Here is a 54,520-nt window from a genome sequence, read left to right on the forward strand (position 1 = left end):
TTACTATGGAACCGTGCCAACGCTGCATTGCTGGTAATTCATCAGACTGTTTTCTTGTTAGGTGTGGATGAAAGGCTGGGGGGGCTGAAGGTGAAAAATATCCCAGTCACGCACATGTGAAGTCTGACTTGAAGACGCCTCACAGTGTCTGAATCTGTCAAATCAAGCTAGCGAATGGGACTTTTAGGCTAATTGTGCTCACTCAACCCTGAATTACTGTTTTATATTATACGCATGTGTTTAGGAAACGAGTTCTAGATACATCTGCTCTCACAGATGTTGCTCGTTGAGTGTTGTAGGTTTCTTTTCGATGTACTAACCTCCTGAGGAAAAAAACACTTCGACTTGTCTTTGCGCTTCCCAAGAGAAACCGGAGTCGTTAGCTGCGTTAAGCTAGCAGCGGGAAACAAGATATTCTAGCGGACGTAGCTGTTTTTATCTTCAAAATAGAAGCACCGTCGCTACTGGAACGTTCGGTGGCAACACATATTCCTCAGAGGGATTTTATTGTGAAAGTTCAAACCAGAAGTCACAACTCTACCTCGCGCGATCTTCACCATTTGTCCGACTTTACGCGTTTCAGGCGGAGTTCGGATCTTAAAACATTTGGCGAACTTCTTCACCTCTCCACTTCTTCGTTCACATATTTTGAACTGAGATGCATTTCCTCTTGCCTTCCTTGGAGGAGTAACAACTCGTGGAATACCCGAAGTCTGTGGAAAGTTTTCATTTCTGATCATTTCTGGTTTATTCCATAGTGGAAGCGCTCCCAGGACAGCAGGGTTTTCTGGTTTTTAACTACTTTACTTTTCTTTTTTTTCCTCGTCGGATGTTGGGGGCACATGCGATGTCATGGACTATTAAAAGGAGAAGAAATGTTCGTGCTTAGTCCTGCGGGTACAGTGCGAAGGTGTTTTTTGAGTCTATTTTTTTAAACCAGTTGAGCGACTGGCGTCAGGACTCTATAATCAATGTGGTGTCAGCTGGAAGGACGCGGGGTCCGGATCTCACCTAAACGGTATGGCTTTAAATCATACATGTAGGCCCTCAGCTGTCCACTTCCAATAACACTTAAACGTTACACAGTGTGTATCAGCTAATGTATGCACATGTTTATTGATGTATTCAGTCATCAATTGTTATATAATGTGATCAACAACCGTTAAGTTATTAAATTAGGTCAGTTTATCAACCTTATTTAGCTCCATAAAAGTTCATGTATTTCACTATTCTGTATTTATTTGTCAATCTGATCACGTATTTACTCACATTTATGCATGCAAACACAGCTGGCAGCTGCTTTTTAAAATGTATTTATTTATTTTATTCGAATTTATTTTTGCTTATTTCAAGCATTTCATGGGGGGGAAGTCCGACTCTTCACTTTTCGCCCCGCGCAACATCAAGGCATTTTGAACAAGTTAATCCTACTTCACATGTTATTTTCTTTGGCAGTCCTGCAGTTGGAGCCTATTCCACATTTTGTTTTCATTGGCAGTCAGTCAGGTGCAGTGAGAGCTACCAAGTCACAATCCAAACCCGCAGGTAGATCACACAGGCTGCGATATAAAACATACCTGCAGATGATGCCTTAATCCGATATTGTCAAAAGATCAGGCTGTGTGGGAGGTGAGTGCAAGTGAATTGCCAAGGATATGGATTCATTCAGTAGGGCAGCTTTTACAGCTTCTGTGGAACCAAAATTCACCTAAAAAGTTTCAGCAAACTCTAATATATGAGCTCAGGTAAGCCTTTAAAGATCTATCATGCTGTTTTACTGCACCGCTGCTTGTATTGCACCTCATCAGAAGTGTGTGTTGCCATCTTTTGCGTGTTTCCATGTGTGAAAGAGAAAGAAAGATCTGATGTCACCGACAGAGCCGTTCATACAGAGCTCAAGTCAGAGAGGAGGGGGCTGGATCCTGCAGGCTGAGCGTGGTATGAAACAATCACAGAGCTGGAATTAATGGGCTGTTTGCACAGTGGGACAGCCAGGCACTGTAAATGAGCACATGTGAGGCCAAAGCTTTTACTTCAGCCTTCCACAGAGAGAGAGAGAGACAGAGAGAGACAGAGGGAGAGAGGACAAACACTCACCTGCATGTGTTTTCCATGTCACAGCCACTCCTGCTGCCAGTGTTTTTGTGGTCACACACTCAGGTGCATTTCAGGCAGCTGAGTCAGACCAAGCTTGTCATAAAATCTGCTGAAAGATGTGATGTGAGGTGCAAACCGTCCTCCAATCAGCTGGCCTCCAGACATCTTCCGCCCCTGTCGCTCTTTGGGTTACAGGACTTCAAAGAGGCAGGATTAGGAGGGGACGGGGCCTGGTCCCAGCACTACTAACACAGGATGCATTTTCTCTCCGTCAGATGGACGTGTCTGACATTAGCCACACATGAGGGGGGGATTACTTTGTTAAAAGGCTAATAGCACAGTAGCCACTGCCAGGTGTGGCGCTACTTTATGGCATCTGTTTCCTGGGGAGGGTCTCGCAGCCAGAGGCGCCTCTGCACCGTAATTCCTCTTGATTCCTGCTTTGCTCACGCTGTCTGATCTGGATTAAACCCCTGTGGTTCACACTGGCAGCCCTCAAAACAGAAGTCAGACCAATTTGCCAGGTGCCAGATACACTAAAGAAGCACTTCCCTGAACTGTTTTTCTGTATCTTCATGTTTTTCTGTCGTGTTTTTGAGCAGAAGCTGCACACCAGCAATGTCATGTGTCTCATGCTTTTTGAAAGTGGCTCGGCCATTTAAAAAAAAATCATAAAGATAATATTTTTTAGAGCTGCAACGATACATTTAATGAATTATCTGATTATCAGAAAAATAATTGATTAATAGTTTAAATCATTTTTGAAACTTCTCTTTCATTACAATAAATATCTTTTTTGACTGTTGAACAAAACAAGAAATTTGAGGAAATTGTGCAGATTGTTTTACAGTTTTCTTATGTTTTATAGACCAAACGAATCAGCTGATCCATTAATTACAATAGAACAGTTAGTTGCAGCTCTAATAATTTTATGTAACACCTTTTACACAAAACACGAAGCTCAACGTGCTTTACAGTCAGGGAAAAAACAAGCACAATCAGTAGTAACAGTAAAAAATAAATACAAGAATGACACCAGTAGCAGCAACAACATAAAATACTAAACAGTGGTTCAGAGGGAGTGAAAACTTTGCACGTAAAACGACTAGTTGAAAGCAAAGAGAAGTAAATCTGTTTCAAGCTGTCACTGAAAAATGTCCTGTGGGAAAGTTACAGTATTGCACAGTTTGTAAGCAGAGTCAGAAAAGGTCGTTTCTTCTGAACGTTCAACAAACACACGCCGGAGGTGAACATGAAGAATCTGATAGGCCGGGTCCCAGCTCTTTTTCAAGAGGACGTCATAATTAATGCTAAGTAATACATGGTGCCACTGGAGTTGGCAGAGGCCTCGCAGTTAATGTCATAGTTTAGTCTGTTTGGTCATGTTTAGACTGATTATTCATGGAGTTTTGCTTGGTGACGTTGTTGCTTTCTGTCTGTTTGTTTAGGCCCCGTCCTGCGCTTCCAGGGTAGTCTTCCTGTGCTCATTGGGAAGAATTTCAGGCTACGGAGATTAGGATTAACATAAATGTGCAGTGTTGAGCGGGGTTTTATTTACAAAGTGAGGTTTTTTGAGTTAGAGGGTCTGGGATTTCGTGTGTGTTCGTCTGGGGGGTGCGAGGGGTTCAGAACACTCGGGTCTGGTCCAGAGGGCGGAAGAACGTCGCGGCCCTCGTCTAGCCTTGCAGGGAGCGCAAATGATGCGTGTCATTGTAGCAAATGGAGCATGGTGATGAAGTGCTGCCGCTGCTGCTGTTTTACAAAGAAACCACTTAGAGAGTCTGCCTGCCTTCTGTGTGGCGTCTGAGTGCTCTGAGAAAGCCCTGAAGAAGCTCTCCCACAACAGAGGACATAATACAAGTCCTCCAGATTGTTCCTGGATATTGACCCTGCACAGACGATCTCCTCCTGCAGACTGTGCTCACCTCGGCTGCACACGCTGTTGGCCGGCCTCTCCGTGTTCGAGGGGCGCGTTCTGCCCGGTTTTGCTGTTTACGTCGCTTTCATCGCACAAACACCTCGGTTTATTTTGGCAGCAGTCAGAGAGAACGGGAGGCCCAACGGACTTTGATGTGTTTTACCATCAGCACGTCATGCAGGTACAGCGAGCGCCCGAGGTGACAGCATGAGTGATGTGTGGACCAAACCTTGTTGCTCCTCCTCATTGTGTCCAGGGTGTGGCCCTGCTGACTACGTGTCCTGTCACCGAAAGCCTTTTTTTTTCTGTTTTGTCACTCATTCACATGTTCACACACACACACACTCACGGCTGGTCACCGATGATGCATCCATTCAGCCAACCTCACACACCACGAGCAAACAAACAGTCGTGACATCCACTCCTTCACACTTACTGTATTTTCTCTTCCCCTGCGTGTTTTTTTTCCCCCTGTTCGCTGCCTGAGGAAGCCTCGCCAGTAAAGCTGCATCACTGGCATTCTGATCATTCCACCTATTTTAACTCTTTCCAAGTGACCTCCTCCCTGCTTTCAAAAAAGCGACTGAACCGATGTTCTTCTGTGTGCTGGTCGAATGCCATCCCGCTGTGCAAGCCGCGTGGATGGGTGACTGGAATATCTTTCCAGTTAGTCACAGGTGAACCTTTTTCTGAAATACAAATGACTCATTGAATGGAGTCATGCTTTTTGTCTTGTGGAAATGATATCAGACATGACAAACTAACGTACCCGAGGAGTCTTGTCAGAAAGTGTTTACATTAGGCTTCAGGAGGGAGTGTTTTATTTGAGTTTTGCTGGTTCACAGTTATTATAATCACTTTTGAGTCTATCACTGTTTAACACAGCATTCAACTAATTTTTTTTACTAACAGCTAATAAAAATAATGGATTTCCAAGTTATAAGAAAATTTGTTTAAATCTAGCAAATTCAGTCAATACAAAGTTGATTGTGTAACTTTTCCTTTTTTTGGTGCTAAATGCACATTTGCACCTTTAATTTCATTCATTTAAATTCATTAAATGCACCAGACCTGCTCCTAACGAGTGCTTTCATTATCAACTGATCTGCTGGTTGTCTTCTCAAGTAATTAATTAATTTGTTTATAAAACATCAGGAAACAGTAAAGGGGACGTCTTCAGATGATGCGTTTTGTCCCAAAAAATTAAATTTATCATGAAAAAGCAGCAAATGCTCACATTTGAGAAGCTGCTTCAGCATTTCTGCTTGAAAATTGACTGAAATGATTAAGTGATCGTTAAAATAGTTCCCATGAATTTTCTGTTGATTGATTAATGAATGCAGCTCTCGAAAAATATTTTAATAACATTTTGCTCAATACTTTTTAACAACTTTAATAATGAAGTGCTGTTTTTGTGATCGTAAATGTGCTGCTACTGCTGCATTACTTCGGCCCAAAGAGGATTTCTATGAAAGTTCCTTAATATTTGTTTCAAAAATCAACAACTAATCCTTTTCACAAAGCTTAAATGATGCAGGTTATGGCAGGCAGAACGTTTATAATAGTGGTGATAGTACATCACGCTAAAAGTAAACTTCAAATCCAAGACAGCAGATGTATTTTATCATGTTCAGACATCACCGTTTCAAAGGAAAACAAATTCACCCTCAGCCCAGGTGCGATCGGGCAGAATACCTGAGGTTTACCTCAGCAGTACTGGGATGCTTTCTTGTAATTTTGTGTTTTGGAAGTAGACCTGAGGTAAGCCATGCTTGTTACCACAGATTAAAAGAGATCCACAGATACTTAGATCGTAGAAAAAGCTGCAAGAAAAGAACAAAAAGAAAAGAAAAAAAAAGCCATGCCCTTAAAAGCTGAAAGGCGAGGCTTGTTTTCTCGGGTCGCAGATGTCTTTTTAAATCCATTTCCTCTGGCTGTAAAGTTTCTGACTTGCATACATACCAGGTTGTCAGCGTCTCCGTTTGAAGGTCAGCCCGTCAGGCGGCAGAATCTACAGCGTTCGTAGCTGAACTCCATCTTCCCTCATGAGGAGGCAGAGGGCGACCTTGCTGTACTTGGTCCTGTTTTTCCACAAGTTCTGCCAAGATTTTAAAGCCATACCTCAGCGGTTATAAAGCTGCGGGCCACCAGTAAAACCTCTCGTTTTACATTTTAATTGAGGTACTTAGGTTAACTGCAGAAGACACTATGTGCATTGTATAAAATAACATTGTCTCTCTCTTCCTCTCTGTCTCTCCCATCTATCACCTCTGATTTATCCTCCAGCTGATACGTCTTGGGAGTGATGCACTGGCTTCCCCTGGTTGCCATGGTGATTGCCTCGGCCCTGCCCTTCCCTCACAACCCTGTGTCCAGGATTGCCGCCGCGACGACAGAGCCTGGCTTTGACAACCGCAGAGAGCACCGTCGTGACCCGGCTGCTCGCCTCCCGGCTCCCCCTGCGGACTACAACTTCCATGGAAATGCCTCACAAACGGACTACAACATGGCTGCTGCTCTTAGCCAACACTCCAACAGACAAAACCTCCAGAACCGCAAGGATTATGTGAAATCCTCCGTAGATGAAGAGACTTCCACCTTCAAAGTGGAGAGTTCAAAGTACCGATCGAATAGCAACTCAGGCAGCGATGACAAAAGCAGTGTCAGTGTGGACTTTCCCACGGGCGGAGGAGCGCTCAGGACCGAGGATACTTCCAAGGACAATTCTCTACCAAAGGACTACAAAGCTGAAAGCAGAAGCAGCAGCAGGCCAGATTACTCCAGTTTTGTGGACTTTTCCAAGAAGGAAAATGATCAGGACTCTACAGAAAGACTGTTACACGTTTCTACAACAGAAACCCATAATGCTGCCAGTCCTGCTGCTAATCTAGAGGGTCAAAGAGGACCAGAACCAAGTGTCCCCTCTGACAAGCTGAGCGATGCACCTACAATTGGGACAGGAAGCCAGTGGACACCTGGGGCTGGAAGAGGTCTGGCTGAGGAGAGTTTGAACCTGGAGGCAGGGCTGGGTCCGGGGACCCTAGAAGGAGACGAGATGTTTCTGGACGCGCATCCACGAGTCCTGTTCTCGTCCTCCCCGTCGCCTCCTGTGCACCCCCCTCTCCTGCTCATGTTGGAGACTGGCCTGCTGGAGGAGGACGGGGACAGAGAGGAGCCGGAGGACATGGACGGACACATCGAGGGTCATGGGGACCGGGCGATCGACAGGACGACTCTGAGTTGGGCCGACTCGCCCAGAGTTACGGGGGAGGTTGCTCATGCTGTTAAAAGGGATAAACGCTCACACCTGATTGACAGAAGGAGGGGGGAAAAGTCAGTGTGCGAGTCGGAAAGTGTTTGGGTCACCAACAAAACGACCGCCATCGACTCCCACGGTCAGACGGTCACCATCTTGCAGGAAATCCAGACCCAGACAGGACCACTCAAACAGTACTTCTATGAGACTCGCTGCCGCCAGGCCGAGCAGCGGGGCGATGCCGGCAGGTCGAAGGGTGCAGCGAAACCCGTGGGGATGGGCGTAGCCGGGGCCGGCTGCTTGGGCGTGGATAAAAAACAGTGGGTGAGCGAGTGCAAAGCCAAGCAGTCGTACGTCCGGGCGCTCACCAAAGACGCAAACAACAGAACCGGGTGGAGGTGGATCCGAATCGACTCGTCCTGCGTGTGCGTGCTGCTGTCCAGGACGAATCAGGCAGTGGGGAGGGAGGTCTTGACGAGGAGGGGGAGAGGCTGAGACAGAGAGAGGAGGCAAGAAGAAGAAAGTGACACAGAGCAGAGCAGCTGTGACATCCTTCTGTGTGCACTTCGGCTTGCTGATGGATTCGGTTATTCCTGCCGTACTCACTTTTCAGATCTCTCTCTCTTTTCCATCCCTCCCGCCGCCACAACTTCTAATGACTTTTGAAAAAAACAAGAAGACCTCAATACTAGATCTTAGGGAAAATTGTCATATATAGAGATTTTACTTTAAAAAGTACTGTTTTTGTATGAATTATCTTTCATAATCTAAGTTATTTTTGATTAGTATGTAAGCATGTGTATGTCTTTGATATTAATATATTCCTTTATATATGTGTACAATATGACACCAGTATACCTTTATGTATGAAGCTATGTATATCTGTGTGTATTTATAGAAGAAGTCTTCGTGGAGTAGTAGGTCTCTCCAGTGTCTGATGATAATTCCAGCCTCTGGTCCGCTCAGCTTGTGAGAGGAAGGAGCGCCACCTACTGAGGCTCCATTTTACTGCTCCACACGAATATTATAGCAGTGCTTTAAGCAACTGAGTCCGATGGGGAAATTGTATTGGATACAGAATCTACAGCATGGGCACACGTAAGCATGATTTCACTCAGGCTGATGATTCGACGGTTTTGTGGCAGGATGCATCTCCGTCCGTGGAACTTGTTGAATGTGGTTCATGAATGTAAAACCATGTGGTTTGTAAATTATATGACACCTAAACAAGCAAATTTTACCATCTGCTCGTTTGTTCGGTTTGCCTGCCAAATCTGGTAATAAAGGATCTTTGTACTCAGCAAATTATTGTTACACAATTTAACTGATGTAAAGATGCAGAATTGAATTCTCAAAGCACTCTGGGATATACTTGGAAAAAGACGTTATCAGTAGTAATACATTTCAATTTTTACTGCCTCAGACTACATGAAACACAGTATTCAGCAATAGCATAATTTAAAAATACTGCATTACAAGTAAAAATCCTGCATATTTTATGTGTATAATATTTCATAATTTAATAATAATTAAGTACTTAGTGGCAATAGCTATAGTCAGATACTTAAAAAAGACTAAAATGGAAATGTTCAACTTTTAAATGGTCCAATCCAAGTACTTGAGTAAATGTACTTAGTTACATCCACCACTGCACACATCTGCAGAAAGAGAAAGAATAAAACAAATCAGCGGGGGAAAAGATAAACAAAGAAAGTTTGCGATGATCAGCAGATCCACCTGGATCGCTTTATTTTTTTTTCTTTTACATCACCATTTTCATCATCATCATCATCATCATCATCGTTATTGTTTATTTTCCAGATGACATTTTCAATTTGTATTACTATCACTTTAATCATGGAAATCTGTTAAATCATTGCACAATTTGTTCTCAAAATGTACACATACAGTAGCGTATTTGAATGACCATTTTCAATGTTTCATATTTACTTTTAAAACTAGTTCAAATGAAGTCAAGAAGGAACGGAACACGTACATACGTTTATCCAATACATACCTAAAGAAAATAAATAGATATCGTAAAAAATAAAAAATACAACTGAAAAAAATACACACATTTTACAAATTGATCCCCAGGCTCCCACCCCCTTTAGGTTTATCATACAGATATATATTTTTTAAAGACACCTCATATCATCTTCACCACCAAAAAAATGTTTTTAGGTCATTGTCGTTTGTTTGACATGCATCGTAAACACAGAGGCTAAAGGTTTTGTTTCCTGGGCTTCCTCGGGCTCGCCCTCTCTTCCTGCCTCTCTCTGATCTCACCCTCCAGAGAGCTCTTGGTTTCTGTTATGGCTTGTGTGTGCAGTAAAATGACCGGCTTCTGTCCACCCTTTTAGTTTTTTTCTTTCCTCCCTGTGAGCTGCTGTTTTTGTCCCTCTGCCGCCTCTCCCATCATCAGGATTACCCAAGACCCTGAGCTGATGATTACAAGTCGTAAACAGACATGGTGGAGGGCTGCTGAGGAGTTCAAGTCTTTGTGACCTCAGTGTCATAACCTCCTAAACATATGCAACACTGTGGTACCACTTTATGATAAGACTTACTTTTACAGAGAGTTTAAAATTAGCAATTAACGACATTTTCATGTTGTTTCAGTTTATAGAAATGCAGAAATTAGATACTGTTTATTAATAAATCACTTTTAGGTTTGTAGGCTCACTTTTAATTTATTAGGAAGAATCCATTTATGAACAACTTATTATCATTTATTAATCACTAAAGTCAGAATATTAGTGACTTTTTACATCAACTAAGTGGTTAATAATAACTTTTTTCCCGGAGGTAATGTTTTTGTTTGAACTAACCATTAGTGGCGTCCTTCCATGAAGAGCTACATAAAAACCAAATTTTACAGCATCAAAAAGGATTCTTCACAACTCACAACAGGCAGACTAAAAAAACGGTTAAAATCGAAGCATCAGAGGTGAAGCACTAAAATGCTGGATTCTACAATTCCCATAAAGCAGCTCAATGGTGTCTTTCATTAAACCCCCAGTCCCCCTCTCGTTCAACAGCCATTTGAAATATGATGATGTCACTATGACATCATGAGGTTTAAGCTCCTCCAGCACCACAGAAGTCACCGGTTGAGGACTGAGGCCGAGGACCGAGGTTGAGGACTGAGGTTGAGGACTGAGGCTGTGGACTCCTCCTGATGAGTAAACTGAAAAATCTGCAGAGCACTCCTTTAACATCACATTACTTTACGAACTCCTTGTAAAGCACGCCTTTTCAGACAGTGGTACCAACATTAACTGTATGGATTTCCTGCCATCGACACCATGAACTCGGTGCACACAGTGCCTCTGTGGCCTCGCTCCACCCTGTCCCATCCACCTCTGTGCCTTTGATCTCCATAATGGGGTCCCTTCAAAAGAGATTACTCAGCCTATCGGCTTTCAAGGTGCCAATAGACAAAGCATGAGGGGGGTCCCTCTGATGTGGTCTGAGCTAAACAGCGCTCTGAATTCGGACGTGTTTTACTACACCACTCCGACCAATTGGGGACACTTAGACACCCCTGATGGGACCATAGAAGCCAACAATAGAGCCACAATGGCTGACACCGGACACCAGCCGACTCACGAGCGGAGAGGAGAACACCGGTGTTGTTTAGAGTTATAACCGGTTTTATGCCCATCCAGCCATTTCCCGCAATCACTAACATCCTTCCAGTCATTCGTCTCGTTTTTAAAATCTAAACTTTACGGTGAGGTTAACTTCTGCTCTGGCTCTCGTTAAAAACACCTGTTGTCGAGCAGAAGTTATAAGGCGACACGTTTAGTTGTTTTCAAACTGTAAGAGAATAAATGGCAGCAAGTGGTTTCCTGTGAAGGAAGGAAAATGAGCCCTGATATTGCCAACTCTGCTGACTGTGTGCAGACTCCGCCAGGAATGAAGAGAGGGGGAAACCTGCACGACCGGCACAAACCTAACCGACACCGGCGTTGTCCTTTATTAACCCCACAGCACAGTCACACTGAGAGAAAGAGCAAAGGCAGAGTGACAGGAAGAGAGAGGCAGAGAGGGAAAACAGCTGATCCCATTCAACCTTCTTAGTCTGGTCGGAAAATACATTCATACATTCTTCATGTCATTTTCCCCTTTATTCCTTTGCTTCTGTTATTGCAGAATGGTCAGACCGATAGATTTATTTTTAAGTTAAATGGTTATATTCATTGCTTCTTTCTCCATGGATGAGCGAGAGGGTCCTCTAGTCCCAATCCAGTCAGCGCCCTGAGGAGAGAAACGGCATTATTACCACGTCATTGCTTCCGTGGCCTTAATTCAACTCTCGCCTAAATCCCCACCAACATAACCCACCACTTTAAGACCTTAGGGGAACTACTAAAATCCCAGGCTCAAACCAATCCACGACAACAAACAAATGCATAAAACAACGAGGTTCAAACAAACGTGCTCGGCACATGTGCAAGCCATCGCGGAAGCTTAGAGAAGCTGTTTTGTCTCACCGCGCAGATAAAACCCCACATGGATGAAACGCTACTAGACAGTTTAATTAACGTGGCGGACGGCTCTCACCTCAGCCCCTCAACAGGAGTACGTCCTCACTGAGGCCGATTCACCCCGGGCACCAGAGTTGGCTGTGTTGGAGACCGGGAGACAGACACAGACGGGTCATTATCGCAACTGCAAAGTCTTAAACAGCACTGACCTTCCACAAGCATTCCTATTAAGAAGTGGAATGAGGGATAATAGTCTTCCTCTGCACTTTGAAGCGTCTGTTCCTTGTTATTGCCAGTTCCTCTGCTAAAGGAAAGAGAAAATTCCACTGCCAAACTAATGGCAGAGTAGCATGAAAACAACCAACTGCTCTGTGCATGTGACTCTGCTGTTGCATTTGCGGCGACTTATATAACGCACACTGTATGCTGGCTGAAAACAAAATGTTTCTGTTCAAGGCTCATTTCCAGTAAATCAGGATGTAAACACATGGCTCATTTATTATCAGACCTGCAGAGCAGCTGCACCTGATCTGAACTGGCTGCGTAAGTCAGCCGCAGCAGACCTTCTGCTCTGATTCCTGCCGTGCTCTTCGTGTGACTAACGCCAAATACAGTAACACACCGTCTAAATTGAGACGCGCCTCGAGGTCTCGGATGAGCTGAACAAATGTGAATATGAGAGCGAAGGTGTCAGAGGTCGCGGGTCGCACTCACCATCACTCTGAACCTTTCTCAGGGTAACGGAGGGCGTGGCGATGGCTGAGGCACGGAAGTTAGCAGGCAGGGTCTCGGCGGAGTCGGAGGTCACGCCCCGGAGGTCTTTCTCCCTAAACATCTTCCTCCAGGAGGGCGAGCGGGTGAACGTCTTAGTTCCATCCTGACAGACAGTGTGTGAACAAAGAGATGGCTGCTTAGACAACCCACCGCTTACCCAAATCTGTATTTATTTTGTATGAGCATGCTGACCTCATCAGGTCGTCTCTCGGTTCCCATGGAGATGAGGGAGTTGTACTCTTGCTCCAGGAGCTGTCTGGCCTGCAGGAGAGAGGTGATGTAGAGCCTTAAGACTCAGGCCGGCTGTGTGATGCTGCCTTTCATTCATTCATGTTCTAGTATCATGGCTGCTTTAAACCAAAGAGGTGACAGGAAATGATGAAACAAAGATCCCTGTCTGGACGTGAACCCGGGACAACTTTAATGATTCTGTGACATATATACTTGGTGCTATTTGTGGCTCAGAGAATCAAAGGAAATTTGATGTAAATATTAGTTTTAGACAAAAAAACTCTAGATGTCAATAATATCATTACTGACCTAACAGAAGGCAGTCTTCCTCGCTGAAGTAAATAAAGGCTCAAATCATGACTAGAAATTGTATAATAATGAAATTCTATTAAAAACACTTAATAACAACTTAACAAACAAAAAAAAGAATAAATTAAGGGGGTATAAAACCTTCGTTGGTAACTTAAATTCTGCCTCTCCTTTGGCCTTCGCTGTGCAGAACAATGCATGTGCACAGTTTGACGCTGGATGTATGCTTTGAAATTCATCTCTGAGAAAGAGAAAAATTCTCTGTCTTTAATTATGTACGAGCACGATTTTATGACATCACATCCAGTCTGGTAGCCAATCATTGTCCAGTATGGAACTTAGAGTGTGATCAGAATCAGATTTGGCTTCATTGGCCAAGTATGTGTACACATGCAAGGAATTTGACCCCAGTTTTCATTGCTCTCGATGCACTTGCGCAGGGATAGAAATACAGCAATGAACAAGGACCACAAACAGAACGCGAATAAGTCTATGTGCATGTCAAGTGTTAAGTAGTTGCAAACAATGCAAAGTGCACATGAATGATAACTGACTGAATACACATACATGGTGCATGTGCAGTCATATATAATATGTACAGCGTGCAGGATTTTAAGGCACTGTATGAGTAACTTAAAGCCTCCAGGTCACATTTTCAGTGAACTAAGAGACATCTTATATTCAGCAGTTACAGTTCCAGAGTGTAGGATTTTTTCATTAGTGTATAATCATGTGAAGTCCACCATGTTGCACTGCCATGTTTCCACAGTAGCCCAGAATGGACAAAACAAACTCTGGCTCTAGAGAGCACATTTGGCATTTTACTTGTTTTTAGTGGGCACTGTGCAGGAACAGAGAACTGATACAGAAAAGCATTTTCGTCCGTGACCTTTTGCCACCTGTCCTTTACCTGTGTGTTCTGATTGGGGATCTGCAGCAGCAGGGCCAGGTCAGTGTAGTCAAAGGTGTCGTCTAAAGCCAGCAGAGCCCCGTGGACGCCGCTCTCACGGAGGTTGTCGGCATACTCCTTCAGACCGAGAGTCTGCACCCAGCACATCACACGCTCATTGGACCACACCATCACATCTGGGAGGAAAGGAGGAGAAGGTGAAGGGAGGGAGAGGAGGCATCCATGTGCAAACAGCAAGTCAGATCAGGTGTCTTCATATTCTGATCACTTCCTGAAGTGAAACATGCAGGTCTGTTCGGCCTTATTTCTGGTCTTCTGGAGGGGTTAAATTACCAGTGAAGTATTGATGAATCATCAAGAGAAACAGTGAAACGCTGCTGCTTTACTGATGCATTCTCGGACATGGACTGCACAGGTCCAGCTCAACATCGGGCAAACCTCAAACTCATAAATCACTTAGGAAATTCTTCTGTCAGGAAATCAGGCAAGATGAACTGACTTTAAATGTACACCATGTGTATCCCAAGGCGCAGCGGTGGGAGAGCGAGAGATTTGGGTTTGTTTAATGACCGAGTGTGTTGACATTTATGTAATTGTTATCCTGCCAAATTGCACTAGAAAGCTGCGGCTTATAATCTTTTCTAAGTATGGGGGGGAAAGCAATAACGAAGGGGTGGTCCAAACATCTCCCAGAAATGTGCGAGACAGCTGAAATCAAAAGGAATGTTTGTTTTCTTTGCCATTACTAAGTTTGTGGGGTGTTTTTTGTGTCTAAGCAAGTTTTATTTTATTTTATATGCCAAAGCTGATGTAAGACACTTAATGATTTTTATGGCTTACTCTTTTGAGAAGCAATTTCCTGACTATTTTTGTCTCCACATACTTTTAGGAGACCTTGTTAAACGTGGAAAGGCAAATGGCACTGCAGCTCCTACTGCTAATAGTAAAATAAAATAATCAATCGTTTGTCGTGAAACTGAATGCTAATGGTTTAGCTCTTCAAATTAAGTCTTGTAAACTGGAGGGCAAAGTAGATGATTTGATTGTGTGTGTACTACTTTATGCAGATGATGTAATTTTACTTGCAGAACATGAAAAAGATCTGCAGCAGATGCTCAATGTTGTGGCTGAATGGTGTTGGAAGTGCAGACTAAACCAGGATAAAACACAATAAAATTTTTACACGTTTGGAGGAAGTGCAGTGCATTTAATCTTGGTTCAACAGGGCTGTTATATACTGACCAACAAAAGTATTATATAATAGAAGGTCTTATTTTGCTTCAGACTTTTAAGGAGGTTATAAGTGCAGGCCTGGAATCATAGATGTGAAATTAAATACGCCCGAACAGCTGCTCACTGGAAAGATCTTTAACTGGGACATTTTGCTTGGACATCCCTGCTTTAGTGAGGTGAAATCTTTATTTTGTATGACTGATTTATTCATTATTTTCCAAAACAGGATACAGTGCAATACTCAAGATGTTCAGCGCCAACTGTTCCTCATTTATAAGGAAGAACGGTGTGTTGATGTTTGGTACAAACCTAAGTGACGAACATATTGTCAGATGAAAAACAACCACGTCCTTGTGTGAAGCTGTATTAACTTTCAGTCAGTTACAGTCAGTTATGCTCTCATCAGCTCTAGAAACACACATGTCTGAAGGGAAAAGGTTTGTTTCAGATTGAAGGTGAAGTCCATTTCATGTTTTGTTGAGACACTTTCTAGTAAAACGTCCTTCATTTCTGGTGGTTGATAATAATAAATTTGAGCTGTGTTTCAGTAACTGAGGAAGTTAAGTTTAAGTTTTGTTCATAGAGATAAGTGGGTATCTTATAAGTCCACATGGGCAGGACACAGTAACATAAGTAACATCACTGACTAATAAAAGTAGCAGACAAACGAATAAAGTAGGACTGCAGTAAATGTCATTTTTACAAATTCAAATCTTCTATTGTGGTGTTCGAATAAAGCTTTGAATGTCTTCATGTCATCATCAGTCTAAAAAAAAAATTATTTGAATAAAGTGATCGATCTGATTAAATGAATAAAAGCCAAAATAGATTTTTTGTTACTGCATTTGTATAAATGTAATTTATGGCGTTGTTAAGATTGCTGCTAGACCGCCGCGTTAATACAGGTGTCCCATTAATAAAGGTGTCCTGTTAATACAGATGTCCTGTTAATACAGGTGCGTCCCCTTAATACAGGTGTCCCATTAATACAGGTGTCCCATTTATACAGGTGTCCCATTAATACAGGTGTCCTGTTAATACAGATGTCCTGTTAATACAGGTGTGTCCCCTTAATACAGATGTCCTGTTAATACAGGTGTCCCATTAATACAGGTGTCCTGTTAATACAGGTGTCCCGTTAATACAGGTGTCCTGTTAATACAGGTGTCCCGTTAATACAGGTGTCCTGTTAATACAGGTGTGTCCCCTTAATACAGATGTCCTGTTAATACAGGTGCGTCCCCTTAATATAGGTGTCCCATTAATACAGGTGTCCCATTTATACAGGTGTCCCATTAATACAGGTGTCCTGTTATTACAGATGTCCTGTTAATACAGGTGTGTCCCCTTAATACAGATGTCCTGTTAATACAGGTGTCCCATTAATACAGGTGTCCTGTTAATACAGATGTCCTGTTAATACAGGTGTCCCATTAATACAGGTGTCCTGTTAATACAGGTGTCCCATTAATACAGGTGTCCTGTTAATACAGATGTCCTGTTAATACAGGTGCGTCCCCTTAATACAGATGTCCTGTTAATACAGGTGTCCCATTAATACAGGTGTCCTGTTAATACAGGTGCGTCCCCTTAATACAGATGTCCTGTTAATACAGGTGTCCCATTAATACAGGTGTCCTGTTAATACAGGTGTCCTGTTAATACAGATGTCCTGTTAATACAGGTGCATCCCTCTAACACAGGTAGGTCCCCTTAATACAAGTGTCCCATTAACACAGATGCATCTCCTTAACACAGGTGTGTCCTGTTAAGGTAGGCAGGTGTGCGCCTCCCTTTGTGTGCAGGAACTTTTTTTGACCTTGGTGAAAATGTTGTTTCTGAAAGACTAAACACCAACAAATACAGATAGAAGCTAAATATTTTTTGTGAATTAAATTTTATAAAATATTTTATCTATTTTTTTAATAAATATTGACTGTTGGACTTTACAAGGCTTTGCAGTTATTCGAAAGTGAAACAATCCTACGCAGCCACTACTGGAATCTAATTCTACGACTAGGATAATACTTATAATATTAGTGTAGCCTAATCTTCATCTGCAACTGTGCAGAAATACCAGATTTACCAGAACTGAACAGACATGCAGCTTTTCATGCCACATCAGAGGCATGAATGGTGACATAATGTCAGAGAAAAAAAGAGCTCACCTTTGTTCTGGTGGGCGCTCTCCTCTCGCCTCCTTTCCAGCTCCTTGCGATCGTAATTCAAACGCTTCAGGCACATGATGCCGTAATGCAAACTGACCCTGGGAGAGGTCAAAGAACCAGAGGGTGAGCGGCTGAAGCAGGTTAACTGAGGGCGTGTTTCCACTCTCACCTGTACTCAGAAAGCATTAACACAATCCAACACCTTTGACCCCCTCCTCTCTTTTGAAGGAGAACTTAAAGAGGGCCTGGGGACACACACCTGAACAGTGAGAGTGTCACAACAGGAGCACTCCCCGCATGTCTTTTAACACGTACATATTTCCCACAGAGCGTCAACAGAAAAGAATGAGAAGTGACAAAAGAGCAGGAGTTATAGAGCAGTAAAGGAGGCAAGAGTGGGCATGCACACGCCAAGCTCTACCTGTGGAAGCTGTCCACCATTTTGAGCTGTCCTCTCAGCTCCTTCTTGGTCAGGTGGTCCAACATGCGTGCATCCACCAGGGACTCCATGAAATAGCTGCGATACTGTGGCAGGCCCAGGCTGGGCAGCCAGTCGTTGCCCACCCACTCGTGATTCATATCGCCATAGGCCAGTATCTGGAGGGGACAACCACAGATGATCAACGCTGATTCACGCTCCGCTTGATGTCTGATGGTAGTGCAAGTCAGCAGCTCATGACTCACTGCTGTTCAGTCTCACTACAGATAAAATCGTTGACAAATACGCATGGTGTTGTGTTAATTCTGACTTTTCAAAAAAAAAAAAAAAAGGCGCAGGTGATCCTTACCTGATCCCAGCTGAACTCTTTCAGCTCCTGGAGCGCCGAGAGAAGAGGCAGACAGAGAGAGGCAGAGCCAGAGAGAGAGAGATGTGGAGGCGGCGAGGGAAAGGGGAGCAGGGGTGAGGAGCAGGGAGACATGATGGAGGAGAAGCAGAGGAGGAGGGAGCAGCAGCAGTAGCAGGAAAAGAGGAAAAAAGGCAGGAATAGTGTGTTAGTGAACGGGTAATTAGTTGGAAGCAGTTCACACTGAAACGGCAACCAGAGGGAGAGAAGAAGATGCTCAACACTATGGCCTGGGCCCACAAAGAAAGAGATTCAAAAAGAGAAACAGAGACAGAGAGAGGAAGAGGAGGAAGGGGAGAGACTCATCAACATGATTCAGACCAGACGGGACACTCAAAATAATTCAAAACTGAGTAAAATAATGATGAAAAACATGAAAGAGGGTTTGTCAGACAGAGACAGGACAGCGGGGGCACTAACCGGAGGCTTGGTGGCCGCGTTCAGAGACTCCATCTCTGCGTGGGTCATCCACACGTTACTGGTCGACTGCGGTCAAGAGAAAAGTGAAGCGGTGAGATAAAAATGCACCACATATTGCCTCACCATAAACTACTGACTCAACACTTGCACATTTTTGCCATGCCAAAAAAAAAAAAAAGCCACATCTCAAGATGTCAGCTAACCACAACAGCAGACTGCTTTCTCATCGCCATGGTGACTCTGATAAACAAGAGGTTCAGCCGGTTTATGTGAACTGATAAATCTGTTGCGCAGAATTGTGGGACTGATCATTTTCAACATTTCATCTCGGTTTTATGATTCCTGCTGTAAATACATGTGAAGGCAGTGGGAAAGCCAAGCCGAGCCAAAATTTGGCATTTGACTCGGCAGCCAGTAGGAGATGGTTTCTGGTTTTTCCTGACTTTATCTTCCTCAGAACAGAAGACATAAAAAGCTGGGGCACAAATGTATGTGCGTGCAATGGTTTTACAACACTTTTCAACATCTGGTTTATCTTTGTGGCTGTGTGAGGAGGCAAAACTTGTTGGCAAGCTTTGTTTCTAGGCGAAATAGGTGAAACTTTATCAGCAGCAGTTGAGTTTACAATCAATCTCCCGTTGAAAAAACAGTCAAACTTTTATTTCTTTTGACTTTTATCACACGCAGGATCTGTGTTCTTTTGCATTTCACATCTTCTTGCATCTGTTTTTCCCACACGTCATGCCACGTTCCAGTTGTTTTTTATTTTACACCATCTCTATTTGATATCAGATACTCTAAATGATATTTTACCTCTGTTTTTGTATCATATTACTAGTGCCTGCTGCAAATACCCCAACAGGGATCATTAACATTTCAGCTAATCTCAAAACTGCAAACACCTGGTTCAACGTGCACCTCATACTGCTCATGTGAATGCCGCATTTGTGTATTATCAGCAAAAAGCCTGTGCTCAGCATGGAGAATTGGCCTAAATAAGTTATTAAAAAGGTATCAACATCCTGATGAATGCATGAATCGACATATGATGGTGTTTAAGGTCTTAGCGTTTGAATTAAAGGATTTTTAACCTTTAATCCTATAGGGAAACTGTCTAGACTGGGATTTTTTTAATGACTTGAGAACGCATTTGTGGTCATAATTTCTCTTTTTTTCATTAAGGTCAATGAGTATGTTAAATGTATGTGCAGTCGGTCACAGAGTCTCACAGAGCGAGTGCTGGCCGGGGCAGAGGGGCTGGTGAGGGACACCATCTCCTGGATGGCCAGCCGGAGTTTGAGGCGGTGCAGTGGGTTGCTGATGCCGATCTCCCTCTGGATCTCTGTGTCCGACAGGTTGGCCATGATGGCGCCGCTCTTCACGTTAGCACGACAGGCTGCGACGTACCAGGCTGGCATTCCCACCCACAGCTGGAAGGAGGCAGACGACAGATTAAATGGGAGAAAATACAAGGAAAAAATGCTAAAAGGATCCAAATTTTGATCTTTAATTACTGCACCCCATCCGTTGTGATTAGACCATACCTCCAACCAAGATACAACAGTGGGTCCGTCCCAGGATGCAAAGGGAAGTCCTTGGCGACATGCTTCTTCCAGTAGCTCATGCCTGGTGAGAAGAGTTGCATGAGTCTTACTTGATCAAGTGAGAGATCTAAATACTACTATGAGAACCAAACTGAAATAAAACAAGGAACGTAATCCACAAACTTCTTCTTGCTGCGCCGGTCTTTATCTGCTGGACCCAGAGTCCCAGTCTTGTTCATCCCCATTGGATCTCCAGAGGCCAGGTCTTCAGAGGGTGTAGATGCTGGAAGATACATGGTAAGGTCAAAGGTTACAAGAATGAAAGATGATAGATGGGAACACCTCAAATCACTGAGCCAGAAGCTCAGATGTGCTTAAATGAAAGTACTGACAGTGTGGATTACTGATATACCGTCAGTTTTATCCCCCCCTCATCCTCCATCTGTTTACCAAGAGAAGCAGATCCATCCCGCCCAGGTTGGCCCATCCTTCCTTTCTCCTTCTTTCCAAAAAGCCGACCGATGGAAGACTTGATGCTTTTCTTCTTACTGGACTTGTGGAGAGAATCTTGGCTGCTGTTGGAGCTGCTGCCATCTGCCGAGAGACTGGGAGGAACACAGGGAACCACTCAGGGGGGGGGAGCCGAACGAGGATTAAATCACTGTATTTGATAAATCTAATATTAATGCTTTACCTGCGAAACTCCCGGGGGTCGTCTAGCATTGCTCCCGGATGGGTGAGGGTCATCCTGTCCAATCGCGGAACACGAGGAGTGGAAGGAGGCGTAGAGTCAAGAAGAGCGAGGGACCGTTCATCATCTTTGTTGTTCTGAAACATGTACAAGGAGCCATGAAAAAACATTTCTAATAGTCTGCAGCTTGGATGGTACGTCCAGCTTAGGAGCCATTTTTCCTGCAGAACAGCTGAATCACTGAGATCTGGACTGCTTGAAATTATATTTTATTGCTGCTAAGTAAGCAGGCAAATTCAGGCCAGAAACATCTCATTCCACCTAATAAAATATCTCTCTTGGGTTGAGATCTGAAGTCTGAACGCTGTCATGTTCCTGGATCATCTAAAGATAACAGCACGTTGTCCAAATGGACGTATTATTATGATTATTATTTCAATTAAGAGATGTGAGAAAATGATTGCAATGGTTAAACATTCTCAGGTGATGAAGAAGTGTATGCTCTCTTCATCCTGACAGATGTAGCTGTAGAAGAATCCAAAAACTACATCAAACCACAATCTATTTCTTTTAGCTCACAGTGTTAATTCATCTTTCTCCTCTCACACTAGCTAGTTAGCTAAGCGTGCTAACGAGCTAACAAGGTAGCTACGATAAGAAATACAGAGGAAAAAATGCCACCAAAGGATACAACTACATTGATTTAATTAAATGAATGAGTGATGAGGAAACATCACAGCAAGCAGGTGATTAGCTTAGCTTCACACAAGAACAGGTAGAAACTGACAAGCAAACCAGCACCTCTGAAGCTTACTAACTTATTGCAACTGATTTGGTTAATCAATACAACAAAAAAAGGCATGTAATACCAACAATTGGCTGCTTTATTTCTTGGCGTCAAAAAAACAGGGGTGACTTCAGGAATTTACTGCTCCCAGTGCTTCCAATCTTTATGCTAAGCTAAAGTTTTGGGACAAACCTGAAGACTAGCTGAACTCCAAAAACGCTGGACAAATTATACATAAAGATTATTTGTGTGTTTTTGTGCAAAAACAAACACAGATGGCAACCAGAACTCTGCTGATGTTGTGCAATTTGTGCTGAAAAGGCCAAAAAAAAGGAGGAAAAAAGCGGAGAGTTTTGGCGAGATCCTCCATTTCAGTTGTCCAGTTCACCACAAACCTTTTTGCTCACCATTCTTCTTCTTTTGTTTATTTACTGGTCGTGACATTATCGGTCATTGCTGTTGGTCACAAATGTCAGCCAGATTTAATAATCTTTACATATCACACACCACTACGGTTTTCTGCTCCTGTCGTCCATCAGCTCGATTTTTTTGACTACTGTCCTAAGATGTTTCTCATTATGCCATCTTAAGCCATAATTTGAACCATTCTTTCCGTTTTACTCAGAACTCCCACATTAACATTATCACTTTCACAATCATCTCTGACTACATGGTGTTGGTTTATTGCACCAGTTTTTGTAATCCATCCGCCCGTTTCAGAAATGCTGAATGTCTGGCACCAACCGCCATACCATCCTACCAGCTTGAATCAGTCTTGCCCAATCTAACACGCTGCTGAAGAATAACTTAACTTCTCCGACCCTGTCTGCATGATTTACTTATGCTTTATTTACATGACTCACTGTCTGGAGGAGCAGTTTGCATAAACAGGGAGGTTGATACAGAGGCGAGATAAAAAAGGTTAACACACATGGGAATAGAGGTTTATTCCTGCATTGCAACAGTACCTGTCTATCAGTCTCGCGGGCTGGGGAGTGAGGCAGGCGAGGGGTGGAGTGTCCAGAGCTGGGTGGGGAGGGGGAGGCCAGGGTGGAGGACGTGATGGACGAGGGGATGAAGCCCCGTCCTGTGCTGTCTCTCCCCAGGGAGGATGGAGGGATGGGCGGACTGTCCAAAGCCACGCTGACCCGGCTCTCGATCTCCTCGGCCCGCAACTCTGTGTTTTCCTTCTCTTCCTGGATCAGTCTGGTTTTGTTAAATATAATAAAGTTAAAATACTGTTCTGGTGTGCACTTCATCCAACACTGAACAGATCAGGATAGGCATGTTGTAAAAAATCATATGTGTCTTGCCAAGATTTAGATGAGACTCTCTACAATAAATACAAAGCGACAGGCAGCAGCTGGTTAGCTTAGCTTAGCATAAAGACTGGAAACAGGGGGAAACTGCTAGCCTGGCTCTGTCCAAGTTATCTGCTTTGGTTAATCTGTGCACAAAACAAAGTGTAAAAAATACAATTCATCATTTTGCATGGGACGACTGGGGTTGCTTGGCAACCAGCAGAGACTCCAGAAAGTTACCGGTCCAGAAATAAACAGACACATAACCCCCAGTAAGCACTGCACCGTTAGCTACCTTTGGATAGATCCAGGCTGGCAGTTTCCCCGCCTTTATGCTGAGCTAAGTTAACTGGCTGCAAGTGGTAGCTTCATATTCATACCATACAGACCTGGGAGTTTAGTTTATTAAATGTGTCTGTCAGGGACCATATTGAAAATACACTAATCTCACACAAGACGAACAGATGCTGCTAGCTAATTTCCATCCGTGATATCAGTCTTCTCATTTACCTCTTGACAAAAAAGTGACTAAGTACATTTTTCAAAAAGACAAATTATTCTTTTAATCCCATCAGCCTGAAAGTGACCTCAAATTGTCTAATAATAAAGACAAATGCCCATCATAAACTATAAGGGAAAAAAAAGAAAAAAATTAGATATAAGTTTTTAAAAAATGAAGGAAAATTTTTGCATCTCAGTAAGTGGTGGTGTTGTATCAGACTGTCATGTATTGAGATGTTTCCTCCCTTCCTCCCAGCTGTTGAGTTCTGCCACACTTCCTTACTTGATCTCCTTATTGATGGCCTCCAGCTGTTCCTGCAGCATGATGGCCAGGGTCTGCACATCCGTCTGTCCACTCGGGGACAGCAGCTCGGAGCCAAACCGAGGCTCCCCGTCATCCTCCTCATCGGAGCAGCCCACATCCAAGCCCGGCTCGAACCCGGTCCCCAGCAGAGCCCCGCTCTCCCAGTCTGGGTACTACACACACAGAGCAAGAAAGAAGACTTATTTCCCATTCATCAACTGATTCCATTCACAAACACTCATCTTCCATTCAAGGCTAAATCTATTTTTAGCAATGCTAGCAGCATGGCTCTAAAGATGGCAGCGTTGGTGTGTTGGTTGGGCTGCGACTTTGGTGCAGACTAAAATATCTGGACGGTTTGGGTGGACCTACTGGAAGGATTGCCCCAGATTCATGTTCCCCAGAGGATGAAGCCTGCCGACACTGCTGAGCCTCAACAACTACTGGATGGATGGTCATGAAATTTGGTTGATGACTAAAATCCTGTAAAACTAACGATATTTCCAGTAGCCTCAGCCGATATTTGTGTGTAGCTTTAATTAGCAAAATATTAAAACAATAATGTAGTAAACACTATGCTGGTAAACATTGGCATGTTGACACTGTGACTGTTTGTATAGCAGCATGCTGACATTAGCATTTAGCTAAAATACAGCCTCAGAGAGCTGCTAGCACGGCTGAAGGCTCTAACTCTTGTTACAAATCTTGTCAATGAGTGGTGAAAGTGGTGCAAAGCATGCACATATTGTTTTCTATAAAGAAATACATGTTTTTTTAATTGCTCCCTTAAATAAGAAAGAAAATAATATTATCAACCTGCAAGTGACAGACGTAGTTAAACAATAAAAAAAACAACAACAAAAAAACCAACCTCATTTTCCTTATTCTTCTACCTCTTAGAGCTGATAATGCAACTCTTCTCACACCTCACTAGCTTCCATAAGGAATACAAGAAAAACTTTATTGAACTTCATAAACTTACTTTTATTGCAGGAAAAATTAACTAGAAAATTGGGAGTTTCCAGCTATTCAGTGTACAATTTCTCCCACTTCCTGATGTTAAGGTATTAGATATTGTTGGATATTTGACCATTCTTTGGTGCTTAACAAAGATCCATAAAGTACAATCAATAGTAACATTAAGGGAAGCAGTCTATGTCCTGAATCAGGTGTTGGCAAAAAGGGATGCAAATGGATGAAAGTGAATCTTGGTTTTTATGGTGGGTTGTTCTTACCTTGGTGGAGTCCTCTCGGGCGGAGCTCCAGCGAGCCCGGTGACTCCGCCTGACCACGCCCCCAGTGGGGGCGTTACCAAAGGGATCCAAGTGAGTGGTGGAGCCTGCTGGGAGGGACCCGCCCCCGTGGGAATACCTCAACTCTAGAGCGCTACCTGGCAGAGAGCGACTGGAGAGATAGACAGATAAGATGACATGAGATAAGATGAATGGCTAATTATGTCTGCCGGGTGAATACGACTGTGACGGCAAGTACAGTGATGGCGTAAAACACAGAAAAACACAGGGCAAGTGAGGTGAGGGATTTAAACATAACACAGCTGGAAATGCCAAAACTAAAATGTGCAGAAATATTAAAAAATAAAAAAAATAAAGAGATAATAAAAAAAGTACATCCATAAAACAATGAGAAGAATATATGAAGAAAACTGTTGATTTACCTTCATATAATGTGTAAAAGTGCATCATATTTCCATATTTCCATAACAGACGAGAATGCGGGAATCTTTCATGTGTGTTGGTGCATCCAGTCAATGTGTGCGTGTGTGCGTGCACGTGTGTGTGTGCATGTGTGTGCATGTCAACAACATTTTAGCCCTGTGAGTGCTGGCAGAGTTAAACGCCTCCAATGTGGAGTGATTTATCTAGAATGTCTGACAAGATAAGAGACACAACACTGGCATCTTTACAGTCAGGCGAGACCACACCGGAGACTCAGAACAATGGTTCGAGTTTCGCTCTGTCTGTGGTGCGGATGTCTAAATGGCACCAACCTGGAATAAGAGCCCCCGGGCCTCGCTCTCAGCTGATCTAACTCCAGCTGAAGCCTTTCCAGCTCCGCTATCAGCTGGTCCTGGGAGTGGAAAAGAGACAGAGATGGTGAGAAAAGGAACATATGTCTACTGGCTTCAACTAAGAATGAAGCCTGGAGGCGCAGGCACCTTGTTTGCCAACAGATCATCCTGGAGTTTCTTCATGTTGGCCAGTTCCTCAGAGAGGGCATTCTGCAGATGGAAGAATGAGAAGCTTCATTACTGCAAAATAACAGATATTACTGCATATTTTCAAGACATGTTCAAACTGCAAGGTTAGTGAACTGGTCTTAAAGTGGGATTGTGTTATTTGAAGCTGCACAGGACATCAATAAACTACACTCAGCACACAAATATTTACTAATCCAGATTTCTTAAAAGGAGCAGAGTGGTTTAAGCCTTTTTTTTTCGCCCACTGCAAAAGTACACTAATCACTGCATTTTACAGTAAACATGCTCCTTCTCTGATGCTGACTGCTCAGAAAATGTTTCCGGTGATTACAAATGGAGAAAAATAAGTATAAAGTGCTAATAAAGTGCTGATAATGCACTTAAGTAAATAGGTTAAAAAAGAGTTTGTGCTCCAGTTTTACACAGATTTTCCTCAGTTTTCGCTCATATTTCAGATCATTTACTGAAATAAAAGTCCACACAGCATATATTATATTTTATAATGTGATTATATGTTGTCTATGTAGAATTTGAATAAAATGAAATGTAGTGAAGAAAGGGAATTACTCATGTATAGTAAACACTGTAAAGAAGTACAGTGCTTAAAGTAAGTGTAAATTAAACGTATTTTGGTTGCCTTGCTCCTCTCTTCTGGATGTAGGATTCACTGTTGTTTGGGACACAGTTTTGGAATATGTTCAAGACCGAAGCGGGTTTAACTGACAGGCAGTGAACATACCAGACACCAGGAGTTTATTTGGGGTGAGGGGTCACATATTTAGGGTCTCGATTAGGGGAATGAGACACTTTCTGGTGCAGTTTTACGAGGCTTGGAACAAAATGAAAAAGTGGCGCGAATTCTCGCTTCAGGTCACCTTTTCTTCCAGGGCGGCCATCCTCTCCTTCAGATGGAGCTGCAGCCTCTCGTTGGACTCAGACAGGAGCTTGTCCACCGTGTCGGAGAGACGCTTGTTGTGTTCGTCGTTCATCCTCTCCCTCTGCCTCGCCTGAGGGGGAGAGAGTGAAAGAGAAGAAAACATGAGTGCGAGGAGGGAGAAGAGGGAGGGCGGGAGGAGAGTTAATAACAAGCATTCTGCTTGACTGGGAGCGAGAGACAAAGATTTCTATCTGAATGTGCGTTTTAGAAAATTAGTGCGCCTTTGTGCTGCGTAACGCCTGACAAAAGGAACGGCATGAAAGAGGGGGAGGATGAAAACAGAGGAAGAGAGAGAGAGAGATGGAAAAGCAAGCATGACTCACCCGCTGTAGCTCCTGGTTCTTCTCTTCCAGTTGCGCCTCCATCTGTCGCAGTCGCTCCTCGAAGTTGCCATGACGCTCCTCCGCCTGAATTGTCGGAGAGGAAGGAAGCGGGGTTAGAGTGCGAACCGTGTCGCAACACTAATACAAATTAACACAAAGGAAGCAGCTTGTTGGCCGAGTCTATCAATTAGTTACATGCCTGTACAGATCACAGTGGAACAGGAAAGTTTGTTTGTCTGCGTCTTACAGGTCATTAATCCAACTTATCCTTCCATGGAAGCCATCTTGCCCGAACATGTAAGAAATAAGTGTAGCTATTGAAGAGGTTTGACTACTGGGAGGAGGGTGAATGTACATTCTTTTGGCATGAGTGAAAATTGTGTTTACAGGAATGCTAGAGGTTAACATATGAGCAATTAAACCAGTCAGTTCTGAAGAATCTGTGTGGCGTACAGTTCTTGACGTGTTGATTGCCCAAGGATCAAATAGCTGTGCTAACTCTGCGCCCTGAGCTGGCTTCCATCTGAGATATTTTGCTTATGATTACTGGCACAGCTTGCTTAAAATATTTGGTATTCATCTGTCATTTGACATCTCATGTTCCGTTTCGCTCATGCGTGAATACACACACACACACACACACACACAAACACACACGAATATGAATATGAATATAAATATAAATATATACCAGCCTACATGCTCACACATGCCCACACACACTCATGTACTTGTGTCCCTGCATTGTGACCAACATGCACAGATTTCAGCACGCATGCATGCACATATTGCTGCAGTCCGGGGAAAATATTGCTATCTTAATTTCACTTGCACACAAACACACACACACACACGCGCACACACCTTGTTGAGCGCTGCCACTCTCTGCGCGAGCTGGGCCTCGATCTCGGGCAGCGTCTCGGCCCTCTGCAGAGTTTGCTGCAGCTTCTGTTTGGCATCGTCCAGACGCTCCTGAAGCTGCCGGTTCTTCTCCTCGCTCTGCAAGAAAACAGGATGAGAGGGAGTGGAGGTGAAACTCGGAGCGCGAGCGAAAGACTGCCGGGGGCAGCAGACATGATTGAAGCCACTGGGGGGAAAAGAAAATGCATTGATGGCACGCTCTGCGCGCCAACGTGAAACGTGGCCAAGCCGCCAATCACCAGCACAAACACGGACACAAACGGGGACGAAACTGACGCTTCCCACCTGTCTGTAGAGAGAGTCTTTGCTGGCCAACTCGTTCTCCAGTTTGTCTTTTATGTCGTGGAGAGACGTCGCCTCCCTCTGGGCGCTAAGGTACCTGCAAACCAGAACAACCCGGCAGACAGCCGGGGCGGTGAACAGAGCACGTTTTGGAGGAGGGCAACAAGAGTTCATGAACACTGAGAAAAAAGACACAAACCTGCGCTCTAATGTGGTGATTCGCTCTTCCATGTCTTCCCTCTGACAGAGCGCCTGGAAGGATTAAAGGGAAAAAACAGGTAAAGATTCTGACGCTTAAATGGAAAGGAAAGAAGAGCAGACAGAAAGCAGGACAGGGCAGATATCAAGTTTATAAGTAGGTGTTGATCAAAGGGAACAGCTATCAGTGGAAGAATGATAATGACTAGTTAATAGTAGTTGTTGACAGATTTCAGAAGCACCCACTTATGCAGCTGCACAAGTCAAAGACAGACGGTGGGGGAGAAGGGGGGAGACAAAAGAGCAACAAGTGTGGAGAAGCAGCTAAACGTGGAGACGACATCACGGGGAAAAGGTTTGCTGGGCAAACTGGCTCGACTAGCTCCCGTCCGAATATCCTCCACATGCCTCTCAATCAGCCACCAGCACGCTGACTGATTAACAGGGCCGCATCCATGTGAAAACGCCTGCAGCTCTACTGATGGCACTGTCGCCATGGCTACAGGGTAGAGGCGCTTGTGTGTACAGTAACAGCCGCTGATGCCAAGTAGGCAAATGGCTTTGTTACCATAGCAAACTGTTACATATTTCTGTGTGTATGAGCAAAATAGACTCTTTGTGCCACAGCGACAGACAGACACACGTAGCGGCGGCTTATTGTCTGTCAACAGCTTGCCGGGTCTCACCTCTTTCACATCCCTCTGTAGTTTCTGGTTGGCCTCCTCCGATCGGGCCAGCTCCCTCCTGGCCGACGTCAGCTGCTCCTCGATCTCCCCGACCTGACGGGAAGTGACAGCGTGAGATACAAGGCTGAGCGAGCGCACGTCGCGTTGATATTCTGTTTGTTTGTGTGAAAGCATTGGACCACAAGAGCGTCTCTGAATCAAGTACCTGTCTGCACATGAGGGCCAGTCTCTCTTTCAGCTGTCCCAGCTCCGACCTCTGCCGCTCTATCTCGCCCTCCCTCTGCCTGTCGATGTCTGCGTCATCCAAGATGGAAGAAGGTCCGTTGGGAAGCCGCTTAACGAAGAGAACAGATTTACTTTAACTAATGGTGCAGTGAGTAGCACCACATTGCAAACAGTGATCACGATATATTGATGAAGTCGTGGTCAGAATGAATGACCTCACCCTGGGTCAAGGGTTACACATGACGTGCTGACAGCCTGAATTTTGTTTTGGAAGAAAAACTTCAATTCAAAGATACCAAACTCCACTTGCATTTTCATCGAAATTACGGAGAATACAGTTGCATGAAGTATTATCGTTCTTGAATGTTATCTCAGTAAGCCAACTCATCTCTGTGCTCAGTAGGTGCCTTCATGGAAAAACGATGAAAATAGTGACCAATCAGTAAAAGCTAAAGCTTAAACACAACTTACTCTGATGGATCACTGCACTGCACTATTCCATTAGAGCCATTACAGCCCGTAGAAATCCAAGATGGTGCGTGGCTTCTCCCTCACTGACCGACTGGAGTGCTGCTCAGCAGGAGTGAGCTGATGGCTGGCAGCCATATTGCTTATCTAGGAATACACTGTAGACTGTGGCAATAGCTGCTGGCAGTCAGTGGCACCTGGTCAGCACTCCAGTCGGTGAGTGAGGAAGAAATTATGCAGCATTTTGGATTTCACGTGTCATGCACTGACGTAAACCGTCCTCCGTGGAAGAAAATGTGTCTGTAGGTCTGTGTGTCTGTTCGCCCGCCACTTTAATCCAGACTGAAATAACTAACTATTAAGATTTCATGATGGCAAGATTATGAATCCTAACGTTTGTGATCTCCATACTTTTTCTCTGGCGCCACAAACAGCTCAAACTTTTGCAGCCAATATCTCAGCATCTACTCGACAGCCTGGCGCAGGACGTTGCGCAGACATTCATGGTTCCCAGAGGGTGATTCCCGATCACTCCAGAGGTCCTCTGACTGTTCACCGAGCGCCATCGCGACATTTGAGTCGTCAACTAAACTTGGCACAAACATTCATGCCTCCCTCAGGATGAGTTGTGGTCACCGTTGATTGATGAGCAAACAAATGCAAAACTACAAGCCTCAGCTACAGTCAGGTCAATTCTGTTCATATAGATAAGTATCAAATGTGACAAACTTGCCTCAAGTGGCTTCACAATCTGCACACTACACAAGGAAAAACATCCTCAAAAAACCCTCAGTGTTTAGTCCTAATTAGCAACATTAGCATGTTAGCACACTAAACTACCTGCTAACCATCAACATATTGGCACGCTGCCATTTAGTAGTCACCTCAAAGTGCCTGGGCCACAGCATCATAGACCTGCTAGCACGGCTCTAGACTCTTGTTGTTACTTCACACCAGTCTGACATTGACTCTTTTCTGATGAAAGTTGGTTGAGAAGTTCATCTTTCCAGGTGAGTTTGCATTTTCAGGTGTCTGCTCAGAGTGGAGAGCTTCCTCGTCGCTACTGGAGAACTGTGATTTGTTTGAGCTGTAAGCCGACCTTGATGTTTAAGTTCTTCCTGATGCACTTCTGATTATTACCTCTTTGCCGTTGTCTAATCCTTGCTGCCGTCGCTTGATTTGTTCCCTTAAAGACACAACCTAGAAGAGCAGGGAGGAGAAGCGTGAGGAGGGACTCCATCAGTAATTCACCTGTGAGTTAAAAACAAGCCCAGAAAGGTGGACTCACCTCTTGAGAGGAGGACTGCAGCTCCTCCTCCAGCGACGCCACTCGCTCCAAAGCCACCCGTAGTCTTTCCCTCACTTTCTCATCCAGAGCTTTGTGGTGCTCGAACAGCGACTTGAGGGCTTTTAGGACCTCCACCTCGCTGGAGACCCCGGCCGGGGACTGGGCCTGCCTCTTCACCACGGTCATCCTCAGGCTGCGCTCGTGACGGGACACCAGGCACTCCAGATGTTCAAGCAGCAGCTGGAAACACATGTGGTTCACATACGACAAAACGTCTTCACAGTGTGTCTGTTGTTAACGGCCTCAGGTGGTTACTGCTCGGAAATGCACGTCGAGAAGATCCGACCAGAACTTAATAACTTCAGGAACATAATGTTAAACAGACATTGAGTGTAGAGATATAAGTGCACTGACTCGTGTGTTGTTCCTCTCTGCCTTCAGCTCTGCTATCTCCTCCTCTCTCTCCAGCAGCTGTTCCCGGCAGAGGTTCAGCTCTTTGGTCAGCACTGCAAACTCCTGCAGGGTCACAAGAGGGTGCTGTTATTGATGCTGCCGCTGCTGCATGAGGTCATGATCACACACACACACACACACACACTCATCAATCTGTAAAGTCTGCTGCATCGACACATTATTTCATAATGAAGCTGAACTTTCCCACTTTCCATAAACGTGCCCTGTGTGCTTTAACTGGAACTGGCGACTTCCTTTGTTTCCCACAATGCCCTCAGGGAGCAGGCACAAACTTGGCTTAGCTGGCTGGTTTTACAGGTGCAGGGATTAGCGGCAGGCTAACAAGGGAGTGAAGGTTTGTGGTGTGCGTTGCATTGAATCTGTACTGTCAGTAAAACATTTTAAGCAAAAAAATTCACTCCTGACGAGTGAAAATGTTGTTACCAAAGTCCACAGCATGCGGACTGGAAATACTCAGCATGGGGTTTGCTTCATCTCACCGTCCCACAGAATAAGAAACCGCTAAACACAGAAGCGAACACAAAGACTGCAAACTGTAACTTTCCCTGCCAATATTTTCCATCAGCCCACACAGCGCAATTAACTACAGTGAACAATTTGACGAATCTTGATTTCATTAGCAAACTCAGGCTCACAGAATTTCATTGCATTGAGCAGACACGCTCAGACATGCAGCTACATTTTGGCTGAAGGTCGATACGACTCACTAAAAACCAGCCAAACAGCACTTACAGTATAATCTTTGCCATATCTACCACAGCGCTGACAGTTAACGACTGCCAGGAGCCTTGAACCAGGCCTAGATATAAAATCTAACAACCGGGTTTATTGCACGTGTTGCACCTGAAATTGGTTTAATTGCGCAATAATTGGCAGCGCGTTTGCCCGTCATTAAAACAAACGCCTGGAGGTTAAACAAGCACGATAGTAACAGTACGATGCAATGTCTTATGTTTCCAGTTGACAGCAGTCCAGTTGAATTGTGAATTTGTGTAATTTAAACCAATTATGTGTAATGTGAGGTTAGCTTCACGATAGTTATGATTAAAATCTGTTCCCTTTGGTCTAACTGGATAGTATCCATGGCAACAAATCAACAAAGAGAGGATGAGTGACATTTCCAAGCAGAGGTCACATGGATTGAGTCTAACTTTCAGCTGTGATCATCTGCCGTGCTGAGTTTCTGTAATCACAACACTCCACTGAACAGGAAGTAAAACATCATCACACACACGACTGTGTACACACACTGAGCCACGAGCGCTCGTCCGTGCACTGATCGTCCCCTCGTTCCCACTCTGCTCGCGTGTGACGGCGGCGAGACGCACGTACGACACGCCGCACACGGCCACGTGTGCGCCGAGTCATGTGCCTTTTCAAAAGCGCTTATGCAAACGAGCCATTAAAGGGCGCTGATGCACGCGTGGCACTGCTGTTGTCTTCGCTCTGTGCTGACAGCGATCAGTTTACCCACACGGCAGCCAACGGGCGCCTCACCTCGCACCCTCCTCCAGCCTAAATGCATTCAAAAAGTACAGCGTGTACAGCCTATAACAAGCTCCTGAGCCGACGTGCTCGCTGGGCTCAAACAGGGGAGGATGGAGAGAGGAGTGAAAGGAAGGAGCTTGTTTGAAAAGATGGAAGAGGAAGGATTGGGGAGGAAATTGCTGTGTACAGATGGCACGTTCTGGGCCCAGAGGACATCATAATTCTGGGATTAATTCATGCAAAAGATGGAGTGAGATGGACCACCGATACCAGACACTTTGTAGATTCATCTCTGTCTCCGTCAGTCGCCTTCATCTCGGTCAGATAGACGACGGGCTGGCAGTCACCTCTTACACTCTGACTCCTGCCACTCTCATCTGTCGCAGCCTCCGCCGGTCATGATACATGACATCTAAAGCAGACTCTTGCAGCCACCTTATTAGCATGCAGCAATATGCAAATAGCTTGATTTGTTAGTCTGTGTGTTTCATTTCACCAGGTTTTCTCCCCCCTCTCAGTGCCATGCTGTCGCTCTCTCCATCCCTCGCTCCTATTTTTCTCTCTTGGCAACGTCTACACACAAGACGGACTCAGTGAACTCATCTACTGTAGAATATCTCACAGCACTCCATGTGCTCCCCTATCTGTGTGTGTGTGTGTGTGTGTGTTTCTGCAGATGTGTGCGCCGTATTGATCTCCTCTCAGTGAGGTAATATGGCCCTTTAACGTCCAGTCGCTCTGGTAGAATGTGCAGCGCTGCTACATCTGTTATTCCATTTTGATTTTTCAGGCGTAGCGACAGAGAAAAATAGGTACTAACAATGAGGGAGGCATCATCGCTGCCTGAGGCTTCCAACAATGACTCCTGCCTGAAAATAGAGATGGAGCCCTTGTATGTGGAGTGGAATTACAAAATGATTAGCTCTCGAGCACTGGGATGTGGGATAATATAATAATTGGCTTCTGTACTAAAGGGGCAAATGCAACATTTTGCCATCATCTCCAGGTTTTAGGTAGCAACAGTCTGAATTACCATTACATTTGAATCACAATGACGAGCGTCCAATTCCCCCCCCCAAAAAAAAATGTATAACGAACTTTGAAGAACCCAGAATGGCGTTAGCAACACTCACCGCTGCTGTGGAAGCGTTTCAGTATCCTGACAGACTGTTCTAACCATCTGGATGAAAAATATTCCAACAGCTGCACGATGAAAAAGACTTTTAGCTTCTTTCTCAAGATGCGACTGTGTTTTCTTGTCGTAACAAAGATGGCAGCCAATTTGCACAACATGAACCACAGTTCTATTATCAATTATATTAACATATTGATGTTACTGTCAAAAATTTTACATCTTCATACAAAACAATGCAATATTTTGCTTGTGTTTTACAAATTAAACTTTTTTTTTTAGTGCAACAGATGTTTCATATTTTCATCCAGATGTTCGCAGGTTGTATATTTTCCAGGAACGTCAGATGAACTCTGCGACACGAATGCAAGAGGAACACAAAACTTCAAGTTTTAGCCCGATCTGATATCGCCAACGTGACCGATCACGTCTTCGTGACATCACGGCTGCGCGGGAAAAAGACGGAGAAGAAGTGAGTCTGTCTGACACGAGGTTTAACCCAAACTGTGATCTTCTCCTAAAACCTAAACTAAACTGCAACAGAAAATAAAAAACTGCATGAACTACGTCTGAAAATAATACATCAACAATGATTCCACATGGGACATGAAGCGTCTGAGCTCCACCCATTCATCCGCCATGACCTGTGGGACCATCAGATAAAGCTGAGTTTTAGGCGAGTTTACAACTGGAGAAAACCTACTATCAACTTTCCTGAGAGCAAAGAAAGGTGATGATGAGGATGATGATGAGGAAGATGATGTGTTGCTGTGCTATAAACTCGCCAGCAGCACGGTGAAGGAGTCAGACTTAGCGCCACCTGGAGCCACAACATTCAAATCCTGCTTACAGGTGAACTCATCAATAATTCAACACAGTGAAAGGAACCATTTTCACTATGAGTGCTGTTGATACAGCACGAGAGCACCTTCCACTGCTGATACGTGTTTACTGAGGGCAGATTTTCAACGCAGGCTTTCCGCTGCTGATGGAGGATTTTCTCCATTTTGGTTTTCGACGCCTTTCTACACAGGAAGTAAACAAACGCCGCTGCTCACAAGGGATGAACGAGTTAATTCTGTATTCTCTCATACTGTTAGGTGTTTATTTAGATGTTAATTTCAAATAACTTGTGCTTTTATCGGCTGATTGATAACATTGATATCACTCTGAAGTAACACTGATGCTCATGGAGCTCTCAACATGCACCTTGTTGGTGCTGTACGACATATTTACTATGTGACTGTAGTTCTGGGTTTTTCTGAGTTTGCACCTCAGAGCAGACTTAAGATAACATGCTTCATTAGTCTTGATCATAACACATGTGCACATCCCAAACTGTGTTTTAAAGCCCCTGAAATGAAAGGGACAAAGCAGTCAACACTCCACTCGAATCAGCATATAGAGCCACAAAGCATACAGCGAATTCTGACCACATCTGCTCCATCTGCCAAACTATTACAGCTAACAGCCTCTTTTCTTGCTTTGATGAAAGCATTATGAAAGTGTGAAGACTAAAACACGGGTCCAGACATCCAGCGTTCACAGTATGATCGTCTCCTGCGTGCTCCTCCGCGATAGCGCCTCAGCGTCCCCGCACGCTGTGGTGGGACGTGCACAGAAGCAGCACATGTGAGAGATACTCGCTGCACCTCTGAACGCACCACCCACTGCGCTCAGATGCACGACACTCCTTTTTTTTTTCGCTATCAGCTGATGACTGCTGCTTCATTTTGGGGTGAACTGTTGCTGAACATGCAGAGTAATAACTCAAATGCACACACGCGTGTCTGCAGCCTCAACAATGCAACACCATTCAGGACACATTTTAAGCCGAGTGCACGTCTAACTTTTGATGGTGCTTCACACCTTCAGTCTGACCTTGACGAGGAAATAAACGGAAACTTGACACATTTCAGATGAGGTATAATAGCCTCAAACAGGCTGGATTATAAACAGAGACGTGTGTGTGAGGATGGAAGTGTTTCCTCCTCAGCTACACACTGAAAGCACCTGTCTGCGGTCTAACCAGTGAGACGCTTTCAGGTGGGACCCCCTCTGTGGTCGTACCTGTGGCAGGGCGATGGACAGCTGCCTCTGGAGCGACTCCTTCTCGTGGCCCAGCTCTCGCAGGCGTAGGTGCGCCGTTCCCAGACTGTCCTGCGTCTCCCTCAGACTCTCCAGCAGCCTCTCCCTCTCCGTCAGCATGTTCACCATCAGCGACTCCAGGTTGCCCGTGCTGCCTCCCTCGTCGCCGCCGCCGCCACCACCTCCTCCGCGGGGATCCCTTCCGCCGTAGCCCCCCATGCCTCCCATCCCTCCGCCCATCCCTCCTCCGCCCCCCGCCGGGGAAGACGAGCCGCCTCCTCCTCCGCCGCGCCCGTCCTCCGAGATGGTGGGCATCACCTCGCACATCATCTTGAGGCCTGGGTGTGAGAGGTGTTATCTGAGAAGACGTCTAGGACACTTGAGCGCAGTGTCTGGTGAACGACTGACTCGTCATGAAACAGTTAATTCAGTGGTTGGGGGCCTCTCAAGCTGATTGGGTGAGGCTGGCAGGCAAGAAACTAGTGCTGGGGGGGGGGCAGGGTAGTCGTGTGAATTTGTGAGTGAGATAAAAGTGGGGGAGAGGATATAAGATCCAGCGGTTGGAGCAAACACTGTGGAGTGGCAGGGGCTGAGGGTTTGGTGGAGGGGTGGGAGGGGGTGCAGGGGTGAGAGGAGGAAGTGCAGGCTCTGTGGACGACCTCTGACCCCCGGCCCAGGCTTCACTGAGATGAGAGACGGACCTGGAGAGGAGGAGAAGAAGAAGAAGAAGAAGAAGAGAGGGAAATGTGTGATAAATCTGCAGGAGCCAAATGATGGAGGCCGCTGAACACATAATGTGAGCCTGTGTTTCCCAGCAGGTGGTGATCTTCATATCATCACTCATATGATGCATCCTGACACACACACACACACACCTTTCTCCAAACCCTCAAACAGAGAATAAGCATTGCTGTTGCAGCAGAGCTCTCTCCTCCACTGACTGGCACCGCGCTACTCAAACGTCTGGAGTAATTCCTCCATCAGTGCGTGTCTCGGCTTCATGTATCCGAGCGTCCGGACTCATCGTGGTGAAAATGAATGCGCATGATGTGCGGAAACGAGTCGCGGACGGCAGCTTCACCTCAGCAGCCTACAAAACGCCGCCACGCAAACACAGAACAATTATCAGGCCTGCAGGTGGAAGCGGAAAGATGCGGCGCTGTTTCATACATTCATGTGGAAAAAAAAGGGTGTCATCATGAATTGTAATTACGGGCTGTATCCAGGAGGAATCCGGAAACCATCTGTAAAAATATCTCAGGCTGAATGAGGAGGCTGATCCTCCTCAGGGTGTTCAGACGGGGAATTAACTGCTGTCTTCACTAAATAAATGGCCTAAATGGGACAAAAGCTGCCTTTTCTGTGTATCAGGGCTGCTCAGGATAGCCTCACACCGCTATCACATCATGGTGGGAGGTGCCAATCATCCTGTAAATGATGTAGGCCTAATTAACAGATGAAATCATAAGATGTTACGCAATTGGGTTGTTTTTTTGTGATATCATGAACCGAAATGTCGGAAAACGGTGCGCCGCTTTGGCTTTATTCCGACTGCAAGGCGTCTATTTCCTATCAACACCCCACTGCCCCCCCTCTCCCTCACCACCCTGCCCCCCCACCCATAAAAACAGCTGGATGGTCTAACGCGCGGCTCGATCCGTGCAGCGCACATCACCGCGGATTTCAGCCGCCACCGAACGGTTTGTGTGTCTTACCCCCTCCATGATCGACAGAGAAAGGACATAAACGCGCATCGCTGGCCGGTTCACTCCATCAGAGCATCTGCGAGACGGAGGCTGCAGCTTATCCCCGTTACAGCCCGGTTACCAGCCTGCCCCATCCCCTCCCTGCCTCTGCTGTGGGAGCGACGGCTCGGGTTCAGCCGCTGCGTCGAGCTGCACGCAGGACGCACGGGCAGCTTCCGGGCGCGACTTTCAGAATAAAACAGGCAGGGCTTGAACAGCTGGTCTGACAAAATGACACAAAGCCAAAGACATGATGAACCCGATCAGTGTTGAAAATGACCCAATCAACCCAAAACCTTTCATATACAGAAAAACTGCACAGCCCACCCATAGAGTTTTTTTTAATTAAATTTCAACATTATAATATCCGTCTTACTGTACACTATTTTTTTTTACAAATAATTATTAGCATTGAATTTCTATGTTGTATAGTTCCTTTTATCTATTTTTACCCTTACTCTAATTATTATTTGTGTATGTGTGTGTGTGTGTGTAAATTTACACCTAATTACTATGATTATTTATAGCACTAACCTTTTAACACGGCCTTAAGGGTCATCCTGCATTTCATTGCACATCTACTGTACGAATGTGTGACAAATAAAATTCACACTGAGCCTGCATGAAGGCGACTGGATGAGTCAAGACTAGATTTATAGCAGCAGCTTCCAACCCAAAGGGTCACAAGATACATCTGGGAGGTTGTGAAATGATTTTTATTTAATCTCTGGTTATTTTTTGAGAGAGATAGTTGAGAGTTTTGCCCTTTAAGCATCCAAAACTATCCTGATGAAAGAGGGAACATCTCTCTTTGGTTGAAGAGTGTGCAAATAGACATATTAAACCCCTTTGTTATATGGTTGAAAACACTGATTTTCAAGGCGGGTTTCTATAATATACTGACTCCATATGTGCATATAAGTTGGTTGAAAATGAGCAATATTGTATCATCCTGTTTTTAAAAGAGGAAGGGAATTTATAAAGTAGCAATAAAATAATGACTAATAAGCTACGTATTTAAATAATCTTAAACATAAATACAAACATTTTGAAACTTTATCATGAAGACAAATAAGAGTGCTTCCGGCTCCCTTCCGGATGTTTCTGTGTAACTTGACGAGCTCCCATCGTTTATCTTCCCTCATCTCTCCTCCTCGGTGAGATGCTGGGTCTTAAAGGAACATCTTTTACCGGCTGTCGCCTTTTAAACTCCTCACATCATCACACTCACTTCTGACCTCACCTCGTTACAGTTTTTCTTTATTTCAACACAAAGCAAAGGACATCATCTGAGCAGTCATGCGTGAGATTCAATTCCTCAGTTTATTCTGACTGTGCGTTACATGAAACTTGGCAAAATAATTAAACAATTGCGCCCTCTGGCGGCTCAATCTGGGAAATGCAACGCACACCTACCATAAGGTTTGAGGCCAGATGTCGAGATTTTAAGCAAGTGTCATTAATTCACATTTACTCTGAAAGTGAAGGCAGTGAGGAACTTTTGAAAGGTCTCAGTCAACAATAAACATTCTTAAAAATGACCAAAACTTTGACTTAAGCTAAAAGTTTATGTTTAGGTGAGTGATCAGGAGGGTCTGTGAGGTTTATTATGGGGAATAAATTATTCCACTGAATCAGAGTGAAGTGTTAGACAGATGTCTCCCTCATGATTAAACGACCCGCTGCTCATGTTTGAAGACTGACAGACATGTTGGTAAAAATTTACCAGTCACCATCACCAGTCATGAAAGGCTGAGTCTGCCAGCCAATCAGCGCTCAGAGGAGGCGGGTTTTAAACACCAAGGTAGTGACGGAGGGAGGGGGTGGTGGGGTGGGGGGGTTGTAGGTGACGTAATGTCCTCCTCAGAGAGGCTGGTGCACAGTGGAGCCACCAGTGAAATTCAAAGTGCATCGAGATTAAATTTGCACAAAACATTTTAGAGAGACGGAAGAAAGAGCAAAATATCAGAGAGGAAAGTCTGCGACGATGAAGAGCAGACCAGGGATGAAGCCATGCTGAGTTTGTGGAAGTTTTATAGAGAAAAATGGTGAATAATTTTCAAGAAATATGTTCAAGAAATGACTGCGTGAAAGTCACCTGAATGAAACCTTCTGTTTTTATCTTACTGCCTCACCGACTGCTCCTCACTATCAGACTGATCGGAGCTGCCTGACAGATGAGTCAGTGAAAGAAGTTTTTCTCAGTAACAGACTTGATTAAACTCTTCAAATAAATATTCAACATTACCTGCAAATACCTGAAGACAAGTCGACCTCAAATGACGACTTCCTCTGTGTAAACCTAAAGAGAGAGAGCAGAGGAAGCACCGGTTACTGAATCACAGGGTTTGTTCCTCTTTGAGGCCTCAGTGGCCAAAGTCAGCGAGTAATGAAGAAGTCTTATTCTTAAAAGTGTTAAAGTCACTATCATGGAATAACAGTACAATAACAGTACAAATCCTGCTGTTAAATCTAATATAAGATGAAGTGTTACAGCAGTAAAACTTTAATATGAAATTACTCTCAGTGAAGAAAGGTTGTTTTTACTGGGTTATTGTTTTATAGTGCAAAGACGGTTATTTTAACCAATTATTATAAAAATTAAACAGTATATTTCTGACTATAAACTCTAATAGTGCATCAAAATGGGTGTTTTGCACATAAAAAGTCTTTCTGCAAAACAACCAGTGACCAGAAAAAGTAGAATAAGTCATTCAAGTGTAGTCAAGTCAATTTCACAGTATCAACATTTCGAGGTATCTGAGCAAAGCTTCCTTTATAACACACCTGTGGGCTCAGAATACACACCTGCTCACAGAGCATCAGGTCGTACCGCTGACGGTGTGCAGACAGCTTCAGTGCCGCCTCTGCTCAGAAACAGCTGGATGGAATGCTGGAGCTGCTGCGGGCGCTGCTCTGCAGACCAGCAGGCGTGATGCAGACCTGTTAAAGACCCCGCAGGGACCAGGACCTGAGTCCAGGTGTCACAGGAAATCTCATGTTGACACACAGACAGACACATGAGGGGTGTGCATTCAATGTGGTTACCTTCTTAATTTTAGTTAATTGCACCTTGTTTGAATGTTAATTAAAGCATTGGAAGGTAAACACACTGTCTCTGTATACAGTTTGCATTCATCCACATCAGCCCTAGACAATGTGCATCTTGGTGTCTTCCTGTATTATTTCACACCTGACAGATTGGGGCACCTGTCCACTCAGATTATGCCACTTAGCACCAGAATAAAAGAATTGTGGTTTACTCAAATTGCACCTGAGTTTGTGCTGAAACTGCAGCATCAGAACATGTTTGTGCATCCATTGAGTGAATTGTTGCGCTCAGTCAGAAGCTCTAATAGAGGAACCGCTGCATTTGCTTCCACATGAGGTCAAACATTTCAAAATAAGAGCGCTCTGCTCGGTCTGACGAGGCTGCATCATATTACTCGCCGACTTCACGATCCTGGCAGCTTCTTGAAGACGTCTTTATTTGGCCGATATGACAGCAGTGACTGACAGGAGGCAGCTGCATGGACACCAGGAGGGGAGGGGTCTGCGGGGGTCGCGAGAGGTCAGCGGGTTAGAGGAATGCTGATAGGAATGTCCTGGGCGGCGGCCAGAGGAGCATCTCGTCAGCGAGGACAAAAACAAGGATCAGCAGGTCCCCGGGGAGCCGAGACAGTGGACAACAGGTCCAGTGTCTGCAGAGACCCACAGCGACCAGAGGAGGAGGAGGAGGGGGAGGAGGAAGCTGGGATCCATCCACTCACCAACTTCTCTCCATACTATATCATTACTTCGTGTCACTTTGGTTTTTGTGATTTTTGTGCCACAAAATTATTTAAAATATCACTTGAATAGTTTTATTTTTTTTACTTAAACCCTTTTATTATCAGGTTGTAGTTCGAGGTTTTGAACCATTATTGTCAAGTCTTTTAATTTGTAGTAATCATTCAAGTCTCTGATTGTGCAACACTTGACATCAAAATGTCAGAAAACTCCAGCAAGAGGTCAGAAAAAAGGTGAACAACTGAGTTTAACCGCTTTGTGACTCATCTGCATGGAGGAAGATGGAGTTCAAACAGGAATACAGTCTCACAAGGCATCAGTGTAGTATGACAGCCCCCCCCCCCACCCCCCAGCAATCTGAGTTCGAGAGGTCTGGTTTGGAGATTTTAAATTAATACTTTATTTGAAGATGTTTACAATTTGACGCTAAAAAAAAAACCCTGAATCAATAAAAACTTCACTGAAACTGAAGATTTCTGGAAATACATGTAGTGATATCTGTTGTTGAGCTTTAATCTAATGTAGACCACAGAGATGAACACACACAGCACAATATGCGATGATTCACGAGCCACGTCTGTCTGAATTTATACATACAGTCCACATAGAGCCCATCTGGATATCTGTGTCAGTGCAAGTCAGAGTGTGTGTGTGTGTGTGTGTGTGTGTGTGTGTTAAGGCTGTGGAGCGAGCTGCTTTAAGTGTGTAAAGGCAGATTCTGTGGAGGCTCTGCAGGCAGATTATTCTGGGCTTCGGCTCCGTGCTCAGCTGGGGTTTTTGCTTCTGTGCGAGTGAGAAGAGAAAGATTCACTCAATAGAAGCAGATGCAACAGAAATCTATACCAGCACCAACACACAGATCACATCTCAGGTTGTTTACCTTTAGCTTCCAGTTTTTGTGCCTCTGGTTGGAACTGCAGTTCTCCATTAGGACCCACAGGAGGCTGCCCGTCTGCAGCCTGCTGCTCCTTCTGTCTCTGGGACATCTCCAACACCGCCTGAAATGATCGAAACTGAATTATCGTCTGTGCGTGTTACAGTGTCGTTACACTGGAGTTAATATAATTCAAATCTGACTGCTGTATAATTCAACTCGTGTCATGTGACCCTCTGTTTTAGCGCAGTTTCAGGCGGTCTAAACATGGCGGCAGTTACCTGCTGGTACTCTCTCCTCTGGGCCTCCAGGGCTTTGCCTCTCTCCTTCAGCAGCTCCTGCTCCTGACGTAGATTATCCGCCTTCCTCTTCAGCTCCTCCTCTTTGTCCCGGAGCTCGGCCTCAAATCGCAGGAGCTCTTCCTCTGTGTATGCCGGCTTGGTGTCCAGAGTCTTGAGAGACAGCCGGGGAACAAAAGTCATGCAAAGAATTCACTCTGCTCTTAAAAATGAGTAATGTAGCTGGAGCTTCTGTGCTTAGCATGCAGCTGTACTTTTTAAACGTGCAGTCTCCAGTCCTGATGTGCACACACTCACACTTAACCAAGAAATCTAAAGAGGAACTGCACTGACTTGAATGGTTGAGTTGCATTGTGGGTAATGTAGGTGTCCATTCTGATCTTTTTTTTTAAACTGTCATGAGTCTGACGATGTTATAACGGTGCAATGCTAAACCGCTGGACCGCTCAGCTAGCTAAGCGTAACATTACTTGTTGTGGGAGCAGCTCCAACCGTGCGAGCTGACGTGGTTCAACCTCACCACCCACATCTTCCCAGCTTGTCCTGGGATTTGAACCACAGACCGTCCAATCACCCGCCCACTCCCCCAACCTTCAGGCCACCTCTCAACCTTCGGGCTCTTTACCTCCCACTCTTTGGGATTATTGAACTCCTTCTTCTCGGTGGATTTGAGGAACTCCTCCAGGCTGACCAGACGATCTTTATTTGTGTCCACCTTTTAACACAAAGACGCAAGATGCATCAGTCAAAGCAGCGCAGAGAAAATGTGGAGACTGACTCATGGCATAAGTTTAAAAAACGAGAAGAGGTATAAAAGTAAATAATTAACGCCTAGTCAATGCATACAGAGTTTTTTTTTTTTTTTTTAAATGTAGTTTTTTTCTATGCATGTTGGCCTTTCATCCGCACACAAACACAGCTTCAGGTCGCTGAAAATGGAGCTGTTGGAAAACCTGTTCCAGGGTGAAGATATTCAGAAGCTCTGCAGGGTTCACGTGTTGACAGGGAGGAGTTCAGGGTTTGTTTACATGAGCCGATTTTCTGTAGCGGCAGCAGTGGCCAAAATAGTGCCGATGCTAACGTCGCTAACAGGACTTTTCACATGTGGACACATAAATGTACAGTTAGTCTTCCACTATACTGAGGAGCAGAGGCGTCAGAGAGCACTACAGGTGCCCCTGGACTCAAGTTGCAGGTAGCCTACTGATGATGGATTTTTCTAAGATTCTGATTGGCCAATATGACTTTAGGGTTATATCGCCACCTGTTGGTTTGGCATGCTGTGTGATTTTGTGTGGAGGTGTGGATCAGGCCTAAGACTCACATTCTTCATGACATGCTCCCTCATCCTCAGCCTTTCTTCCTCCATCTCCATCATATCATCCTCCTCATTCTTTGGGTCGTAGACCTTCTCCAGCTGGAGGAGAGAAGAGAACAGATGTTAGGCTGCCGCAGGGATGCTGCGCGCATCACTGCTGTTGGGTTGAAAACTTTTCCTTTTAGAAATTCTGCAGGAAGTGAGACGAAACAGCTGCGTTTTCAAATAGATGAGCATCCATGTTTGATATTCTGTCGTGGCATTTTCAGGGGTTTCATCAGGATTTTCATTATAAAACTCAACAAGTAAAAAAAGAGTTTCTTACCTCTTTAGTGAAAAGAGCCTCCAACTCCTGCTCATCTAAAACATCATCTTCATTTGTATCTAAGCAGAGAAGAAATGAGAACTTAATTCATGTCAAACTTATTACCCTGACATGAATAGGACAGGAGATGAAGAAGAGGAGTCGCTCACCGTGCAGTTTAAAAAATGTTTTGGGGTTGAACTCGTGAGGATCCAGGCCGTCCGTCTCCTCCCAGACTTCCCGTAGCTGAGCAACGCTACCCTGAAAAACGCAGCACAAACAGGAAACACAAGTAAGACAGCTCCATTCGCTTCCACTTGTTTAAACCGAAAACTAACAAATGTGCCTTTGTGCTTACCGGAGCATTGACTTTGGGGTGCTGGCGATGTTTCTCCTTCAGCTCCTGCATTCTCTTCTCCTCCTTCTCCCTCTTCTCCTGGTCCAGGCCCTTCAGGTACTCCCGCCTCTCGTGCTCCTTCAGCATCTCGTAGCGTTTGAACTCCTCGTGTCTCTCGGCGTCGTAGTTCTCCAGGTCCTTGGTGGCCTGGACAGAGAGCCAGATAGAGGCTGTCATCTTGAAATCCTTTTAATCAAAATGTTGACCTGTAGCTGTTGCACCCTTGAGTCTGATCAGCGTAATTATGATTCTGCTTGAACATTGCATGGTGGTCACAAACATTCACCGACTGCACTGAAAATGCAGTTTTTCATTCGTTAGCTGGAGGATCTTACCGTCGAGATAAGCAGCTCGAGGTCTTTGGCCTCAAAGGTGTTTTGATTGTGGGGATCAAGATGTTCAAACTGCTTCAGCAGTGACGCGTGATCCATCTGCAGGGCTGTACGGCAGATACACGAATTACCAAACACATGATGAACTCCTGACATACATCTCTGCACGGAGGCTACATTTCTCTCTCTCAATGCTGTTCTAACATTACATTCATACACTTTGCACATGTGCTGCTTCTGCCTGCTCTGTTTGGGAAAACTGTGATCTGCATCCATGCACATGAACTGATATTGAAAATGAGACAGTGCACATTTGCATGCTTGGACTCACTGAGTTTTCTGAGGGATAACAATGAATAGTTGCAAGAATTGCACATATTCTGTACATATGAGACCTAAATTTATTTCAATCTTTGAACAAAAAGGTGACCTTTTGCATGTTTTGATGTATTTGAGTTTTTTTTACCCTGACAATGTGCACATGTGCAGGTGCATCCATCTCTAACTGTAATTTGACTTCATACTTATCATTTATTAGTAAGACTTGAAGATACTACTGAGCTTTAGCGTTTGTGTAACATATGATGTTTGAGATAGTAACCAGCATACTGTATAATTCAGTACATAATTACCCTTTTTATATAAAGACAATACCACCTTAAAAATAATATTTGTTCATTTTTTCCAGGGGATATTTATTTAGATCTCGTACAGTCTCGTCCACTCACTCTGTACGTTGGTGCTGTCCAGTTTGGCTTTCAGCAGCATCCTGAGACGTGAAACCTCCTGACGCTTCAGCTCATCCAGGCGAGTCCTGACGTGGTGACTGACCAGGTCCAGCTCTTTACTGAGACGACCATTCTGACAGGGAACACGAGTCATCACAGGTGAGAAGAACAGATTAAATGTCAGATCCTTTTGTTGTCTCTAATTGGTAAACAAGGATAAATGAAGGGAGAAACAGTACAGTAAGGAATGGATGCTGACCTTGATGTCTTCTGTGTTTGCTGTTTGCAGTTTCTCTCTGAAGTGTGGGTCTGTCTCCAGCACCTCAATCACCTCTCTGAGATACCTGTCATAGTACAGGCCAGTGTCCTGCAAGAGGGTGAGGTAAAGGACAGGTTATTCACGACAAACTGAACCTCTGCTAAATCAGATGCCATGAATCCCATGAGATGGCGAATCACTGACGATATTGAGATTATTACCCCGTTCTCCTCCTGCACTTCCTCTTTAGCTTCCTGGTTGCCTACATTGCGATCAATAGGCACTGACCAGACCCCAGCAGAGATGGATAGAAGCAGCAGCCAGCCAGGTTTTAAGTTCATCCTCCTTCAAAATTAACACAACAATTAATGTTACGATAATGTGTGCCAAATGTTGAAAAGCGACAGTCTTAGCACAGAAAAGAACACGAGGCAGATGTGTGTGAGAAATAAAAACCAGCCAAGATGAATATCTTGTAGAGTGCCAGTATCTGGTGCCAGGTACGCCAAACTTAAAAAAAATAATCCAGATTCATCTTTTATTTGCCGCAGTCCTCTATGTGCAAATTTTGACCTTCCATAAATTTCTACTCTTAAATTCAAATAGATGCATTTTTTTCAGTGATATCTTAAATTACACTTCATCATGACGACACACGTTCACATACAAACTATAAAACAAAACCATTTATGTGTTTAATTCTGCTTTTTTTCATATTGAAGTTATTATACTTTGTTTTAAAACAGAGTAATCTGGTTATTCATATACAATATTTTACCACTATCAGAGTTTCATTGCCTGCCGTATGAACAACTGTGTCTTCTGTAACTGAACAGTATATGACACCAGGTTTGGTTTATAGTTGCCTGAACACTGCTGCATGTTAACTCTGCTGAATTTGTGCTGTATTTCTTTTCAATGTAATGGAAGACCAGGACGAGGGATCCTCAATTTATCCTCCACATGACCAGCGTCAGACTTTCATTTAAATGTGCAGTCAGTGCTTCTCGTATTATGTTTCTGTTTGTCACCAAGTATTGCATAACTCAAGTTCAAGGGCCGATAGTAACCCTGATTTTAATTTAGATAAATCCGTACATAAAACGTAACTCGCTCACTTAGAACAGACTACCATGAGCCCATCATATTCGGATTTTAGCGCAATTGGTTACTAGCTGGTGTGTATATTGTATGCCGAATTTACAAGGAGACTTAAGATATTTCGATAAGCTCTAAAGTTTTTTACTTTGTAGACGTGTGTGTCCTCGTCGATAAGACACAACAGTAATATGAGGTTTCTCAAGTGGAGATCTGGCGTGACGGTCAATCTTGAGCCAAAAAAATAGTTTTAAGAGCTGGATTAATGAGATACATTTAGTTTAACACACCTAAAATTTATCTATGGTATATGTTACACAATTTCAATTAAATATTAGTATTATATTGTATTGTTAGTGACTGTAGCCGGTTAGCTAACTAGCTTAAACAGGGACAACTCGGATGTGAATCAGGGCAGGACACAACAAAAATAGACCTTTCTGTAGGTGGGATTACCTGTGAGATTAAACATACGTCATAAGTGACTAAATGTTTTTTTTCACAGCATTTGAAATGTTATTCGTTCTTTGAAGTAATGTCACGGGTGATATTCACAGGGTCCGGTTAACGTTATCCATTAGCCCTAAGCTATAAAAACGTCTGGTACAGTTCTTCCGGCGCTGTTCCTCTTACCTCTCACGATTTTTTGTGAATTCTTCGTTTAAACGCAGCCGATATCAAAACCACAAGTCACATTTGCTAGAACACAAAATATCTAAAAATATCTCCCCTCTTACCGGACGTAGGTTTATAATATCTGATCCGATGCTCGAAGCACGATCTGACATTTGAGTCGGATAAAATCGACGTCATAAGGATGCAGCGTTGGTCCAACGTGCTGCGTTCAGGTACTGTAGGAAATAATCAAAGTTTTTTTTACTTCATGGATAATAGCGGTGGACTGGTGATCGAATTGTTGAGTCGTGATGGTGAAAGTAAAGTAAAGTCATTATGACAAATACGGTACATTATTAAGTATCTTAAATCAGCCATCGCCACTTTCTCTTTTCACTGTCCTTTTAGGGGCTAATTATGTCCCACCAAAAATAGAGGCCTAGGAATAGTAAGTGAACGTAGCATTGTCCCACTGGTAAATAACACATTAATGCAAAAGTATGTACAAACGTTTTAAACGTTTAATTGCTTTGAAAAATAGATCTGTTGTATATTTAATTCAGTACACAGACACAAAGTTATGGCAAATTGAAATAAATTAACATCAAAAGAGTCAACAATTGCACGAGATAATAAATAAAAGGTATAAATAACCATGCATCAAAATAACACCCAAGCCTACAATAAAATTAATAGAAATAGATAAAATATGGCACATGAAACACTCATAGCAAAACTGTTCAACAATAAATAAAGTCAAAAATAAATTAACAGTCACACAATAAAATCATTTCAAAATATAAAAACATGTCAGAGCATTTTGAGGTCATAATCAATTTATATCAGTTTGACTGATGAACTTGAGAGGTTTTGATTGATTCACACGTTCAATGCAACAGCTGATTTCAGTGTTTAAAAATCAATCTCTCTCATGTCAGTGGGTGTCCCCGGCCTTTCGTTCTCCACCTCCTCATCTTTCTCCATGGGTCCCTGCTGAAGCCCACTCCTCAGCCGCTGTCGGAGGGCATATTCGATCATCTCACTGTAGCACTGCAGCACAGCCTGGGATGCAAGACAAGGGGAAAATCCATTATTCATATAATAGATTACTGTGCAACAAGCAAGTGGCTGTTCTGTAAACACTCGCATCCCCTGCAAGGCACAAAAACCCTGAACCTGATCTAATCAAACAAACAGGCCTATGTTCAGCCTCAGACTGCAACCTCAGGTGTACTCACCAGGTCCGTCTGGCAGAGCTCAGCCAGAGCTTCGCCCATCACAGCCAGCTGAGCGGGGCCCTTGTTGCCCAGACCTCGCAGGGCACAGTTCAGTGATGCTGCAGCAACAAGTGACGGCGGCGCTCCCAGAAAACGGGCGTCACAGGCGCACATGGCAGCCAGCGTGTCGCTGTGCCGCCGCAGGGTGGAGAGCAGCTCCCCCTCAGAGTCCCCCCTGTCTCCATCTCCTCTCTCCTCCACACAGGCAAGAAAATGTGGGAGGAAGTCCTGCGGAGTCACTGCTGCTGTGTCCCACCGGAGGGAGGCGAGGATGACGCGCTCCATTTCCTGAAGGAGGGAAAGGAGGTGCGTTTAGGAAACAGTGACCAGCTACAGATTTCAGTATCAACCGGGCTCTGAAACTGACTGAAACAATGATTGCCCCTACCGGCTGTGTCATTATATCCACATTAATTACGAATAGAAAAAAGGTGTGACCTTTTTTCTATTCTAAATTGGATGAAAGCACCAATAATGAATTGAAGTATTGAGTCCAAACGTTGTGATAATCATTGTAGAGCTGAAACTGGTTGATTAATCGATTGATGGCAGATATTTTGATAATTGGTTAATTGCTTCAGTCATTTGTCAAACAAAAATAGTGAAAAAGAAATGCTACAGTCTGGTTCCAGCTTCTCAGATGGGAAGATTTGCTGCTTCTCTTTCTCACATCTCACAGTAAACTGAAATCCTCAGACAGAACAAGATGCTTGAAGATGCCCTGTTGGGTTCTAATCTGCAGGTTTATTGATCATTAAAATAGTCTTTATATTAATATGTTTATATCAGTTTCAGCTCTAATTGTTTTATTTGTGCCATCCATGCATCGTTTCAGGCCCTGGCATCTGTCATCATTTAATCTAATTTACAGTATAAACATTTTGATTGATTGTCAAATGTAAGTGACAGAAAAATCACTGATTTAAAATTAGGTAGTTGGATCATAAATTAAAGTTTTAAGTGGGTTGTCATTTAGTTGATGGAACATCAAAAGAGACAAACCAGTAATATTTCCAAAGCAGTTTGTTTCTCTTCATCATCCTGTCTTTGTCTTCACATTAGTGTGATACAGTGTTTACTGTATACAACTGTGTACAACTCTAGAATAACAACACTATAACAAGCTGTAAAGATTTTCTACATTTAAAAGCAATATTTAACTGAGTTTAAGGTCTTACAGGTGGTGATGATCCACAGCTGGAAAATACCCCTAAAACTCTTGTATAATCCTTTTATTTTTGAAATGAGGGTAACATCCTTTAAAGGTGTCCACAGTTAGCCGCTGTGTGACCGACTCACCCGCAGGTTGGACGGCTGGAAGCTGTATTCTGCTGCAGCACAGAGAGTATCAGCGGTGACGGTGTCGCACTCGCTGAGTTTGGAGGCGATGAGGATACAGCCAGCAGCCAGGCAGTATGGTGAGACAGGTACAGACAAAGAGGCGGACAGGAACCTGTCCATCAGAGAGACAGACAGGGGGAACACGGCCTCATCACAGCCGCACTCACAGCACACCTGCAGGGAAAAAAGATGTGAGGCATCAGTATCACAGGTGGCACGATGACGTTTCTCATCCATGAGGAAATGGAGCATGAGAGGGTTTCATACCTCCAGGGCCCACTTGGCGAGCTCCTCCCTGCGCTCTGGATCCCGCTGGATGAGGGTGACGTAGAGCATGGAGGGCATGTACCTCTCCTCCACATGAAGCAGCCTCTGGATCACACGATGCCCCGACACCGTGGGGTCCCAGGCGGCTCGCAGCTGAGACGAGCCTGTGACGTGGGCCTGGGCCTGCGCCTCAGTCCGGCTCTGGTCCTGACTCTGGTCGTCCTCCACCTCCTCACACCACAGAGACACAGACATGCCTTTGTCCATCTGCACAGCCTGCTGGGAAAATATTAACTTGTTTGCGTCCGAATGGGAAAAAGGCGCAGCAGCTTGTGTTCCTCCTTGTGGTCCACCTGAAGACCCTCTGCAGGCAACTGGAAGCTGGGAAATCCCTGCAGATCCTCCTTCCTCCTCGTTGAAGTAGTTCTGATACCTGTGGTGCTCTGATCAACATCACTCCCCAGTCCTCTGAGTTTTATACCCAGCAGGGAGAGAGAAAGAGGGAGTGGCACAGAGGGAAGGAAAAAAAAGGCAGCAGCGAGGGGCGGGAACCCTCGTGACTGACATAAAATAATAAGAAGACAACAATGTGGTCTGCGCAACAATTGCTTCAACAGGTGGGGAGAGGGAGAAAGAAGGAGAGCAGGGGAGAGAGGGAGGCAGGGGAGGAGAGAAGAGGAGCAGACAAGTGAGGGAGTGGCCCGCAGGGACAGAGCAACAGCTTGTCTCCGGCAGTGAAAGAGAGAAGGGAGGACAAGAAAAGGCTGCGAGGGGAGAGAAAAGGTCACATCCAGACTCTGACAATGGGAATGGATGACAAAAGGATGACGGTGTTTGTTTACAACGTGAGCAGCAGAGGAAACATGTCAGAGTCCTGCTGCTGCTGCTGCTGCTGCTGCTGCTGGACAAATATCCTCAGATTTATTCCATTTATTAAACACTCAGTGACTTTTAGGATTATTATTGTCTTTTCTTATTACTTTTGTAAATAACATTTTAATAATTACAATACCTATAAAATATGAATGATTTCAGGGAGAGATTTTTAGTGTCATATATATATTTCTGCAAAAGTTACAAAAAATATTTATTTATTTATTATTAACCGGCAACAATTCTCAGTCCAATCAAACAATCAGTGAAGTTTTCTGGTTCCAACTTCTCAAATGAGATTTTCTCCCGTCATTCTTCGTCTTATATGACAGTAAACCGACTGAATGACTGTTTGACTGCCACTTTCATGTCTGAGAAATGATGTTTTTCACTGTTTTCAGACTTTTCATAAACCAAACAAGTCAAACTTTCCAAAACTACAGCAAACTAACAAGATGGGAATTTAGGTGGAAAAGGGAAATGGCCCAACCTCTAATACTGTCTTATCCAGACTTCTCCTGTATTTTTTACCAAAGGGTAAGGACAGATCATGAAAGTATGATCATTTATTTATGCAGCATTTTCCAAAACAATGTTTCAAAGTGCTTCACACAGTCGAACCAGAATTCAAGTATTTCAGGACTGCAATCAGCCACATAATTAAAAAAAATAAAACAGCCAGCGATGTAAGAGTTGCAGCCTCAGATTCTGGTGAAATGAATCTTTTTAGATGATTTTTTTCTCTGCAGTGTGCGGCTCTGCCTCCTCTCGCCCTTTTTTCTCTGAGCTTTCTCATTGTCAAAGCAACCTGTGTCCCGCTGGACACCCCTCCCTGCGCCTGCAGCAATCTGCTGCTCGAGTTTAAAGAGCAGCGAAGCCACCGGGGAGGGCTGGCCGAGGTATGTGCAACAGACAGTGGAGCCGGCCAGGTCAATGAGCCGTATTGTCCCCCTTTACAAATCAGTGTCAGACAACAGCCCCTGGCCTTCTGCCTGCTGCTGGCTGCTCACACACACACACACACACACACTTCACACATTCATGGGGTGACACACTTTTCACACACTCCCCGGGGACCCCTCTGATGGTTACAATGGGGTCGCACTCACCAGTGGAGAATACAGATTGTATTTGACAGTCATTACAGGTGGCTTTTCGCACATTAAGGTTTCAATGGCGGCTCATGTTTCAAATAGGAGTTAAATGGTCGACCACACGGACGCCACGACTTGATTTCAGCTGAGCATCAATTATTCATTCTCCATTCATGACGACTGACAGTAGATTCACGTAGTAAAAAGTCACTTTTTTTTTTAACATGATTCTATTAAGTCTGTTTTCCAGGACGAGATATTTGAGAATAAGATGATTTATAAACTCTAATATAATTAATAGAAAGATAGTCATGAATTTAATTAAGCAAATATTATTTTGTATGACTGGTGCTTTTTTAAATTCCATGCACTCATGTGTAAATGACATTTTACTGTACTGTTTACATTCTGTTGGGTGTAGTTTCATCTGTAGCAGCTCATCATATTTCATAAGCTCATCTGTGTGTTTTGTTTATTATTTTCTGTAAAGTAACTGCAGCTGCCAGATAAATGTAGTGAAGTAAAAAAACACAGTATTTCCCTTTGAATTGTAGTCCAGTAGAGGTATAAAGTGTCAGAAAACTAAAGTACTTCAGTACAGTACTAGTACTTAACATTTCAGTACTTGAGCAAACGTGCTTTGAAACAGTGGGCTGTCAGTGGGATACAACAATAACAAAAAACTATATTTCACATTTTATAAAAGGTAAAAATCAACCCTAAAGGAAAAAGATTCTTACAGTATTGCCCACTTTTGATTTGTGAATTTGATCCAGTAAATTGGAGATTAATAAAGTATCTATCTCTCTGCAGCAGCGATGAACCTCGTCTACACTGACAGTAAAGAAAAGAAGAAGAAACTCTCCGTATTCCTGCTTAGAAATAAAGCATGTTCAGGCTCAATATACCTGAAAGGAAAACTATCACCCCAAAGACTCGACCTGTGACCACTTCCAACACCTGATGGTACTATGAGTTCACGTCGTCATGCTCTGATTTGACATTTAGGTGTGCAGATGTTGACTTTACCGTCCAAAATAACTGGACCAATTCAGTCTTTGCTGCCCTGAATGGGAGCTTTGGCTGGTAGCATGACAAAAGGAAAATCAACTGATTCATAAAAAGAAATATCACAAAAAATATGACTCACAACGAGTTATGCACAATAATAATCAATGCAATAAAAACATAGTCATATAATAATAAGAGTGTCCTCTTGGTAACTATAGTGACAGAAGCAGCTGATGCTGGAGTATTTCCATACATGCAGCTTTATAGTGATACTCCACTTCATCTCTACATTTGACAGACAATTTAAGTTACTAGTTACTTTTTACATTACATCTTTTCATCTCCTTCCTGTCCAGTGAAGACCACGTATCTCCAGATGTGCTGATTGT

The 54,520-nt window shown here is 44.1% G+C and overlaps 4 protein-coding genes across 5 annotated transcripts; 1 reads left to right on the plus strand and 3 right to left on the minus strand.

The window, feature by feature from the left end:
- The first annotated feature begins 591 nt into the window (after positions 1-591).
- On the plus strand, positions 592-8,558 carry LOC121621175. The gene is made up of 2 exons (XM_041957526.1): positions 592-1,018; positions 6,302-8,558. Exon 2 carries the CDS (start codon positions 6,321-6,323, stop codon positions 7,764-7,766), a length of 1,446 nt encoding a protein of 481 aa, XP_041813460.1. The 5' UTR covers positions 592-1,018; positions 6,302-6,320; the 3' UTR covers positions 7,767-8,558.
- A 563-nt stretch (positions 8,559-9,121) lies between these two features.
- Positions 9,122-36,840, minus strand: ppfia3 (PTPRF interacting protein alpha 3). The gene is made up of 31 exons (XM_041956253.1): positions 36,798-36,840; positions 36,493-36,695; positions 31,743-31,844; positions 31,329-31,568; positions 31,181-31,240; positions 29,553-29,681; positions 29,348-29,440; positions 28,663-28,715; positions 28,467-28,560; positions 28,125-28,259; positions 27,261-27,344; positions 26,876-27,007; positions 25,959-26,021; positions 25,791-25,870; positions 25,018-25,186; positions 23,762-23,955; positions 22,645-22,882; positions 20,893-21,026; positions 20,649-20,803; positions 20,382-20,481; positions 20,199-20,280; positions 19,884-20,084; positions 18,655-18,720; positions 18,178-18,201; positions 17,811-17,986; positions 17,390-17,487; positions 13,989-14,164; positions 12,731-12,799; positions 12,473-12,641; positions 11,841-11,902; positions 9,122-11,534 (listed from the first exon to the last, which is right to left on the minus strand). The coding sequence occupies exons 1-30, from the start codon at positions 36,838-36,840 to the stop codon at positions 11,850-11,852; spliced, it is 3,615 nt and encodes a 1,204-aa protein (XP_041812187.1). The 3' UTR covers positions 9,122-11,534; positions 11,841-11,849.
- Positions 36,841-42,471: 5,631 nt separating this feature from the next.
- Positions 42,472-48,461, minus strand: nucb1 (nucleobindin 1). Of its 2 annotated transcripts, none has more exons than XM_041956826.1 (13): positions 48,391-48,461; positions 46,777-46,900; positions 46,556-46,663; positions 46,297-46,429; positions 45,572-45,675; positions 45,198-45,383; positions 45,010-45,100; positions 44,861-44,919; positions 44,542-44,634; positions 43,843-43,932; positions 43,200-43,370; positions 42,925-43,042; positions 42,472-42,827 (listed from the first exon to the last, which is right to left on the minus strand). In XM_041956826.1, the coding sequence occupies exons 2-13, from the start codon at positions 46,894-46,896 to the stop codon at positions 42,742-42,744; spliced, it is 1,359 nt and encodes a 452-aa protein (XP_041812760.1). In that variant the 5' UTR covers positions 46,897-46,900; positions 48,391-48,461; the 3' UTR covers positions 42,472-42,741. The 2 variants fall into 2 exon arrangements, with proteins under 2 accessions (XP_041812760.1, XP_041812761.1); XM_041956827.1 differs by having other exon boundaries at positions 48,287-48,414.
- Positions 48,462-49,180: 719 nt separating this feature from the next.
- On the minus strand, positions 49,181-51,607 carry ccndx (cyclin Dx). The gene is made up of 5 exons (XM_041956407.1): positions 51,587-51,607; positions 51,154-51,429; positions 50,845-51,060; positions 49,507-49,833; positions 49,181-49,330 (listed from the first exon to the last, which is right to left on the minus strand). The coding sequence occupies exons 1-5, from the start codon at positions 51,605-51,607 to the stop codon at positions 49,181-49,183; spliced, it is 990 nt and encodes a 329-aa protein (XP_041812341.1).
- Between the last annotated feature and the right edge of the window lie 2,913 nt (positions 51,608-54,520).

This window comes from Chelmon rostratus, chromosome 17 (assembly GCF_017976325.1).
Source record: "Chelmon rostratus isolate fCheRos1 chromosome 17, fCheRos1.pri, whole genome shotgun sequence".
Taxonomy (NCBI): Eukaryota; Metazoa; Chordata; class Actinopteri; order Chaetodontiformes; family Chaetodontidae; genus Chelmon; species Chelmon rostratus.

Bases quoted from the DNA above. Each gene is read 5' to 3' on its own strand.
- ppfia3 (XM_041956253.1), bottom strand. From the start codon at position 36,840: ATGATGTGCGAGGTGATGCCCACCATCTCGGAGGACGGGCGCG. The intron at 20,281-20,381 runs GTTTGTGGATTA...TCTTCTCACCAG, and splicing joins GACCGGCGCAGCAAGAAGAA to GCATGAGCTACTGGAAGAAG. The intron at 14,165-17,389 runs GTGAGCTCTTTT...CTTTCCTCCCAG, and splicing joins GAGCGCCCACCAGAACAAAG to ATGTGATGGTGTGGTCCAAT.
- LOC121621175 (XM_041957526.1), top strand. From the start codon at position 6,321: ATGCACTGGCTTCCCCTGGTTGCCATGGTGATTGCCTCGGCCCTGCCC.
- ccndx (XM_041956407.1), bottom strand. From the start codon at position 51,607: ATGTTGATCAGAGCACCACAG. The intron at 51,061-51,153 runs GTATGAAACCCT...TTTTCCCTGCAG, and splicing joins TCGCCAAGTGGGCCCTGGAG to GTGTGCTGTGAGTGCGGCTG. The intron at 49,834-50,844 runs GTGAGTCGGTCA...TCCCTCCTTCAG, and splicing joins TCCAGCCGTCCAACCTGCGG to GAAATGGAGCGCGTCATCCT.
- nucb1 (XM_041956826.1), bottom strand. From the start codon at position 46,896: ATGAACTTAAAACCTGGCTGGCTGCTGCTTCTATCCATCTCTGCTGGG. The intron at 46,430-46,555 runs GTCAGCATCCAT...GTTCCCTGTCAG, and splicing joins CAAACACAGAAGACATCAAG to AATGGTCGTCTCAGTAAAGA. The intron at 43,933-44,541 runs GTGAGTCTTAGG...TTGTGTTAAAAG, and splicing joins GGGAGCATGTCATGAAGAAT to GTGGACACAAATAAAGATCG.